Below are 72,089 nucleotides of genomic sequence, written 5' to 3'. Positions count from 1 at the left end.
CTTTTGTTTAGCTTATCGTATTTTAGCAACAACTTTCCATATCATAGCTTCATTTTTTTCTTATTAATTTAAATGATTTTGTACGATTTGGCTTTGTGTATTGATAATAATAATAATGAAATGACTTTTGTCGCGCCCCAGCGGAGCGAGGGTGCAAATGATGCTACTCGAGCAACAAATAAACTATATGCGCCCCAAAAGTCATGTGTGTATCCTATTTACATCATCCCAACTCCTACCCTTCCCTTTTTTTTTTTGCGCAATTTTTTTTTTTTTTTTCACTCGGAAAAGTGAAACTTTAGTGAGAAGACAATGCATGTACAGTATATGGATCGACGTTTTAAATACTAGTAGCTCAATTGCGAAATCTTCAAATTACAGGATGTAGGTTCTTTTGTTGATTGCCAGCTTTAAGATGATACAAAATGTGGTAACAAGTTACTGTAAATGCATTAAAAACAATATATATATATATATATATATATATATATATATATATATATATATATATAAAATAAAAAAAAAGGAACATATTGTTCATACAGTCTGCATGCTTCTTTTGATACGTGTAGATCCTTGTGATGTTAAAAGTATATGTTGATGATTGACTAGTAGTTTGCATAATAATTTCTGGATAGAAGAGTACATCCATGTTTGTTTCTGGATTCAATATTAATCTTCAAGTGGCCGTTAGCATACAGTTGTATAAAGAGTTGTGTAATAGCACTTCCAACGATTCACGTGAAAAGTATGCAGTACAGGTTTATCAGCTGAAACTTGATAAGAAGTCATTGCTACACGACAAACATCAAAATTATGTCTAAAGGAGTGTTCCACATTGCTCAGTGTGCTTCACTCTGGTTTACTAGGTTCTTATGCGCACATGACCTGGTACAGACGTCTCTCATTGTAGATGTTATAATTGTTTTGTCAAACCCAATACTACTTTGATCGGTTGGATCTGTTTTAAGATACAAAAAGATAACAACATATTTTTTGTCATGCTATTCACAGTGGGAAGTTAATTAATTTGTTATTTGAAGAACACGGCAAAGCAACTGTTATCGGCTTTTTAGGAGAATTTCTTGTACACACATTCATTGACTGTAATCACATTCCTGGTCGTATTGAACTTGTTGCATATCAGCTTGACAACCACATTTCATTTTGAAAGGACCAGTCCATGTTTGTGAGTTGACACCACATTTCATTTTGAAAGAACCAGTCCATGTTTGTGCGCAACACAATTGCAACTTTAATAGGTTTTTAAGCTCTTCAATGCTGACCAAAGTGTATCTCTCAAATGAAAAGGGTATCCCATACAAATCCTCGAAGTTAAGTATCATTGTCAGAGAAAACCGGGCAGTACCAAAAGATCTAGGTCGGCCATTTACATTCATCTGTTTACAGTATAAAAGCTATCCGAAAAGATTAACAACCATGACATTTGCCGAGGTAGGCGCTCGTTTTTCTTCGAGATATCACCACATAATGATTTTGGCCTCTAAAGCGGTCTAAAATGGCCGAAATTTCGGGTAACTATATGTGAGCCTAAAAGGTACTTCCTACAAATTCCAGAAACTCTTATTTTCGTGAGGTAATGTTTGTTCCCTTATTAGTTAATTGAGAAATATTAGAGGTCTTTCACATTAATTCTATGGTTTTCACGAGGTGCCAAATATCGCCGCCGAATCGTTAATGAGCGTGGCCCAAATTTTAGCCATTTTCAGTGAGTCGTTTTTCAAAAGTGCGGCAGTTTATTTCCACAGAAAGACATTCTTGTGATAGTCTCTTGCACTGTTATCAATATCTAGATTAGTTAAAATTGGTATCTATAGGGAAATCGGAGCAATTGGTCACGTGAAGTCCAAAAAAATCATTAATCAGAAATATTTCCCTCCAAATTTTTAACGAAGAATATCACCCTATACCGACGTTCTGCGATTGTTATCCATGTTTTACTAAAATATTTGCAAAAAATAGTTAGCTAGACTGCAGAATAGAATATTTAAGCTGTGACATCGTTATTAACATATGTAAACATTTCAAACTTGCCAAATCCTTACCATTATTTATGCTAAATTCTCCCGCGAAAATTCTATTTTTAAGATCACGCTGCATGGAAAAACAGAGTGGATCCTCAGTTCACTGGCCTCGTTTGCTGTTTAGTAGAACAAACTGCAAGTTAATAGTGAGCGAAGCTTTTCCCTGAATTTAATTTTGGGACTTCGACAAACCCCTTGTTTACATCGATTTTCTCGTTTTCGGAAGGCGTGACCCGTTACAGATTCAAAGGTCAGATGACAGGACTTCGAGATGTCGATCTCACCTAAAGGTTTTTCCTTGGTTTTGAAAATATTAGCTGTTCTTTCGGATCAAAAAAATCGCCTGGCATTGCTGGTGGCGGGGCAGTTTTTCCTCAATTATTAGCGTGCAAACGAGATAGTCGAGGAAAGACGTCAGAGGTGGTGTCTATTTGCCGTAACCTAATGTAAACAACGAGGAAATACAGCTCCCTGCTCTCCGGCCCACCAAAGGAACAAAAGGGACAGACGACTGGGATAAACATCTCAATACGTGTAATCGTTGCTAGGCCAGTATTGCCAGCGGAAATCTTTTTTGCGTTTAATGTTGCCGTTAGTATCATCCCAGGTTAGTACACCGTCTTGTTTTCCGCTCTGGAACTTTTACTTTCAACCAAAGTAATATAATGTTGCTTCTGTCAATATTGACCACAAAACCCGTTTAATGCAACGAAATTACATGTAAGTTTGTATTGACAATTTCTTGTTAATTTTACTGCTGTTGTTGTCAGTGTTCATAAAGAACGAGATCGCAATATGTTTGTGGCCATGAGAACGTAACGTCATAACGTCATATAAGCCTACTCAATTCCTCCCAGAAGACCTCGCGATACGCGACACATAGACAAATAAATTCCGCTGACGATAGCATGGTGGAGACTGAAGCCCCCCACAAAAAGAAAAAAGTCACAAATGCTCGATGTTGTTGTTTAAAGTGGTCAATGGATACGGGACATATAGGCCCTTACTTAAACCCCTCCCTCTCTAAACGGGGCAGATTTTTTTTTTTTTTGTATAAATTTTGTACGTGCGCGCAAATATCCTTATGCTGTGAACCTATACAAGTATCTTTCAAGAATCAAGGACATCAGCGTTTAGCCACGCTGCAGCTCACGTCAAGCATTGACATAGTCTTGATACACGCAGTGCACGGTATAAAAAGAGGCTTCCAGCTGCAGCAGGATATTTCATCGCATCCTTTCATACTGTGCAGGCCGGACGTTTACCTGCTAAGTAGCTCAAGTAAAATAAAAACAAACAAGCAAAAAAAAAAAAAGAAAAGAAAAGAAAAGAAAAACAGGCAGCAGTAGCAACAACAACAACAAACTAATACAAATCATAAATATTGTTCCCTAACCATTTCCAATAACCTTACTAACACTTTTGTTTTCTTTTTTAAATCAGTTCATCTTTTGTGGTTTCAGTTTCTACCTTTTTTCCCCTTTTTACATCATCACGCTTTCCTTTTTGATGTTACCAAAACTTTTGTTAAGTAGAGTCATCTACAATCTTAGACGGCTAAGGTTTGTTCTTCACGACATAACTTCAAAGTATATTTGAAAAGGACTTCCTATTTATCGATTTAAGGAGAGCAAAAGCAGTTTTGTTTTTGTTTTTGCTGAAACTTGAAACTTGAAACTTGAAATTCTTGCCTCCCATTAATTGTTCATCTGTCTACAAACCGTCCTTTTTGCCCTGAGTTCGTATAGAGCCCAATCAAAAGTATTAACTGTAGGGAATTTGAAAAAGTTTGAGCGCAAGAGCATGGCCCAGGAAAAGATGTAATGGTTTAGCGTCAGCTTCTTGACTTCCTCGCGCGATCGAAAAAAAATAACTAGTTACCAAAAGAGAAACGTCTCTGGACAGACTGATATCTATTTATTTCAAATCAACTGCAGGTTATAGCAACGCTTTGCATACCAATATCTTTTTTTTCCCAATATTTCTCTGATCTAAACAAAATGAACTAAAATCAGGATAAAAAGGCAAACACCCACCCCACCCCAACCTCCTCTTTCCCACAACTGATCAAGAGGATGGTGGTTGGAGGATGGTCGATGAAATCCTCTTTTGTTGTTTCTTCTACGAGGCCACATCAAAATTATTTGTCTTATAAAATATTGAATGCGGTTATTACCAAATGCGTTTTCTAGTAATCGCTCTGATGTATCAGAAGAGGGTTGAAGTAGCAGAAGTGTAGCAGCCCTCGTAAGCTTGTAATTCAGTCTTCAATACAGTAAATGGTTTGAACCCAGGAGTATCAGTAGTTCGTATAGTGTGATCGTCCGGGTGAGTGTAGTTCTGAAAAGAACTGTTGTTGGTGACTGACGTTTCGACAACCTGAGCGGGAGTCATCTTCAAAGTCAAGTGAATAGTGTTTGTCAGTCGATGATGTTATAAGTCTGGTCCGTTGAACGTGATTGGTCAGTATAGCCATGATGGCATTGGCTGAAAGACTCGTGTAAAGTTTGTCATCAGTCATTGGTGGGTTTCGATCCGTCTATTGTTAGTCAAGTAGGTCGGTTTTCGGTCCGTGTATTGTTAAGTCGGTCTGTTAGAAGTCCGTTTGTCGGTTTCGTTTCTGTCGTGGATGAGTCTTTTGTAAGGCGCCGGTAGTTGTTGACATCTGTTAAGAGGCGTTTGTTCTAGGTTAGTGTACCAGCTTTCCAGAGTCAGTCGTTGAAAATAGTTTGTACTGTAGGTTAAGCATTGAGCAGAGTCCCAGTCAATATGTTGTGGTTTGTCAGTTGGTGATGTACAGCAATGTGATTGTTGGCATCACCATTTCTCGTGGCTCGTTTGTGTTCAGTCAGTCTCGTGTTAATGTTTCTGCCAGTCTCACCAATGTAGGAAGCCTGGCAGTCGGAGCATTTGATCTTGTAAACTGCTCCCTGTCTGTCGTTAGGTTCGTCTCTGTCTTTCACGTTGGTCAGTAAGTGTCGTAACGTAGTTGTAGGTCTGTGGGCTACACGAATGTTGTAGGGCTGTAGGATCCGTGAAACTTTACGGACTACCGAAACTACACAAACCTGGTATACCGATGCGACCTATAGTGTCATTCTGTGGGTCTCCTACGTATCAACTATCTAAGTACCTGACGACCATACTGCAACCCCTTACCGACAAATCAAGACGCAAACTACAATCTACGGAGAACTTTATTGATGCTATTAAGACAGTACAGATACCTGACGACTACAAACTTGTGTCCTTTGATGTGAAATCACTGTTCACCAGTATTCCACTTCAATTGGCATTACAGTGCACCGAGACCGCTATACAACAATCTGCTGTTAAACTACCGTTACCTACAGAGAACATCATGGACTTACTGAACCTTTGCCTTACATCGACTTACTTTCAGTACAACAATAAACACTACAAACAGTTGCATGGAACAGCAGTGGGGTCGCCTGTTTCTGTTGTTACCGCAGAAATTGTGATGCAACACGTGGAGGAACGCGCCCTTGCAACTTGCCGACAAACGATACCGCTTTGGTTACGCTACGTTGACGACACCTTTACCGCCGTTCACAAAGACAAAATTGACGATTTTCACGACCACCTAAACGAACAGAACGCCGACATCCAGTTTACTAAAGAGATCGAAGAAAATGGAAAACTTCCTTTTCTAGACTGTTTGGTAAGCCGCGACAACAACGAACTACGAACGACAGTGTACGGAAAACCGACGCATACCGACAGATTACTTGACGAATCATCCTACAACCCGACTTCACACAAAGCCACGACTATAAAGACTTTGACGAGACGAGCGCAACTAGTTTGTGACACACCGGACAGCTTACGTGACGAAAACAGATACCTTGAACGTGTTTTTCACAAAAACAACTACAACGCTGACTTTATTAGACGAAACATTTACCGACCTACTGAAGCTGACGCTACGAACAGGAACCCTACACCAGTTACTACAGTGACTATACCTTACATTAAGGGCACTTCTGAGACCATCTCACGGATTCTACAGCCCTACAACATTCGTGTAGCCCACAGACCTACAACTACGTTACGACACTTACTGACCAACGTGAAAGACAGAGACGAACCTAACGACAGACAGGGAGCAGTTTACAAGATCAAATGCTCCGACTGCCAGGCTTCCTACATTGGCGAGACTGGCAGAAACCCTAACACGAGACTGACTGAACACAAACGAGCCACGAGAAATGGTGATGCCAACAATCACATTGCTGTACATCACCAACTGACAAACCACAACATTGACTGGGACTCTGCTCAGTGCTTAACCTACAGTACAAACTATTTTCAACGACTGACTCTGGAAAGCTGGTACACTAACCTAGAACAAACGCCTCTTAACAGATGTCAACAACTACCGGCGCCTTACAAACGACTTATCCACGACAGAAACGAAACCGACAAACGGACTTCTAACAGACCGACTTAACAATACACGGACCGAAAACCGACCTACTTGACTAACAATAGACGGATCGAAACCCACCAATGACTGATGACAAACTTTACACGAGTCTTTCAGCCAATGCCATCATGGCTATACTGACCAATCACGTTCAACGGACCAGACTTATAACATCATCGACTGACAAACACTATTCACTTGACTCTGAAGATGACTTCCGCTCAGGTTGTCGAAACGTCAGTCACCAACAACAGTTCTTTTCAGAACTACACTCACCCGGACGATCACACTATAATAAATCAGTCTTCAATGTTGGCAGCTGTTATTGTTTTAGGGTTAGGGGCATTGTTTCTGTTGTTTGTTCTATTGTTCTCTCAAAGGGCATCAAGCCATTTATGTGAGACCTTACCGTTCGGCATGTGCTGTGCGCTGTGTAGTCAAGTGACGGGTGGCCAGATTTCTTTTGGGCTGCCCAAGGCCACCAACCGTCAACCAGTTTTTGTCACTATTATTCCTAATAACTAATCGTGCCTTTGATGTGAAGTATACATGAAATAATTCACATCATTTCACTCCTCACGGGAAGATATGAACTCAACTAATTGACCTCGCTCCCAATGTGTGGCTTCGTAGCTCAGTTGGTAGAGCATCGCACCGGTATCGCGGAGGTCACGGGTTCGAATCCCGTTGAAGCCCTGATTTTTTCAGGCTTCTTCTTTCCAATTGCTTAAATTGGAAAATTAACTGCGATGATCATTCTTCACTTTAATCGTGCCTTTGTGGTACACTTTGGAGGTATGTCGGGTGATCGAGTTTGGACGACCCATGGTTCGAAGACCAACAAGTCTTATGTGCTGCCGAAGTATAACAAAAAAATGTATGATTCGGTATTTACCGTACTCATATTCGGCCAAGTGACCATGATAACCTAGCCATATCAGGTCAGTGACTTGATATCACACGGTTTGAGGACAGTAGACACGGCTTCTGATTGGCTGATTGCGAATTTGGGTGCGGTAGATCATCAAATTGAAGACAGACGAATAAAAAGCGACCTGAGTTTATTGAAGTTATAGAAGTACAGCGATCATTGCCCGCTTTCTTGCAGTGAGGTTTTTAAGAGAAATTATTACGCTGTTCTTTTTTTTTTTTTTATTTCATCGTTTCAATTAAGGTGATTCCTCAGAAATAAACGTTGCCGAACATTTTTTTTTTTGAAACTTTCTCCGATCAATTTTGCAACATATTTTTTCAAATTACTGGAACAATGAGCTTTATCACCTTTCCAATTAGTGATCTATGGAACAATGGGCAGTTTAAATAGTTGACGAAACTCACCGGAAGTCTAATCGTGAACAAACTTCTCTCACAGGAAAGGATATGCTATTGGAGTCGAGAGAGGGGAGAGGGTAAAATTGTCGTCGTAGAGCCGTCACAATTCGACACCTGTCGACTCAAAAGTAGAGTCTGCTAATGTTACGCTTTAAGTGCAACCTGTGTGCAGTGAAAATAAAATTACTCATTATGCAAACAAATCATTAAGAACCAATGCAATGCTTACTCGTTCTATTAAAGTGCGTGGAAAAATAATACGTTTCATGCACTCAACTCAAGCGATTCAAGAATATCGAAAGTAAAATTTTCGAATTTTTAAGAATGTTATGAGAATAAAGCCAAGTTTAAGATATTGAAAATATAATTTTGTGTTGAAAATTTGTAATTAAACATGCGCGAGTGCCGTACTGGGAGGATTTCGGCCGAGGTCTTGACGGTACGGACCGAGCACAGCAAGGTCCGTACACTGAAAAAAGACCGAGGGCCGATATCCTCCAAGTACGGTCTCGAGCAAGCATGGTTAATACGATATTTATTACCCGACGGAAAATGTTAAGAAAAACTGCTACGAACACGTACCGAAAAAGAAATCGAAAACAAGCGCGCAATTGTGATTGGGAGCCAAGAAGGCGAATCAGTCACATATGATGTTAAATAAATCAAAAAGCTATCTTATGTGAAAGCAAGTTCTTTCATAAACGTAAGCCATAAAACTACCAGAAGATCTCAGTCGCGCGGCATCATTCGGGAAAGTGCCCGGTCCAATACATAGAGGATATTGTACCGGCAATAGAGCAAGCTGAATGGTTTATTTTGGTTATTTGGTCTTTGAACTAACTTATTCGTGTAAGAAATAACGAAACTATTTCTTAATTAAACCAAATAAAATTCAGTTCTTTTTCTAAAAGGCAAACTGGCTAGCCAAAAACCGTCTAAAACAGCGCTAATTGTATGTTCGTTGCTGAAACATTTCTGCACATTTACTTCCATGTGTCATGCCATACTCTATTTGAATGACTGAATGACAACTTTATTTAAGTCTCAGTCTTACTAGCTGAGCACAAGTGCTCTTCTAATTGGGGAGACTAAAATATGAAGTAAAATGTATTCACCTAAGATTTAGCAAAATTAAGAAAATATTAGAATATTAAAATTGAATCAAAAAAAAAAAACAAAACAAAAACCACTAATTTGTTGATAAATACTATCATAATATTATTACCTAACTTGTTATTTCACAACTAACTACATACATGAACAGCAAGAACAACGCATACATCAGTCGTCCAGCAGAGAGCTAACGTCAAACTTTTTAATAGTGCTTTTAAAGTTGTTCAAAGTTTTTGCAGTTTTGCTCCAAAATTACTTAACGGCATGAGAATTATGATTGGACATACAATCTGACGTTGTGTCGGCAATTGTAGAGACAAACACATTTGCTCGTTAAGTGGTGAATACCTAACCCAAAACGTGGTCTACCAAGCTAGAGTTGAAAGCTCCAAGGGAAAGGAAACATATATCAGACTTATCGCGAACCAATTCAAAATAAGATTCAGCAATCACACGGCTTCATTTCGAAACGAAAATAAAAGGAACGCAACCGAGTTGAGCAAGCACATCTGGTCCCTGAAGGACAAATTTGCTGTGACCTGGAAAATAATGGCTCGTGCCATACCATATTCAAATGTGACAAAGAAATGCAGCCTGTGCATAACGGAAAAATTCTTCATCATATGCAAACTGGGCGCGAGCACCGTAAACAAAACGAGCGCACTGGCGAGTGCGTGCCGGCATACAAGCAAGTACTTAATAAAGCATGCTTGAACGATCAGCCTATGAAAGGAACCTTAGTTGGTCAGTGTTTCATGCTCCTGACGAGAGAGGACCACCAGGCCCTTTAGAAACAGGTGAATGAATGAATGAACGAACGAAAGAACGAACGAACGAACGAACGAACGAATGAATGAATGAATGAATGAATGAATGAATGAATGAAAGACTTTATTTAAGAATCAATGATATTTAGCTTAAAAAAAAAAAAAAAAAAAAGAAAAACTTACTGGGGACACTGTTGTAGATAATGCTCTCCTTTCCTATACCGTTAAGAATATAGGAAGTCTGTGTTTCGATTTTTCCGTACTACGGTGCTCGATACATTGAAGTAGAGCGCAATATATATATTGAAGATAGAAAGAAAAAAACAAAACAAAACAAAAACGACACTTTCATCCCGACAAGCCTGTTTCGTGATCGCTCACTCTTTAGGGGATTTTCATGACAAGAATGTTCAAAACCATCGGTTAAATACTATAAAAGTTACACAATTTTTGTTGCAGAAAATTTAAATGTTTAAATGTTTAGTTGTTACGTAGTTACGCTTTGTTTCTGTGGCGGCAAGAAGATACAAGTTCGTTACGTTTGTTAAGTGATGACAGATTAGGTCGACAGATGATTAAAAATTTCTCTTTGAGACAGAGATTACATCTTCTACTTGAACTGTTGTAGGACGAGCTAAATGAAATGATACACCATGAAATAGAGTGGTCAATGTTGCTGTCTTTAAGAATCCAGACGTGTGTGCTGAGTTTGGTAAAGTTCCTGTGGTTTGCGTGACGGAATGATGCAGTGTGGTTTCTGCATCTTGTCTTGAGGTCGTTTTCTGTTAGTCCGATGTATCTTTTTCAGGTGTTATTGTCGTTGCGTGTGACGGTGGCTTGGTAGATGACTGATGATTGGAGGCAGTTTCCGTTAAGTGGGCATGTGATCTTTTGTCGGCAGTTGCACGATTTCTTGTCAACAGGGTTATCGGCGGTTTCATCAGCGTGCTTAAATGAATTCAAAATTAAAGAGTAACTAAAGAGTAAAGACGGTCCCGCTAATCATTCTAGCAAGAAAGGAAAAATAGAATAATACCCAAATTAAGAATATATATATGTATATTTTTTTCTTTCTGAGAATGCCCAAAAGAATAATACCAAAATTAAGAATATATACTTGTACATTTTTTTTTCTTTCTGAGAATGTTTACAAGAATATTTTCAGCATAAAATCGGTAGGAAAGTAAAAATATTCAGCCTCGCCCTGAAAACAATAATTTTATATAAATGAAACTACGCACGCAAGCAAAATACAAAAAGTGCAAGTAAACATGTAAAGTGTCAGCCAAGCCGGGAGCGAACCCATGCTACATGAATGTTTAGTTGGCGCATACAATAGAAACCCGCGCTATGTACAAAACTACCAGCATGTGCAGAAATTAAAAGTGATACGTTTTAAGGGAAATGCAGTGACATAAAGGACACCACTTTCAACGGAAGTGACAGCGGTTTTTTTATTAGTATTTTGATGTTGTGACATCTGTCAAACCAGGGGTCGATCTGTCTTAGAGTGTTATTCGAAGTAAAATAATTTCGTCGTGCTTAATGCGAATTGCGGCAAAGATAGTGTATTCGCACGCGTCATCCTCGGTCTTACGTGGGTGCGATATTCTGTGTGTTGAGGCATATGTATCAAATATACTCGTTTATCTCTTTTCTCAAGCATCTCACCATTTCAGAATCCTGAATTATAGAAATTGATTGGCTAATACGCGGGGGAGTTTTTCACGATACAGATTCCAACAGGTCTTTGTTAACTTTAAACTATATCGGCTCTGTGATCGTTAAGGAAAAAAAGAACAAAGAGAGGAAAAAAACAAAACAAAACAAAACAAAAACAAAAAACAAAAACAAGAAGAACGCAGAATAATAATAATAATAATAATAATAATAATAATAAAAAGACATTGCTTCGATTAACAAAAAGATTCCCAATCGAAAGCAAGTGTTGTTAACCAGAAGTAATCATTTTACATAAGAACAATAAGGATTCTACAATACCTATATATTTGAACTGCTATTTTACTCTTTTTCATTTTATTTCTTGCGATTTCAAAATCCTTTGCTGTTAACTTTGCAAGTTCTCTTAAACGGAAACTTCAAGAGAAAAGATTTACCTTACTTTTGCGATTTTAAAATCTTTGGCTGTTAGTTTTGGTAGTTCTACTAAATGGAAATTTCAAGAAAAATGTTTTATTCGCTTTTGATTGCCTTCTTGAGTATGCGAGGGTAATCGAATAGCTTTAATATTTCACTTTAATATTTTTTTAGATATATATTAACTTTGGCAGTTTTATAAAATGAAATAAAATAAAAACGATTGTGGTCGGTATATTCCAAAAACAAAAACTTTACCCTCAGCCTTCGGCCTGTAGCCGTAGATAATACCTCCGGTAAGTTTTTTCTCAATAGGACATTGCGAAGAGGTCAACTCAAGGATAGCAAATTTATAACATTGAGATTACTCTTTTAGTTTTAGTATTTCATTCGTTTATGAAATAGGAAACAGTTAATTTTTCCTAACGTGTTATAGACACAGGAGTGGACCTGTAGGAGAATGAGAAATTTTTACACTTGCATCATGGAAACGGTTCAAAATGCGACCAGGCAGTGAATACGAAAGGGTACGACACTGAAGGAAATTACATAAATGATCAATTCATTTTCTACGGTCCCATGCTGGAATATTTGGTCCTTGATGACTTTTATAACGTTTATAATTTGTTTGTAAGCAAAGGAAACCAAACCTTGTTGCTTGATCTAAAATATATGTGAAAGCAATTTTGCGACATGCCATTGTTTACAGAAATTAATGTTAAACTTGATATTTGGATATGCATGTTTCCAAGGTAGCGTTTCAACAGGCTCTTTTACCAAAATTTTGAAGTTTTCAGTTTTTGCATTTTACTATTCCAATAGCTTTTTACACGGTTGAGACTATTTCGTTATATAAAAGAAGGGAACTAAAATTGAAGGTGCCGGATCCAAGTTGCCGATTCCACATTGTTTAAGTTTTGTTAAAATTGGACGTTGGCATTAATACTTGGAAACTACTAGCTAACAAGCGAACAAAGAACACCTGTTTTTCCTTTTTTATCGATCATACAATCTTCACCATAGCGCGCCTGTTTGAAGTGAAAAGGAACAGTGGAGTTGACAGACACTGTCATCCTTCCCTCTCTCTTTTCCAAACACAGGTCACAGCTATAAAATAGCACTGATAGGCTTGTAATTCACAAGGACAGATTACCAAACTAAGATCCAGGTAAATCCCATAAGCAGACCGTTGTCGAGTTCGTTTTTACAAAATCTCGACAAGAATTAATCGCTGAACAGTAACGTGAACAGAGTTTATTGAAGAGTGATAAGGTTCGTAGAGCAATTACAAAACTCAATTATTCTCAAAACAGACAATTCACGCACTGAATGTCGCGTAAATCGGTTCGAACTGAAATACGACAATGAAAAAACAGAAATCTAAGTTAAGTAACAGATATAAGCACTCAAATTTAATACAAGATACTAAACGATTACAAGCAATAATACGCGATATAAATATAATTCTACTCTTACTTGAAGCATAAAAATAACAAGGGCTATAACAACTTAAGGTGTCTGGACACGCTCAACTTTCGAATAGTCGAATAGTTCTTGGTAGCAGTTAAAAAGGGAAAAAAGACCTAACTTGACAAGGTGAAAGTTACATGTTGCGATCGACGTTCCGAGCATAAATCAACTCGGTAACGTTACCTACATTACAACAGGGACTTTAAGGAAAATTTTCAAGTCGATAGATTTTTTTTAATATTTACTGCAGTCAGATAATGAGTTACTTGTGTCAGAAATGCCCAAAAAAAAATGCTTGTCACGGACTTCGTTTCAGAGATAAAGCGTGTGGAAAACTATCCTGATTTTGACAAATTGGCGCACGTTACTCAGCATGATTTACAGGGGTTTATAATTAAAAATATCGAAGGCGAGTCAACGGAGGTAAACGATCTTAGTCATATTTTTTGGAAGAGGGTATGTTGCGTAAATAAGTCGAAATGTTGCCAACGTTTTCACAAAACTTAATCCTTCTAGACACATTTGAAACCGCCGCACAGATAAAACCAAGAGTAAAAACAACGGAATTCGACAGTGCATTTTGCAAAAATTTCAAACTGCTAATGGTTAAATGTTCTTCATTTTCTCGCTAAATGTAGAAAATCGGTAGAGAAAATGATCCATCAAAAGAAACATAGGGATCACCCAACGTCCAAGATCGTTAAATCTAGGCAAAGCTACAGCAATGGCCATCTGCCCTATCATTGTTCTTTTTATTACTGAACATGCGCTCGGTGCATGACGTGGCGTGTGAATTTGTGTGCGCAGTAACAATTAGCACGAACGTCTTTATACGATAAACTCCAAAAACTTAGGGCTGCCAGGGTCATTTCCAAGTCTAGGTATGACACAAGTGCCAGTTTTTAGTTCTGTTAAATAGACTCCACTTGAACAATCTTTCCACACGCAGGAAAGAAAAAAAAAATCTTAAGGCGATGTTGATGTTTAAACTGAAAAATTGGCGGGGGAGGGGGGGGATGGGGGATGGGAGGGCTTACTCTGGCGTACCTGCAAAACGTGTTTAGCATCCGCAGTACATCGTATAATCTAAGAAATTCTGAGCTCAAACTAGACCCGCCCAAGCCGCACACAGACTACTGCAAGCGTGGCTTTGGCTATAGCAGGGCGCTTTTATGGAATAACCTACCCGCTTATTTACGGAAATCAGACTCTCTTGAACGCTTCGAAAGGGAAATTGACCAACGTTATAACAACTGTCAGTTAGGCTCCCACACGGCAATCGTGTAAAACAATGTACTTGTAATTAAAATTTTCTTTTTTTATACTATTATAATAATTTACCGAATATTTTACCGCGTTGAAATAAATAAAGTATGTAAGTATGTAAGGTATTAAACGGCGAGAAAAAAGGGGGTGAAATTTGTCGTGTTGATCAATTTTAGTAAGTGAAATAGTGCCAATCGCCTTCCTTTTCCCTTTTCATACTTCCATCGACGATTAATCTACACAACTTTTTCGCTATTCACTTTAAAATGTCAGGGAAAGTCACTATGAATAAATTCTAACGAATGTTTTAAGCTTGTGAGTTTGGTTGTGCGCTGCAATTGGGCGTAATCTTGTGTTTATCACGGCGTACAGCTTTAACTAAAAAACTGAGTCAATTTCAGTCGAGTTTATCTCTTTGATCGGTTTTTGGTTAGAAGTGAGCAAAATGCAAGAAAAGTTAATTTCTAAGATATGAATCTGTTCTTTCATAGATTCCTTTGTGTCTAGTATGTAAGTTGGTGGTTAAGGAGGTTTTTTAGGAATGGTTTGCAGACGGCACGTAAGCCGATTCAGAGACACAGTGGCAAAAACAAACCCACTTACAGTGTAAGCCAATATACCGCAGGAGAGAGAAGAACAAATTGTTATTTGCCGGCTAAGGGTCGTCCGTATAGTGAAAAACTGTGTTCTCGAGCTTGAAATTGCTAACCTCGCCCTGCTGCCTACAGACAAAATTAAGCTTAAAAGTAAACATATTAGTTGGTTAGCTACTCATACCCATTGTCTAGTATTTTCTTTATAAAGCACTTAACGTTTGCTACCGTTTAGTCGTTGATAACATGTTTCCAGTTACTATAGCTTTCTTGAGGCAAGTATCACTTCACGCGATCATCAATTCCTCTCGCACTTTTACATGGAATTTTCCATCCTCCAAGTATACGCTCGATCGTTTTGACGTTCTACAGATCCTCTCTGCTGAGCTGTCCTAATTTATCATGAATTCGAGTAGAGACACATGAAAGCTGGCCTGAGTTTGTTGAATAGATGGACGGCTTTGAGTGCGCACTTTTTTACAGAGTGTATTACCATGGTGTTGTTCTTTGTTGTTGCGTATTTTGTTGTTGTTGTTGTTGTTGTTGTTGTCAAACGTAGGTATAACTCACTTTAATGTCTGGCCTGCCATTAATTATCACTCTGTCCAAAAGATATTTATTTTGTCGTGACTTTGACTATATCCCAAGAAAAAGTGGTAACCGCAAGGGATTTGAAAAAGCTCGAGCGCATGGAGATGATCTTGGGAAAGACAAAATTGTTTTGTGTACACTTCGCAGCCCCCTTGCGCGCAGAAGAAAAATAACTAGTAGACAACAACGAAACGCGTGTGGACGGACTAATAATTAATTATTTATTTATTTATTCATTCATTTATTTATTTATTTATTTATTTATACCTCTAAGTATATCGATTACTATTTCAAATATCAATTGCTAAATTCTAATTACGTCGCTTAACTTGTAATGTAACTCTTCATTTTCATAATCTTATTGTAGCCAGCAGTAACATTGACAGTCTCAGTGCACGAAAATGCAAGACCATAGCTTACGATTGTTTCTGAGTTTCTTTCATAGTCAGGCCCAATTCCTTTAGAGAGCTTAAAAATTAAATGTGAAATCTAAATTACACGTGTCCGTAGCTGCTTACAAGAGCAAGTAAGCACTGAGTTTGTATGGCAGTCCAAACGGGTTTTGTGAAGGTGGTCGTAAGTTGACCTGTTCGCTTACGAGAGTGTGTGTTAGAAGAGGTTCCATTGTATTTAATTCAGACGTATGGTGTATAGGATCAATTCTAATAAAAGTTAAGTTTATTATCATTACAATGTGTAGCCATAACCTCATCATGCTAGATATAGATATTTTTCACTCAGTTTATCTATTGCATAATACTTACTTAGAAATAATAATTGGAATTGACAGAAAATGTTTTCCTCGGTGATAGCAACGCTTTGTATATCAACGTAATTTTTTTTCAATGTTACTCTGATCTAAACAAAATGCACTAATATCAGGATAAACAAGCAAGCTCCCACCCTACCCCACCCGTCTCTTTCCCCACATTTGGTCAGGAATGTGGCGGTTGGAGGATGGTCAATGAAATCCTTTTTTGATATTTCTTCCACGAAGTCACATAAAGATTATTTGTCGAAGAAAATATGGAAAGTGGTGATTAGCAAATCCGTTTTCTAATAATGAAAAAAAACAAAAAAAATCGCTCTGATGCAGCAGAAGAAGGTTGAATTCGCAAAAACTGACGGCATTTGCTGCTAGTTAAGTGAATGGTTCCTGGTTTGTTTTAGGCTGTCTAAGGCCCTCAACCTTCTGCCAGGTTTAGTCACTATTATTCGTAAATACTAATCGTACTTTCTGATACGCTTTCGTTAGCATATCAGGAGAGTTTGGTCGACCCATGGTTCGTAGTCTCGCCAAAATACTCATGGCGATCGAAACCTAACGAACCTGCTATGCTGCCGAAGCATAACAAAGAAGGTATGATTTGGTATTTACTTTCCTAAATTTGGCCAAGTGACCATGATAACGTAGCCATATAAGGTTAGTGACTTGAAATCCCACCGTCTCAGGACAATAGACACGGGTTCCGATTTGCTGATTGCTAATTTGAGTGCGGTAGATCATCAAATCGATGACAGACGAATAAAAAAAGGCCTGAGTTTATTCAGTAGAAGTACGTCTTTTATTGCGAGTTTTGTTCCAAGATGTTTTTGATGAAAAATTATCACGCTGTTGTTGAGTGTTTTTTTTTGTTTTTTTTTTCGCTATTATTATTCAAGGACAGAAAAAATTTTGTTAATCACCATAATGGACTCACTCCAAAGTCTGTTTTCCCATAAATTGTAAATTAGCCTCAGGCTATAGTAAAGCTTTACATATCCGTGCATATCCCTAAGTCTTTTTTTTTTTTTTTTTTCACTTGACTGTGCATTTTAATTGAGTCTCAGCTTATGATATAGCCACACATTTTTTTGTGTATAATAAATTTACCTATAATATGTTAATTACAATAAACTACTTAAATACAATACTTACGACAAACTTACCTACAATACGTTTTTTTTCAACATTAACATAACGCTACATACAGCACTTACGGGTAACCACTGTACTAATAATAATACCATATAATTACAACTGATTTCTACAGGATATATTCTATTCAATTTAAGTAATTGCTAAGATGATGATTTTGCGAGGTTTTTTTTTTTTATTGCGAGAAGTAGAAGACAAATTGAACTAAGCGAAACCTTCTACTTTCAACATAAAATTTAGTTTCCGGACAAAAATATCCCAATTACATGCACGTTGGTCGATTTTCTGGAAATGAAAGTAGAATTTGGCATAGAGGAGACAGAAATTTATTATTATTATTATTATTATTATTAGTATTACTATTATTATTAAAGATTCGCTCAGCTATTGATGATATTGAAGCTGGTTTCGTCATTGGCTCCGGGCAACAGCAACTTGTCTAGGGAAGCCAAGAAACACCCCTTGTTTGCTTTTTCTCTTCTTTCTACATCTCCAGCACCTTTCTAAGAATTCTTGCCGACCCCAACAATGCACATCTCTGGATCAGTCCAACAGGAATGCCCACCTCAATGGCTCTCAGATTGTCATTCAATCTCAGTGGTATTGATCCCAATGCTGCCACTACCACTGGGATAACCTTATTATTAATATTATTTCATTATCGTTATCAGTAACTGCTCCGAAGAGTATTTCTTTTGAGTTTAAAGTGATCGAAGAGTTTTCCTTTTCATTAAACCAGCATAGCACTTTCCGGAGAAAGTCGACCGCAATGCGACAACCTAAGAAGAAGTGCATTAAAGAGTCGTCATCCGCACAGTAATGACAACTCTTTTTGTCTTCAATTCGGTATAAATGTAACTCTTTCTTTGTGGTGACACTGCGATGAACAAGTTTGTAAAAAAATCTTTTAATTTATTTTGCTTACTGATTGACTTTATCCGCTTAAAAATTGTGCTCCAAGAGAGAGTGAACTGTGGAAGGTCGCGTTGACACTTGCTAGGGCCAGTTGCGCAAGGTTCCTTCCTGTTCAAAAAAAGCCAGTAATAATCTTTACATGCTAATTTAGATAGGTCGATCGACAGCGACGGTGACAGATGACATGTGGAATTCTCTAGAGTAAAAATCGGATTGGTGCCAAAAGAGTCCCTCGCCTTTTCCAGCAGTCGTTTAAAGATAGCCGACAGAAAATAGGTGAGAAAATTGGACTCAACTGAAAATTTTCGACAGAAATCTGCAAAATGTAAGTACATTCTACTGGAGTCGAGAATGTCACAAATTGAGTAGACTCCTTGGTCAAACCAGTCCTGATAAAACACAGTTTTACCACGTATTTGTATTTCTTTGTTGTTAAAAAGGATTAATTCCTGGTCTTTGTTCGTGTCATAGATACTCTGCAGTTCCAAAAAGAAACTGAGAATTTGCTTGTAGAAGGATGGCATTTCAATGGACTTTAGGAAATTTTCCTCAATGTTACAGTGAAGCAAGAAGTATAAGCCCACATATTTCTTAAAGAAGGAACAAGGGATGACTTTGCAATTTTCTGTCCCCCGGCTGTCACTTTTTAGGGGCCTTTGAATCCATGCCAAACGTAGAGCCTTATCCAAAGTTTCAACGCGTGTTACACGTAGACCACCTCTTTCATAAACTTGATATAGAACTCTCCTTTTAATTTTGTTCAGCTTTTCCTTCCAAATAAATTTAAAAGTTGAAGATTGAATTCTTGCAATGTAATCCTTGTGAATGTCTAGCACGGCAATAGATTGAACGATCTGTGAAATCCCTAGAAACTTAACGATTAAACAGCCCCCGAAGATAGAAAGTTGGCGCAATCTCCAGGTGCCCAGCTTTGCATTAAGGTTTTCAATTTTTTGGTTGACATTTTTTTTCTCTCAATTCCCGCCTTATCGTAAGAGATATGAATCCCCAAGACTTTAAGCGGTTCTTTCGTCCATATGAAGTTGAGAGGTCTTTCGGTACGCTGTTTCCAAGGACCTAGCCAAAGAACGTTGGTTTTGGATTCGTTGAGGTTTAGGCCAGATAAAATCCCGAGCTCGTTTAGTATGAACAAAGCGTTTTGGACCGATATTAGGTTACTGCAAATGAGAGAGGTGTCGTCCGCAAATTGGCTAATTTTGAGTTCCTTACGAAAGATAAAAATGCTACAAATCGAATTATCTTGCCGTATTTTAGTCGCAAGTATCTTCGCAGATAGAATAAAGAGATAGGGTGATAGTGGAAAACCTTGCCTTACTCCTCGAGACAACATGAGCTGCATAGTAGTGAAAGCATTATTAATAACAGAACTCTCTGCATTACAGTAGAAAGTTTCTATCCAACGCTTAATAGAAACACCAAAGTTGAAAATTGACAGGACTTGCTGAATCATTGGCCACTCGATTGTGTCAGAGGCTTTGCGAAAGCCGAGCTGGAGGAGAATGCCTGGTATATTTTCCAGTTCCGTCTGTTCTAAGAGGTCACATAGTCAGACTTTAGTGAGCTTGCAAAGCCTGTAAAGTATATTGAACAACGTTTTAAATACTGGTAGGCCAATTACGATATCTTTATATTCTAGCCGAGTTTGGCTCCGAAAACTTAGGGGAATAAAACAAAACACATTATTCATTCATTCGTCAACCTCGCCGATCTGATTTCTTATTTCTTACTCCTCTCACCCCTGTTAAAGGTAAGAGCTAAGGTACAAAACTCCCCTCTCCACCCCGTCCCTTATTTTCGGCCAACTTCAAACATGGCTACTGCCCGCATTGACTTCATATTAAAAAAAAAAAAAAAAGTGTTCCAAAAATGTGAGATGTTGTTGTGTATAGTGGTCAATGGATATGGGATGTATAGGGCAGAAATTAAAAGGATATGGGTCACTCAAACCCCTCCCCCTCTGAACCGGGCAGAATATTTTTGCACAATTTTTGTTGAAAAAATTTTGTGCCCGCAAATATCCCTACGTTGTAAACCTCAAGGGGTGTCTAATCGACGATCCATTACATCAATGAATAATCAACGAGTAAACGTTGGGTAAGCAACTGATTATTCATTGATTATTGGCGATGATCAATGACTAATCTCCTACACCACCCCACCACCACCCCCTCCCCCCCGTCCCCTCTAATCTCATAACTGGTCAAGAGGATGATGGTTTGAGGATGGTTGATAAAATTATCTGTTGTTGTTTCCTCTACGAGGACACATCAAGATTATTTGTCATAAACAAAAAAATATTTATATTGTATGTGGTTACTATCAAATGAGTTTTCTAGTAATCGCTCTGATGAAGCAGAAGAGGGTTGAATTAGCAAAAGTTCTCGGCACGTGCCGGTGTGCTGTGTAGTAAAGTGATTGATAATCAGATTTCATCTGAGCTGTCTAAGGCCGCCATCTATTTTGGTCACTATTATTACGCTTTGGTGGCATATCAGGCGAGTTTCGTCGCCCCATGTCTCGAAATTTTTCCAAACTACCCATGGTGACCGAAGCCAAACCAGCCTGATGTGTTGTCGAAGCATACCTAAAAAGGTGGGATTATGTATTTACCGTGCTCAAGTTCGGCCAAGTTGCCATAAAGACGTAGCCATATCATGTCAGTGGCTTCACATCGCACGGTGTCAAGACATTAGATGCGGCTTCTGATTGGCAGATTGCTATTCTGGGTGCTGTAGAGCATCAAATCGAAGACAGAAGAGTAAAAAACAGCCTGAATTTATTGAATTTAATAGAAGTCCAGCGCTTATTGCGCGCTTTCTTTTAGGGGCAGAAATTATTACGCATTTGTTCTTTGTTTATTTTACCGTTTTAAGGTAATTCCTCTGAAATAAAAGTTACAATAGATTTTTGTTCAAACTTTGTCCACTGAATATTTGTCATATGATAACTTCAATTTTGAAATAAAAAAGGGGGGGTGCCCATACTCATTAAGGAGCAGTGAGGCATTGAAAATACCCCATTTTGGCATTATTTAATGCTTATTATAAGAACGCATTCCCAGTAATTGTAAAATCTTTGTGAACCCAGACTCATAAGAACACGCATTAAACTAGAGTCAATACATTGTGTCGGACACAAATAAACATTTTAAGTTTGATTCAGGCAGAAAGTTAAATCCTTGATTAAAAATTTGAACCAAATTTCTTGACGTGGTTACCGCCTGCAAAATAGAAAAGACCACAGTGTATCTGCTATTTTTCTTATTTATTCAATTTTCAGCAAAAGCACAAAGCTTATGATTAGTTGATTACAATGACTGGAAAAACAATTTGGGTACCCGTGCTCGTTGGTGAGCTAGAGTCATTTTTCAACTGACAGAGCTCAATATCAAGGCAAATCCGTCATATTTTCAATGTGCGTGTGCACGAGCGCGCGCTAATGACGCCATAAATTATGCGCAGTAAGGACGCGCAATGCAAATGTGAGGAATGACCTTAAGGTGATTCCTGAGAAATAAAAGTTGTCAAACGATTTTTTTTTTGAAACTTTCTCTGAATATCCCCTACCGAGAGCTCTTTCAGGAAATACAATTAAAAAGAAGGTCACCAATCTCTAAAAAGATATATGATGGGCCTATCTTACCCCTTTTATGCCTAATCACGTGTGTTATTTTATCGGTTCACGTTACATTTTGCGGTCGATAAAAGAGATCTTTCTTAAAAAGAAAGACTTCATAAAAACTTGATAGGTAGAAATTCTAAGGCATATAGAACGATGTAATATATAATTTATGGCATATTCAAACAATTTAAAACGACATCGACTTAAAACGTTTCTCCACTTGTTGTTTTCAAGGTCATAATTTGTATCCTAGAGTAACGGTTTTGAGCACACTTTAAGCTACATTTTTTTTTTCCTTCCGAACATTATTGCTTAACTGTTTAGTTATATAGAATTAATTGTATACCAAACGTCAGTAATAAAAGAAAGTATAGCTCACCATGCTCGTTTAAGAGAAAACTAACTTGAAGGACATCTCTTCATGTTGTGTATATACACGCCTTCGTGAAGCGCGCGCAAAAGACACGAAAATCATGCGCAGTAGACCTACCCTCTCCATCGTTTTTTTTTTTTTTTCACAAATTTTCCACTCGCAAAAGTGAATCTCTAGTGAACCTGCTATGCTTGTAAAGTGTATCGATCAACGTTTAAAAAAATAAAGGCGCCAATTGTGATATCTTAAAATTCTAACTTAGCTCTTAGGCTTAGGGGAATAAAAAAAAAATTATCTACTCATCCTTCAATTTCGACTTGATTTCTATTTTTTCTCCTAAGCCGAGTTTGAATTTTAATATATTTATAAACCAATTGTGTTTTTAACCAATTGTACATACATTTTCATCTTGTTATTTTGTTTTCTTGGCGCACCTAAAAACTAGCTGATGCGTAATGTAGACTCGGCTGCTTATCAAGTCTATGGGACGCACCGTTACCATAGCTAAGTGTGTTCTCCGAGTAAAATAAACTGTCTGTCTATGTCTAATATACAGAGTACACTGGACAAAACGTTTTACAAGAAAAAAATAAAACAAGCAAAGCGACGTAAATTATTTTTTTGATTTTCTTAAACATTATTAAATTCTACACTTCTTCAGTTGTAACACGACGATGCAAAACAGTTCGTTCAGCGTACTATCGAAATTGCAACATTGCTTAATTGTACTTAAATCGATCCAACCCCAAACCCTGATATATTTTTAACTCGAAAAGTTTCACAAAGCATTTGCCATAACAGCCCAAACTGGGGGTGAAAAATTTGTAATAGTAACATTACATTTTTTTTATTGAAAGTGAGAGGTAAAATATAAAGAAAAGCGTTTAATCAAGCTTAAGTCTAACTCACCACAAACTCTGGCCTCCCATATATAGTAAATTATGTTGTAGTAAGAGTTCGCGCATCAATGTCAATTTCTTAATCAAATTTATCTTATCCTTAACAAAATGCACTAAAATTCGGAGATGAATTTCAGCAGAGCTGTTACAAGCAAACACCCTGTTCCCCGTTCTCTTTCCCCAAAACTGACCAGGATAGTGGAGGGTGGAGGGTACTTTTTGATTTTTCCTTTCTTGAACTCTTTTGTATCTTGTTTGTTTCTTATTTGTTTATTTTTTTTCCTTCTCATTTCTTTCTTTCGTTGTTTGTTTCTTTTGTTTTGCTTGTTTTTGTTTTTCTTTTCGAAAAATGAAAAAGAAAAAGAAAAGAAAAAGGTTTGTGTGCAATGGCTATCAGGAGGGAGGAGGCTTTTGAAAGAGTAAAACACGGCTCAAAGTTATTTTAGATTATGAGCTCGAGATTTCTATCGCTTAAAGGCACAGTCTGAGTCTACTATATCACGCATGGAAATCGAGAGAGAATCATCTAATTGTTTTAGCATACTATTTGTTCGAGACGAAAAGAAGCGGATGCCATTTTGTTAACAGCCGCACACTGCTAGGCTACTCACTATATACAACAGAATAGATAATGAGTAGTGCAACCAGCTAGTTCTATACGAAAACTAGATAAAAATACTCATAAAATCTTTTGATATTTCTTTTACCAAACTCTGCGGGAAAATAAAAGGAAATTCACTGTTTACTTGGATTATCAAAATGTAAATTGTCTTTTATTATGCCATCATTGTCTCAACAGCTCGCGGTAGTTTTGTGTTTCTGTCGTGCATTTTATGATTACTTTCGACTTCTTAACCACGGGCTTATTTTTGGCCAGTTTTTACTGTCAATAAAGATATCAGGTACATAGATTACGCTATTGTGTACACATTTTAACAGTGTGTTTAGTGATGCTGTAATCTCCCGATATTAAAGCTCAAATTACATCTAACGGGAGGTCTTTGAAATGAATATTATATCAACATTGTTAGCGATAAAGTTAGTGTCAGATTGATTTCAGAATTATTTTGCCTTAAAGAAACCCAGGTTCTTTCGCACTCTTACCTGGGATTTACTGACATCAAATCTACTGCTTCATCAATTCGGCTTTCGCTTACGCGAAAAACAAAATCCGTAACGCGCCGTGCCTTCTTATTTGTGCTAAATGTCGTCCTAAAATTGTCAAACTAGTTTTTTTTTTCTTCTCACTCGGCTACGCGTTTTTATCCCACAGCTAGTTTGACAATGTTATGACACATTTTATCATCAAATCGAGGGCAGGTGCATAAAGAAGCTGTCCTCAGTTACTTAAAAACAGGTTGGCTTTTAGCGCGCTTTCTTATAGGGTGTTTTCTAAAAGGAATCACCACGGTCCTGTCCTTCGTTGGCCTACGTTGGCTTTCGTTATTTAATTGATTTATGGATTGCAAAAGTCTTGCAGCCCATTTGGAAGCTGATCAAGCCGACACCGAACAGTTGAAAACAAAGCGCTTTTACGAACCGTGAACACCTAAAATGTTGATTGTAAATAATAAAATAATACTCAAAATATAAGTACAATTTTAAACTCAAACTGTAGAGTAAATCGTAACCATTATTGTTAGTGCGAATTATGTTGAGTAAAGCTTACTCCGATTTTAAGTAGTTGTTATTTAGATGTTATTTACTTCAGCCTTTGACTTGCATGTGCCGTTCTACCCACACAGTAACTATTCATTATCTTGTGGTCGCGTCTACCTGAAGTGAACTTCGCTCGGCCTAATTCTGGTCATACTTCTGTCTTAGTCACACTGCTTCGTTTTAGCGCGAATTCCCAACAAAATTGTTTTGCTTAAGGCCGTGTTACATGGCAAAACAGCTCCACCAGTAGTTGTGTTCTTCTAAAACCGCTTTGCCTGGGGCGGGTTGCTTGTAAAGGCCTGACGGTCTTGGTTATGTTTACGATGGGATTATTTTGCTTTGGTTAGGTTTTTTTTCCAACATCACTGCGTCTTTCTCGTGTTTTAGGTTATTTTTCCTCTTTTGTCAGTGAATGCAGTTTTCGTATTTTTCGAGTCTTGATGGGTGGATCACAAATTTCAAGCAAATTCTAGAGTAATTTGGGCAACTTCTCCACTTTGGAGCAACGTCTTACTTTCATGTGCTTTTCCGAGTAATTCTCGGTCGAAAAATACTCCGTGTTTAAAGTTAACAAGTTTATACATGTATGAAATTATTTGGGTCGTTTTCCATATTTGTTGTTACGTATTTTATCCCCTGGCCTTGACATCATGGGTCTCTGCTAAAACACCACGCCATAATCGAAGTTGTCCTCTGACTCGCAGAGGACACATCTTAAAATAGCGGAAGACAATAAAGGTTTTAGACCTTAATCTTCAATTTGGTGTCCGTTTAGACAAAACCTCATCACTTGAATTAGAACATTTGTTTATGCCTTTAAGTTAATTTTTTCAAACAAATTAGCAATTGTTTTGCCAACTTCTGCAAAGACTGGCACCTTCTGGGAAAATTGTGCAAAAGAAATAATCATAAATGTAGCCAGCATTAACATTAACAGCTTCAGTGCAACAAAATGCAGGACCATAGCTTAGAAATGTTTATGCAGAGAGTAGCTTTCATAGTCAGGCCCAATTTCTTTCGGGTTTCCGCTTACGAGAGCTTAAAAACAAAGGAACACTAAATGGCAATTCTTCAAAGTGTCTGTGACTGCTTTCGAGAACGAGTAAGCACAGAGTTTTTACGGGAGTTCAAATTAACTGGTTTTGTGAAGGAGGTCGTAAGTTGACCTGTCAGCTTACAAGAGTGTCCGTTAAGGGAACTTCCATTGTATTTGGTTTGGACGTATGGTGCACAGGATCAATTCTAATAAAAGTAAACTTTATTATCATATTACAAAGTGTATCCATAATCTCACTACTATTACTAGATATATATATTTTTTTACTTGTTTCTTTATCTATAGCAGATACTTATCGAGAAATAATATTTGGAATTTGACAGAAAATGTTTTCTTCGGTTAGAGCAAGGCTTTACATTTCAATACCATTTTCCTCAATGTTAACCTGATCTAAGTAAAATTCAGTAGAATCGGGATAAACAAGGAAACGCCTACCCCACCCCACCCATCCCCTCTTTTTTCCACATTTGGTCAGGAAGGTGGCGGTTGGAGGATGGTCGATGACATCCTCTTTTGATTTTTCTTCAACGATTATTTGTCATAGAAAATATGAAATGTGGTTATTGCCAAATCAGTTTTCTAATAACGAACAGAAGAGGGCTGAAGTAGCAAAAATTGTCGGCATGAGCTGCTTGTTTTAGGCTGTCTAGAGTCTACAACCGTCTGCCAGTTTTAGTCACTATTATTTGTAAATACTCATGGTACTTTCTGGAACGCTTTGGTAGCATATCAGGTGAGTTTGGTCGATTGGCGATTGAAACCTAACAAGCCTGCTATGCTGACGAAGCTTTACAAACAAGGCATGATTCGGTATTTACTCTTCCTAAATTCGACCAAGTGACCATGATAACGCAGCCATATCAGGTCAGTGACTTGATATCTCACCGTGTCAGGAGAGTAGGCACGGTTTCTGATTTGCTGATTGCTAATTTGGGTGCGGTAGATCATCAAATCGAAGACAAACAAAAAAAAGAGCAGTTTGAGTTTATTCGTTAGAAGTACAGCGTTTGTTGCGGGTTTTATTCCAAGATGTTTTTCTTTAGAAGAATTTGCACGCTGTTGTTGTGTGTTATTTATTTATCTTTTTTTTTTTTAATTTTTTGATTCAATGACAGGAAAAGCTTTCTTTCAATCATTATGATGGAGTCACTTCAAAGTCTGGCTTCCCATAAATTGTAAATTGGCCTCAGGTTTTAGTGAAACTTCGCATATCCATGTCATGTTTTCAGCGTTATTCTAATCTAACCAGAACCTTCCAACACAGCGATAAAAAAGCAAATGCCCCTCCACCCCACCTAAAGACATGAAAACTATTTTCCATCCAGAAATTAGTCCTGAACCAAGAGAAGGTACAAGGTACAAGGTACTTACGTTGCTCTTGCTCCAGAGGGCAAGACGGTTGGAACGCTTTTAGTAACGATGTGTACCTTAAGAAATAATTAAATAAAAGTTAGCTTAATTATTTAGCCGTTACAATATTATTTTACACTGTGTACTCTTAAACTCGATATTGATGCCAAGAAATTTTTTTTTTACAAACCTTTTTTTTTTGTCTATCGCAGAAACCTACAAGGAAATAATATTCAGAATTTACCAGAAAATGTTTTCTCTGGTTTAAGGCGCTTGTGGAAGCTGTAAGTATATCAATCAGCTGTGTTTTAAATTCTAATTGCTAAATTCCATTTACATCATGAAAACACCAACCCTCCACTTCCTTTTTTTTCTTTTACACATTTTCCTCTCGGAAAAGTGAGGCTTTAGTGAGCTTGCAATGCCTGTAAAGTATATTGAACACCGTTTCAAATACTGGTTGGCCAACGATATCCTTAAATTCTAGTTTGGCTCCGAAAACTTAGGGGAATAAAACAAAACACATTATTCATTCATTTGTCAACCTCGATCTGATTTATTATCTCTTACCCCTCTCACCCTTGTTAAAGGTAATAACTAAGGTACAAAACTACTCCCTCTACCCCGTCTTTTGTTTCCGGCCAACTTGAAACATGGCTATTCCTCGCATTGACTTCATGTTAAAAAAATGTTTAAAAAATGTTCGATGTTGTTGTGCATAGTGGTCAATGGATACAGGATATGTAGCCCAGAAGTTAAAAGGATATGGGTTACTATTATTGATTACCCATTGATGACCCATTGATTACTCATCGATTACCCATCATTAATCATCAACTATCATTCTGCACTAATATTACAAATTTCTTGCTTTTTGGTACCGATGTTTTGTAAGTTCTTTTAGTGTTTGTCTTTTATAACAGACTTTCTTGTTTACGTAATTACGTCTACACTTAAGGTCAAACAATGTACCAGCATGTCGAGGCATATTTAAGAAATGGTAAGCATGCAGCGTGCAACTATGGAGTTGCGGATGCAAGCGGGAGGTTGCCAAGCACGAAAGAAGCGTAAGAGTCACACGGGGCGATAGCCGAATGCGACTCTAGCTTCTTGAGTGGTTAACCAACTACCCAAGCGCATCCACAACTGGATAGTTCCATGCTGCACGGTCACCAGTTCTCTGATAACATTGAGACTTTTGAGATAAACCGCGATAAACCGCGCGAAAATGTGTATTCAACAATCTGACAAGGCGACATATCAAAATTTTTCTTGAATAGCGGCGAGGTTATAGTTCCTCGGGCAAACAAACAATTTTAAAGTGCTCAGTTCACCTAAACATCAAGCTGACAACAAACGGAAATGGCAGTCGGTAAAGGCGTTACTCAAGAATTCGTTAAGCTAAATTTGAATCAGTTTACCAAAGAATTGAAAACAAGCTGCACATGGTTGAAGCTTTTGGTGGTTGAGCTTTCTGTCCTTCACGGCCTTTTCGACGAGAGAAAAGAACAAAATGGAACCAGACGTTTCTTGAAAGCGAGAGTGGAGAAGAAAGCGAACAAAACACTTCTGGCTTTGAGCTGTTTGAGATGTCAGTTATTCAATAGCCGGTTTGTGGGGTATGTTTTCTTTTCCACCTCCTTTTAAACGTTTGATGAGTTGCACGTCTAAGGCTGTACTTGAACACATAAATGGCCTTTAAAAATGATCTCTGTCAGTTTCGTTGTTTGTTAAAATAAGCTTAATTGTACGGTGGTCCATTAGGGACAACTTTACAAACCAGAAAAACACAAAATAACAAAAAATATCACTGCAAACTAAATCAAAGATACTACGAATGAAGTCAAACCAGCACTGCCAATGAAAGATCGAATGCACTCCAATAATTAACGCATGCACACCGCCAAAAAAATTACACGCATACTGCAAATGAAAGCAAAACGTACACTGCTAACAAAAGTGGATTGCAGACTGAAAATGAAAGCAAAAATCAATCCCCAAATAAAGTAAAAAAAAAATCTCACAGCAAAAAAACTGAACGTACACTGAAAAGAAAGCAAAATCAACACTGCAAACAAAAGTTAACCGCACGGCACAAATGAAAGGGAAATAAACTATGCGCACGCATTTCAACGACAAGGCCTGAGACCTAGTAGTAAGCTCCAAGATTCGCGCCCTTTTTCAAAGACAGAGTTTAATAAATATGGCGTCCAGTGGAAACTCGAGCAGCTCCAGCGAAGACGAATCGGCTGAAACAACTCAACACGGCCAGTTACCTCGTGGGTCAGTACCATTTTTACAGAGGTCTTACGTATAGGCATATTACTCTGATGTTGGAGAAGCAACATAATATTACAATGAATCAGCGAACTCTTAAGCGAAGGCTGAAAGACTACGGACTTAAGAGCTTCTGTCTGAGAGACCGGGGAAGACTTGGAAATGAAGGTCGGCTGATTTCGCTTAAAATTGGTACACAGAGTGGTTATGTAGACTTATGTCATATGCCAAAGTTTCAGGTTCAACGGCCTTCTTTTAGCCAAGTTCTGGATATATATAAGCCCCTCAGGGGTCCCCAGAGGCAGATTTTTAGTGTAATTTTGGCCACTTTTCAATCTCTCGTTTAGCAACGTACAATTAATTTCAGACAAAGCCAAAACCATAATTGTAATGCCCTATCCTTAGGCTTTTATGGGTAAAAGCATTAGCTCACGGGAATTTTTTGTTAGCCTGTGGCTGTGATCACGACTTGGTCCTATTTCAAGCATATGGGAAGCAACCGGAAATGGCCTGTTTTTCAAACCGCATATTTTCCATGCCCATGTTTTATATCATGAAGTCTTAGTATCCCTGCAAAGTTCAGCCCTTAGTTTAGTAACACCAAGAAAAAAATACTGAGGTTGAGGCTTTTTCACTAAGAAAAAACTTACGAGAAAATGACTAACCAGGCCACTTCCGGTTGAAGTTTCAACAAAGCGTGTCTGTAAAAATGAGCCATTTGATTTCGATTAATACCTTTCTTTTCTTCTAATTCGTGAATTAGAGACTCTGATCATGAAGTTAATTTTAATCGAAAAGACTTACCGTTAATCAGATATTTTCGTGTGATTTTTTTTAGGGCCGATCAGATTTTGTTCTGGCAGCGGTCATAAATTTTGTGGAAGAAGTCTTGAAAATTACGGATAATGGAGTCGCTGGACTTCTTTTGTGAAGAAAAACAACTTATCAGTCATTCTAAATGCAATCACAACGTCTCTCATGACACTACTTAAAAATCGCTTTGAACCTTAAGGAAATTTCGAATATATTGAAAGCTGATTGTAAAATTAAATGCAGTCTCACTATTCCAGTCTATATGCAAGGTGTCTGGATAAATTCACGTACTATGAATGCTTCCCTGGCTACAGATTTAGAGACATGCCCCTTTCTTATAATCCCTTAAAAGTGAAGCAACATTAAAAACGTTAGCCCGGCGATAAATTGATCGTGAGTGCGTCGTTGCGCAGTGATGAAAATTCAGGTTGATTCATACCGTAGGTAACGAGTTCATGACACGCCAACTTATCTGAAGTTTGCTGGCTATGATTGTCTTGAAGTTCGGTTTTTTCTCGTCTAGATTTGTCTCCTTGATACTACAGAGAATGATTAAGTATAGAACTTGCATGAGAACCTGAAGAACGAATGGATATGTTACAGAATATTTATTCATACCCAGTCCGCCGGTGCAAACGGCTTAGGTATTATAAATTGAGGAAGTCCAAGATGGTCCGTTTTCCCCACCAAGCCGCTGAATGGCTGACTAAATTACCAGAAAGTTACTCATTGGCACACTTTCCCTTTCTCCATCGGGATTTTCCTTTTGTTGCTTTCTCAGTGCGCACAGATCCAGACTAAGTCGGTGTACTGCAAATATCCAAAGATAGGGCAGGGGAGAAGTGGATTTTCCTTCAAAGACTACTGCTTATAGCACCCTAGTGGTAGGATTGCTGGCGCTTAACTCCGATTTCCATAATAAGAAGCGATAATCCCAAGGACGACCAGTATGCTTGGTGTAGGTAGTATGGTAAGTCGTCACAAAGTCCAGTGCGTCATGCCCGCTGGAGCTTAAATTGGTTATTGCTCTTCTTCCCTGGACAGGATGATAATCACCGGCTTTCATTTATACATCTGCGTGGAGAGAGACGCTGTGAAAGAAAATTGCCTTTTCCAAGACGACATGACAACGCCCTAGTAACCAGGAGCGCTCGATCCGGAGTCCAGCCCGCTAACCATTAGGCCGCTACCGTGCTATGTGCTAGGCAATTACCAGTTTTGTATAGAATCTGAACGCGTTACTACGTTACATGTTTACTTCAGTCTGTCGTAAATTGATAAAATGCAACTGTGGAATGAATATATGGCCAGCACGTGGACATCTTGCCGGCTGGATTGTCTATTTGAAAGGAAAGAAACTATCATTTGAGTGTGCTTGAAAGGCAGAGGAGCGAAAAAGTCTGGCTATTACAATTTAGTCTCCTTGAAAACTGAAAACATGATTATACAGTGTCCTGTTTGGAAAGAAGATGACATATGCGGGGCATGAGATAACAAGACATCAAAGCCTGCTGTGACTCTCCCATTAGCGACGTTAGATCGAGATGTTACCCACCTGCTGGTCAAATTAAAGTGAGCACTCGTACTAATAAACTGGCCACGTCCTATAGAGTTCACAATCTCCCTGAATGGAAGTTAAAGTGTGAATTAAAGAAGATTGCCCACTTCACCGCCGAAAATTCACCTGTTTGCGTGACCAAAGTGGGCCATGTCAGCACCCTTTCCATCAAGGAGAATAAAGAAATTAAAGAAATCAAAGAAGGTTACTGCTGACGTTTCAGATAGCATATTTCAGGCGCTCGGCATTGCAATACCTATTGCATCCATAAGTATCCAAGGGTAGAGTGACTGCATGCATGTTCATTAGACATAAATTTATTTCGCACGTTCAAAGATTTTTTTACACGCCTTAATGTCTTTAATTCGTTCCATTGCAATTGGTTCAAGGATCGTTGTTCCATCATCATCTGCATACACACTTAAACAAAATATCTCTAACTTAAATTGTCTACCCACCCACAAATCAATTTCTAACATTTTCGACGCCATATTGGATGTTGTTTCACTTGAAAAGTCGAAAGGGCTTGGAGATGAATTAAGTAGTTTCACATGCCCAATATTAAATCACAGCGGAGACGCCTCGTGTATCATGCTCAAACAATGTAATCCCCTGGCAAAAATAGGAAGTAATTTGGCCCTCTATTGTATCACGAGGCTTGCTTACTTTCAATCTCTATTGTAACGCTGGTATTCTTATTTAGAATCGATACCAAAGAGGAGCTAGGACGGAAGCTTGAAGGGAAGCATCTCTGGGTGCGTCACAATTAAGTCGGAAATTTGGGCACCACTAGTCACACAGGGTATTTGTGATCTTCTGACAGGGGAAAGGAGAAAAAAACTCACGGCTTAAAATTCTAACCATTGTGAATAGTCAGCTATGAAGGCACGTGACGTCAGAATGTCATAACTTTCAAAACATCCGTAATATTGAATCCACCGGTCTGCATTTCATGGCTATTCCATGAAATCAAAATATCGTTTTTGCCAGGTATAACAAAATTAAAAGAGAAGAGAAAGGGCACTAAAGGAATTAAAAGGTGCAAAAAAACTATGTTTTTCCCAAAAAACCTTGAAAACGTCAATAAAAAACAGAGAATTAGATGAGAAAAGTCAAACTTAGGGTAATTAAGCCTGACAAAGCAAGGTTGCCACGGAAACAAGGCAGAGCCCCATCAATAAGGCTTTTTTTCTGAGCTTTTGCCACCTAACTTATACACTCAGTAAACAACTTGTTTCATTGTATTTTGAGTACTTTTCTTGTTATCGACGTATAAAGATTCCCCTCACCTTCCAGTCCCCTGGGTACAGGGTACAAATGGTACATAAAATTTAGTTTCAAATCCGTCAGTAGGAAAATTAATTTCTAGTTTATGGTTTGAAAATATATATTTCCTTTAAATAATTTACTTTGGGATCATTGATTTTGTTTGTTAATTGTGCCGCTTGTGTCTAAAAATCTCTCCTAAGAAGTAATTAAGAGTTTGACAGGAGGTGCGTAGTAGGTAATTTCTTTAAAAGTGTCTCGTAGTAAAAAAGCCTCAACCTTAGTATTTTTTTCTTGGTATTACTAAACTAAGGGCTGAACTTTGCAGGGATACTAAGACTTCACAATATAAAACATGGGCATGGAAAATATGCGGTCTGAAAAACAGGCCATTTCCGGTTGCTTCCCATATGCTTCAAATAGGACCAAGTCGTGATCACAGCCACAGGCTATCAAAAAATTCCCTTGAGCGAATGTTTTTACCCATAGAAGCCTAAGGATAGGGCATTACAATTATGGTTTTGGTTTTGTCTGAAATTAATTGTACGTTGCTAAACGAGAGATTGAAAAGTGGCCAAAATTACAGTAAAAATCTGCCTCTGGGGACCCCTGAGAGGCTGATATCCAGAACTTGGCTAAAAGAAGGTCGTTGAACCTGAAACTTTGGCATATTGCATAAGTCCACATAACGACTTTGTGTACCAATTTTAAGCGAAATCGGCGGACCTTCATTTCCAAGTCTGCCCCGGTCTCTCAGGCAGAAGCTCTTAAGAGACGTGAAAAAGTAGACGAGGAGCTCAAGGAACGCGTCAGGGATCTCATTTTACAAGAAATATGTACTGGTCCTGATAGCCTTAATGGCTACAGGACTATGTGGCATGTCTTGCGTCTCAGACACCGGATTAATGTTCCTCGGCGATTAGTAGAGTCATTATTAAGGGAGTTCGATCCTAGGGGAGTGGAACACAGAAGGAGCCGTTGCCTTCAGCGCAGGATGTATGTGTCACCTGGATCCAACTTCTGCTGGCACATGGACGGGTACGATAAACTAAAGCCGTTTGGCTTTTCCATTCACGGCTGTACATGTGTCGACGGCTTTAGCCGAAGAATTATTTGACTCGAGGTCCAACTATCGAACAAAAATCCAAAGTGTCCAAAGCAAATCCAAATCCAAAGCAAGCTACTTCATCAAGCATGTCAAGGCAGTACACGGATGCCCAATGCGCGTCTATACTGACCCCGGCACTGAAAACGGTCTGGTTGCTGGAATACAGTGCTATTTGAGGGCTGAAGGATTGGATGAATATGCACGATCGAAGTCTCACAAGTATGTATCGAGAACTAGGAATCAACGTATTGAATGTCAATGGTCACATTACAGGAAACAACGTTCAAGTTGGCGGATCGACTTCTTTCAAGACCTTCATGAATCGGATATTCTCGATCTGACCAGACTTGCATAAAGAGGCTATTTGGTTTTATAACATAACTAAAGCAAAGCGCGCGCTCTGATTGGTTAATTTAGCGTCTACTATTTGCCCATGGGTGTACGCTGCTGACGTGTGTGCTAATGTTCACAAAGCAAATCTTTTGACAGGCATTGTTTCCAAAGTAATGGTCGACGTCCTTCTCCCAGAAATGCGAAACTGTCTTCACAGTTGTGTGAATATGAAACTTTATCGAGTTACTGGTGTGCAGTCGGTTGTCATGAATGAATTTTCGCGCGCTTGTTTTCTCTTGTCATGTAAGACTACACGAACATGTTTTTGTGATGTAGCTCAATAAAAGGACTTCTGTTGTTCCAATGTCTCAATGTTATGTTATAAAACAAATGGTAAACGTCATAGCGTACACTATTGAGTTATGGATGCACTTGGGAGGTTTGCTAAGCACTCAAGAAGCTAGAGTCGCACTCGGCTATCGCCTCGTGCGACTCTTACGCTTCTTTCGTGTTTAGCAACCTCACGCGTGCATCCATAACTCAATAGTACACGCTATGGCGTTTAAAATTTTTTAATTGTTTTGCTGATCTGCTCCAGACTGATCTGGATAAGGTAAAGGAATATTGGAACAGTCACCGGATCAGGAAGTCAAAGCATGCCACTGTTTCCGGTGTTCCCTACATGATGAACTTCCTGCCTTAGGATTTTGGACACAGCGACTGCTTGGTTCCAGTATCCCCACACGAGATCACAGAAATGGAAAATAGGTTTGAAGGATTCGATAATGAATATGATGAAACCAACCTAGTTTTCTGCGAGTATTTTCAATACGTCATGGAAAAACATAGCTTATCCCACGCCACAAGCATTCTGGAAGCAGGAATTCTTTTTGAGAAGCTAATCAAGTTCGCAAAAAGTGAACCCTAAATTTCTCATGTTCTGTGACCAGGGAAAACACTTTGCTAAGGACTCCTGTGGAGAGAGGAAGGAGGCAAGAACAAAACAGTTCATGCACTGCTATCAGCCAAATAACATATTGTGGGGCACCAGAAAATATCCCTACTCACCCCAAGGCCTTGGAAAGTCCATGGGGGAGGGGACTTTCCAAATCCAAAATCTTCAAAGAAAAAAGTTTGAACCAAAACTGGAATATCCGGAAGGCTGGGGTCAAACCAACAACAAACCTCTGCGGGAGGAGTATGGATATTATCTGGAACAACACAATCACTTCTCACCATAAAATGGTGAGGGGTATCCTCTTCAATGGGATATGGGTATCATTTCACCTTCCTGGTGTAATTTGCATGTTCATTTATTATATTTCATTTCTGCATCTATGTCTGAGATACACTGAGAATTTTGAACAACCCATCTTCAATGACAAATGCATGTAATCCCAACAACAGGCTGCTTGCAAGTTACAGAATTTTAACAAATTTATTGAAACCATATTACTAATTAACACTCTACATTCTGTCGGAAATGGCTTTGGCCAACACTTGGAGACAATAAAAGGTCATCTAAACTCTGCCAAAGGTCTTTTCGTGTTATTGCAGTGTCCATGTTAAACTTAAAATCACTGTATGTGGTCATGTGAGCCACCGGTAACTGTACCCAATGGACACAAGTAGAAACCGTTGGGAAACAAATTGGTGGTCAGTGCTGCAATGAATGAATTTTAGTGTTATGCCAAAACTATTCCTCTCTGAGGGTAAAATTGGCCTCGTGGTTTTCCCAGTAAGAAACTGGAAAATATCTTTAACACTCACAGGGCTGTCGGTAGACTCATTGTCTCCTGTACAATAAGACAAAATATAAAAAGCTATCAGTACTAGTTTATACTGACAATTAGCAACAAATCTATCAATACTGGTTTATGATAGGTCTCTTTTCACTCTCTAGATTATGAGTGAAACACAAAATGAGATATACTAACTCCAGGAAAGAGAAGTTACCCCCCTATAAATATTGCAGGTGTGGTTGTTGAAAATTTTAAAAACACCCCTAAAACAACAAGAACAACAACAGCAACTTCATTTCACCTCAAAGGTACCAGACTCTCATTTAATGGGTGTTGCCTCCTCAGAGGCACAAATTAAAAAAAAAAAAAAACACTGGCATTACTGTTTAAAAGGGAATAATTCAGAAACAAAAGCTATTTGCAAAACAAAAAACCTTTACGGTTACTTTCATTTTTTACATCCATAAACTTAAAGGCCCCCAAAAAGGTACCAGGGCAGCTCTAGCAGCAGTCATTTAGGGTTGAAGAACCCTCAGTGGTAACAATCAGCATAAAATTGGTACCCATGAGATCCCTGGCCTTTTTGGGGGGAGTATTAGCTGTTAGCTCTTGGAGAATGATGGCCATGTCCTGGCAGCATGTCCCCATATATGGTATTTTCTTAAAAAAAAAAATCGATAACATTTATCACTTTCTCCAAAAGTGAACTTTTATAGGAAACCCTGACTCACTTTGGCATCCTAAAGATTTGGAGATTAAAATCGCTATTACATGTAAGGAATATACACTCATTTTGACAATTGCAATTTTTGCATTAACTGGCAGATTTGAGATAATAAGGTACTCACTACTGTCTTCTGTTTCTTCAACGTATCGATTGAAATGAGCCGTTACAGCTGTTTCTTGTACTTTGTTTGTGGACCCTGATTGCGAGTATTCAGCATTTAACGCGTTCCTCAAGTATGTAGATGTGACCTGCATTCAAACCAAAAATTTAATCAGACCAGTAACTTTGGGAATTCATTTGGGAAATCAATTAACTGTTCAGTTATACAGTAAAGACTACTGTATAGTAAAGACTTAAATACAAAAATTATATGCCAAAGGATTGAGGTGAACAGCAATAACAAGACAGGGGATATATGACTGATTGTGTGGAACATAGCTGTCTAGGTACATCAATAAACTCAAATGCTCATCCCTTTGAATGGCAAAATCTTCCAAACTTAGTGAGGGACATAAACAGCACAAGTGATTAAAAGGGAGAAAGGAAAACTTAACAAAGATAACAAAAAACAAGGCAGGTGTCATCCAGGAAACTCTTACATTGTAATCCTCTCCTGGTACAAAGAGTTTTTGCATCAGTGATGAATATTCTTCCATATATCTCAGAAAACCTTGAAGCTTCAACCACTCTCTCATCTGATCAAGCTCAGCTTTCACTCGCATAATGGTGTTCTGAAGTGTTATAACCCTAAAAACAAATTCTCTCTGTTACATATGCAAAGTCAACCATGACATGCAATATCACTGTTAAATTCGAAGTGAACAAATGCGGAAAAGTTTCTGATCCCTAGATAGTTTCTTTAAAAACTGTTAGATAATCAGTACTTACATCTATTTCACATTTCAGATTTCAGGGTGTTTTCCTGAAGTTATAGAAACAAAGGTACAAGTTAGGGAGAACAGTGCAAAACTGAACCACTCTCAGCTGTTTCCATTCCTGTTTGACATTCTCCCAACTAACTACATGTCTTTCCTTGATCTTTTAAATACACAGAGAAAATGTTCTAGTTATTTGTAATTGTTTAATCCATGAAAATGCTGCAGCATTTCAATGGAGTTACAGAGAATCGCTGCCTTTAGCCAAAGTAGTCCACAATTGACAAAGGACATGGATGTAGCATTTCAAATGAAGTAATTACATGCAAAAACGCAACAGTTAAATACATCTTAGGATACTGTAAATGCTTGTACCTTACAATACTGTCCTTTTTCTCCCAAGAAATTTTGGATGTAAAGCCAGTATTCATTAAAACATCCATATCTGCATCATCTTGGTAAATGACTTGTAGTTCTTCATGGCAGTTCACTTCTTTAACCTGGTGACATATTGTCAGAGGTGGTTTAATACCTAAGACTTATTACATGTATAAATAACTTACTTCTATGATCTCTCTCTGCAGTTTGTTAGCATTTTAAAATAAAGAATAAAATGGCCTTTTTTCTGATGTAAACGAACATTCTGTAGAGAGAGTTTTGGGAGAATTTTAAAGTACTGTCATCAATTTTTGCTTTGTTTTTGCCAACTACCTTTGCATGAACTTTGGAAAGTCATGCTAAATATATGCAGGTTTTGTATTACTCTAATCTGTTAAATTTAAATCACAGAAATAAAATGAGGATGATATACAAGACATTTTCGATGAATATACAGCACAAAAGTAATCCATGTAAGAAAGTGAGAATGTTGTGCAAATCAGTAGCAAAACGAGCTGAGATATACAAATGTAAAGCTTTATGTCAAGCCATTGTACAAGCGAATATTATTATCCATTTCACTTAAGTCCTGACATCTGGATTAACAATATCATCATCTGCTAGTGATATGTCTGTGATTTCTGGAGTACACAGATAGTTGTAAACCCAGTTAGCTAAGAAGGCAGGTGGTGGACCCTCCTAGAGAACTGACATTGCCATGACTTGTCCAATGGCTTTGAAAGAGCCATTACCCACAGCCTCAACATGGGGTCCAGGTAACAGACCGCTGTGTTCTGTGCCCTCAAATAAGTTGGTCTGGACAGCTGCAACAAATGCTGTAGAAAATAATATTTAAAGAAAAAGTCTTCAAATGTATGCTAATCAAACAGACTTAGTTACAAGACACATCTTACTTCTATGTATGTTCTTGATATTTATGGAGGAAAATAAATTATTTTGTCCAGCTCAATTAAAGCTCAACAAAGGGACATATATTTATCTCCATTAAATAACTGAGTTACAGCCACCCACACAGTGAAAAAAATTCCTGAGGTTTCCCTGCATTCTAATAATTATTTTGGCAAAAACAGATTACTGAAATTAATATCACTGTCTAAATTACCAGATAAAAACTCCTTCTGCAGTCCCCCAGTGTCCATCCCAGACTCTCCAAAGAACTGTACTTTCAACACACCCTCCGAACTTGATGATGATGCCATCCCACAAAAGATCTTGTCTGTTAACTCTTACATCGATTCGTTCCTGTTGTTTAACTTTTCTGTAGAGGATGCTTAAGATATCATCAAGGCTGTGGAAAAATAATATTATTTTTTGAGACCAAATTAGGTTAATGTACTCAGTAATCACTAAAAAGCTAATCGGGTTGAGTAAAGGATATTAATTTTGACATATAGGAGGCTAAGGACAAAAAAGCACTTAATTAGTCAATAAAAAAAGAACAAGAAAAATAAGCAAACAAGCAAGTAAAGAAAAAAAAAAACTGGCAATGTGCTTAGCCGAAAAGAAAAAAAATGAAACAGACTTTGAGTGAGATGTGATAAGTATTTTACAGGTTATTTGTGATGGACTTGTTTTCCATCCCAGTAATGGTTCCCAGAGCAAAAAGAAAAGTAAACCAGCACTTGACAAGAAAGCATTATTGAATGCTTCAAAATTTATAACAACATTGTTGAGAACCAAGTTTAAAGTCAGATGGATTTAATGGATTCTCACTATTGAAATTAAAGGAAAACCTGCTGTAGCTTCTATGAAGAAGCATGGATGCAAAACATCCACTTTTCAATTCATGCCTAAACCACACAGTGAATATGGGCAAGTGATATGGGTAGAGTTTTGTAACACTGCTAATCAAAATGTTGTTCAAGTCCTGAAGTTCAAGAGGAAAGTACATTCTGGCATGAAACAAACACATTTAAAAGAAAGACATCAATCCATATCTCTAAAAATGCAATAATGAATTTATGCTTGAGCTGAAAATAACTGCTCTCACCTTTCTCACAAGTGAGATGGTGTATCAACTCCCCTCCCTCTCTCCCCTTTGGACTACATACCTAATATACAGATTTAGCCAAGCCTAAAAGAGGCCCTTGTCAGTTATTTTTTTGGAATGTTGTTACTGATGAAAATAATCCAACCTGTACATGTATGTGAAGTAAACTGCAAGCGATTTTATAGTTTCAGCCCAAACTAGGATTACATCAGCAGATTAAGGTGTAAGATGGTGTGATGATGAAAATAGAGCCATGATTTCAAGCATTTCAGGGGAGCCACCAAAAATGTTGATCACATAACAGAACTGTCTTCTGTGCTTCTTGGTGGCATTTCCTGTTCTTTCTTATTGAGAAAGACAAGACATTGTTATTAATCATTACATTCTTTCTTAGTTAACAATTAGGACTCCTGCACAAAAGAAGTTTACACATTTTTTTGTTGTGGGGTTAATGACTGAAATGCAGTGGTTACAATATACAGTGTACAGTCCCCAAATTTCTACCAAATGAAATCTCACAAAAATACAAAAGTAGTATACACATGTAAAAAGATAAAAAGTTTTGTTTTCTAACTTGATCTCCAAAGATAGTTAGCTATCTTCATTTTTCTATGGAGTCTCCTCCTGCTGAAAGGGTTTGCACCATCTCTCAAAGTATAAGTATAAGCAAAATCATTCTGGCATGAACGATAAATATGATATTTTGTTTCTGATCATGAATACTTGCATAGGCTTCTGATAATAATTTTATTATTCAATTCCAATGTGATTTGTTCTTTTTCTCGACTGAGATTGTGGACTACAGGAGCTGTTATTGGGTTCCATTAATTAATTTTGCTCTGATTAAATTATACCATTAGAATTGTAAGTAAGCTATAAGTAAGTTATATTATGTACGTGTATTTTGTCTGCACTACACAACCAAACGCACTCAAAGATTATGAGGCATAGGTACATTTGTCAGAAAAAGCCAGCATATCAAAGATATGTTTTGATTGACACATCTATTAAGGCTAATTTACAGCAAAATGGATAAACAATACATCAATATCCTGCATGCACCAAGGCTGGATATGGAGTTATAAGGCAATCATTTAAACAACAGATTAAAATGATTTATACATTAGAGAACACTGTTTCTACAACACTAGGGAACAAATCAACCTTACTGGACGTTGCGAATGGCAAGGCTGTCAGTAGAACGTCACAAATTTCTCAAATCTTTCTTTCTACAAAAATACCAGTCCTGCAACTTTGCTTAAGACCCAGTTCTCCATTTCATGTTGGCAAAATATTAATTTATGCCATGCCCAATGCAGGTTATCACAAAATTGATTTAAGAGCAACAGAAACCAAGCACAATAAATCATTTTTAAGTCAAAAAGTAATTATTTAAATAAACCATGACATGATGAGTAAATTATCTCTAAGAAAAACTGATTAATTTAACAGACACTTTAAATCATTAGTTAATACATGTATCATAGGTGTTTCTCAATAATGTAATACAGTTTATCTGTCACAATGTTGCAGCTACAGCTGTATGATATTACTACACACAGTGTGTGTTGCAGAACTCAACTTCCAAGTCAGTTTGTTCAATGAACTTTGAGTGTAGAAATTATTATGGCATCAAGTTGTCTGTGAATATAGAGAAACCAAACAAAGCATTACAATCTTAAGTAATAAATTATCGAACTCTTTTATATGTTTGTACAATGTATGTTCCATTAACATTGGAGATCTCTCAGAAGCTGCATCTATGATGATTTAATTTGCTCCCAGTGCATTTTTTTATGGAACTTTTCACACATTAATATCTCTGTCATGACAGTGGTCTCTGTGTTCTACAACAATTAGTACACAAGAAAAATACACTCAGTAACTAGATATTGTTTGCAATAAAATTCAATCCCTATAAGCAATCATAAGGACCTTGAATTTATATTTCTTTAGAAATATCTCACCTGGCTATGGTTGCTTTGAAAATCTTTGATGTTTTAATCCAGGCTGCCCATGTGTACACTGTTCGTATATTGACTGACAGGAACAGGGATGTAATCATACCGTATATAGCTACTACTTGAACACCACTGAACATACAAAGACATATCAACTATAATTTATAACCAACAGATGACATTCCTTTCATTGATATACAGTGTACTTCATTGCTAGTTGTTTACTGAGTGTCTACAGTAGTGAATCAAATGCTTAAGGCGGATGGTACCAAAACTTTCTCAGTGGCAGGCTCTGCCCTGAGATGCAAAGCAAACATACATGTATATAACTGTTATGAACTTGCTTTTGAGCGCACATGCAATTTGCTTTAAACAAGAAACTGGAACATTGCAGTACAACAATGTGTACAGTCCCAATCAAAGGGCTATCCAGGCTGTTTGATTGTACATATAACTGAAAATCAGACTTTGTCAGGATAAATCCTAATGTTCTTGCTGACTTAACCTGAGTGTGCACTTCCAGAAGATATTCACACCCAACACCCACTCATGGCCAGTTATTAGAAATTCCAAAATAACAGGAGAAGGGAGCTCTTAAAGAAAAAAACCTCCATGTGGGGTATGAATCTTTTCTTGAAGAAAACAATGTCTGAGAAATCATTAATTACAAAATATGCTTCAAGAAATATCTTACCTGGTAAGGCCAACTTTCAGAAAGTTTTGTAATCTAGACTGGCTGGCCAGTTCATACATTTGACAAGTTGACACCGGGCATGTTTGTAAATTTGTGCGCTTCAACATCACATTACAATGTACATGTAGCAGCGTTGGTCAACTGAAAACAGCATAATTTGGTTAATTGATTTACACTGTACATTATTTGGTTGAATATTGGTGTATATCGTCGCACACCAACAGATGACAATTAAAATTAATTTACAGTACAGCTGTACATATTAGCAGCTAAATCATAACAAGCGAAAAATCGAGCATGAGCCATTTACATGTACATGTAACAGCCCTCACCTCAGAACTGTCATAGATATAATACATTTTCAAACTCGCTGAAATTTCAGATTATTCAATATTAACATGCATGTACATCTTTAACTGTGTGTTTGCTTTACATTCAATTTACACACAACCGGTATCCACCATAGGCAGACTTTTAAGTTTGCCTTTGAAAATAAATTGCATCAACTAATGCATCTTTCATTACCTATTCTTGTGACGAAATGACACAAAATCCAAGTACAAGAAGTCACAAGCATAAAACCAACTTAATTACCTAGTAATGCTTACAGCACCTCTTACTGTCTGCATATGCCGTCCATAAACTGATACTGCCTGGACAATACTCATTATTTTTCTGATCACATCTATTAAATTAAAATGTCACTGTTATATAATTTGTCCTGAAAAGGCAAATGCATGAAATGTTATGCCTTTGTCACTCACCACATACCTTTACATGATGTACAATGTACATTATTTACACATAATGCACATTCATTATAACACTGCTACATGTAGTGCTGTTTAACTGGAAATCAATTTAACTGAAACTGTTGAAACAGCTCTGTCAAAATTGTTTCTAGCAGTTATTAGGCAGGATAACAGAATATGCAATCATGTAGTACAAAGTAAAGGCCAGAGATACACTCATGTTAGTTATTTGTTAGGATTTCGTGAGCTTCTGTGTCAGGTATGGTGGAAAATAATGGACTCTAGGTTGCATGACATTTTGACAGGGCTGAGAGGAATTAATAATTATATTTACAAAAGAAGGAGAAGTTCTTGCCCTGTCCAGTTCTCAGTCATAAAAATATTTTTTACACACATTTGTTATATATGGCTTGCATTTTGAGCCAATGTAATGCACACTCTGATTGTCTAGTGCATTATTTCCATTTACATGGTACATGTATATGTCGGTAAAATCGTAAAACATCACGTGTGACAAAAATAAAAATAAAATGCCCAATTTATAATAATTTAAAAATACTTAACACTAAAATCATAACTATGCTAAAACGAATCTAATTCTTTACTTGAAAATTATTCTCCCACAATGCCCATGGGCCAAATAATTATTACCGCCCTGCTAAAAGGTCCTAAAACAAAGCAAAAGGAAATTAAGGAAACCAATGCTTTTTTCCTGAAAATTGTAGCGACTGAAAACGATGATTGAACACTCTGAGAGTGAATTCTATTACCCTGACGAGATAAAATTTTATGAGAATAGAGAATTCACAAAGTTATACGAAACAAATTGGTACTGGACAGGACAAAGGAAACAGGCAGGAAGAAATTGAAACTTTCTTCCATGAGCAAAAAAGTAAAGCACAACAAAGAAAACAGTCAGTGACATTTGGTTAATAAGTTACTCAATCAAAAAATTAGCGTGAAGAAGAGAGCAGAGAGAGAGTGGAGCGAGGAATGCACTCTCACCAACTAAATTTTGAATGTTTATATGTAAAAGCAGGGCTTGAGAAAACCCCCGTCCGTTCATCCGGGACAAGTAGATTTTCCCTTTGGGCAAGTAACTTTCTCTCCTTACTTGCCCCACAGGCAAGGACCCAGGAAAGCCATTCGCCGAGTAAATCTTTGATAACGATTTTGGGAAGAAAAGGTAAATTTTAGGCTCAAGGGTAATCAAGTGTTTAGATGAAGCTTGACGAAAATTACAATTTGTAGCATTGTTTTGTTGATTGCGTGACACGCGCTCATGGCTCACAAGTGGTTGCCTAGCACGTGATCAAAATCTGCCGCGATCAAATTTCCTTCCAGGATTAAAATAGCTGCGTTGGGCACGAAAACGCTGTGTTTATTTCTTTAAATTTTAGCAATTTTCTGCGAGCATTTTCCAGTTTCTCTGTACAAAGCTTAACTCAACAACGATATATTAAAGCTGTAGAAATTGTATGCGAAGAGAAGTCGCATATTTCTACTGCAAAAGCGTAGCCAGCGTTTTTGATGCTAAAATCCAGATAAATCTCTGTTTTCGGCGAAACATGCAAGTTTTCCAGTGATAACTTACTTAGGCGCCACTGCGCAAAATGAAAAGTATTATGTTATTAAAAAGAAATGGATAACTAAGTCATCAAAATACTTTCAGAGTTCCTAGAAGATGACTTAAAATACCTGGTAGTGTTTCTTTCAAACGAAGATGTTTTCCCTCGACTGAAACTATTTTTCATTCACCCAAATGAAAAAATATGCTCTCGCCACCTTTTCAAATTCGACACTGTGCCTGTGTCAACACTGAAGTGGGAAGGCGACTTGTTGTTAATTCTGCGTGTTATAAATTTCTCGCGCTTCTCTTCACAATGATTTCGTGGAGCTAGACAAGATGCAGGTGAACATTCAAAGAGTCGAACACGATCTTTGGCGAATTGAACAAATTGATTCAAGGCTGTATAATAACGAAGATATCCAGTGTGTAATACAGGAACTAGGGAGTAAGTTCACGAACGAACAACAACAACTTGGGAGTTCATCCACATTAATCATTACAAACCGTACAACTTCCTAAAAGCGGGATGAAGAAGTTAAAAGTTGTGGAAACATTGCAATATACTGGCGTAAACATGAAAGTGATCAGCACTAAGAGGACTACAGTCAAGATGGGTTTAATCTATTGTAACGCAGTAGTGTCCCCAATTAGCTTCTGTAAGCTAAATACTTACATACCCTGGCACTTAAATAAAGTTATTATTATTAGTAGTAGTGCATTAAAACAAGCCTGTAGTTTGACTTCCATTTGGGGTTCATGAATTATTAATGAGTTTGAAAACTTGGGCAAGCGGGGAAGTGCCCTGGGCAAGCAAAATTTGAGAGTTAATTGCCCAACGGGCAAGGTGGAATTCAAATATTTTTCGAGCCCTGAAAAGTTATTTTTATTACCGAGAAATGGTCAGGGCAAGGACTTCTATGACCTAAATTTTTTTCTAAGTATGTAAATGCCATTTTCACTGTTCATTACCGAGTAAAGCTCTAAGCATTTTTTTTTAAATTAGTCCTATCTCATATTTATGGAATATTTCCGTAAGTGTAAATACCACACTGGGGAATAACATTTCATTAGGAAAATAGGGGCCATGTACCCCCAACCAAAAGCAGTGGCATTAATAAAATGAAATAGCAAATCAAAATCGAAGTAGAGCTTTATTTGCCGACAGGGTTTACATGCATAATCGTCTACTCGACATTTCGACTGCAAGCATTTCACCAAACCGAACTAACTGGACAACAACAAAATAAAACGAGGAAATCTACATTATAAACACAATATGCATATCATTACATCTGAGTATCAAACAGCAAACTCCCTTCTCAATGAAGATTGACCGAATGAAAGAAAAGATGAAAAAAATTCGTTTAAGCTTGCAGTGTTAAAGTTTAACAATTATTCACGCTGAAGCATAGATTTGAATATCACAGTGTGTATTTTTGCCGACGGCTTAATTTACCTTTACAGTCATTTTATCGGCGGTAACTTTACCAGTCTTCAACCAAATTAACCTGGAAATTCCCCCCAAGCATTTGCCAAACTGAATAAATTGAACTAACAAAACGAGGAAATACTTTGTAATCACAAGATGTAAATATTCACATAGGAACGTCAAAAGTAAATTTAGCAAATCCTGTTCGCTTCGGCTTAAAATGGTTTGTTGACCTATCTTGGTTTAAGAAATTTTTGTAGTCTAGGAAGCGGTTGTGCCAACTAACACAGAGAAAACTTCAAAACTCGCCCGGCAGTGTTTACAAATACAGTTTTTTTTTTTTTAACGTGACGACGAAACTCGAGACAAAACTTGATTTGTTTACAATATGCAACTTACAACAACCTCCACAAAGCCACTCACGTGTTATTGTTATGAGCGAAATTAAACCTATGTAATTTGTAAAATGCCCCACAGCATGGCTTAATTCAAATAAGGAAGACTTTAAAAAGGATTCCTATTGAAAATAACCTTACCTCGCCGAGGCAACTTCATAATTTCCATAGCAAACGCCACAACAAACGTCACTTACCTCAAGTTGGCAATTCACTTCGGCCAGTGTAAATCTTCCGGGCAGGAATTTGCAGCAAAAGTTGTGAAGACTGAACCGAACTGATCTAATCTTTTCGATAGATCAACGAATCAACCACTTTTTTCCACTGTGTTTTCTGTTTTGCAATTACTCTAAACACAGATTTCTCTAGTTCGTCACCTGATTTTAATCATGTGACTTTTCTTGCTCGGCTGCACGGCATCTCGACGCGACGCGCGAATTAACTTGAGCAGTTCTGTAGTCGTCGGGTATTTCGTCTCTTTCTATAGTCCTCGTTAGCTTTGCTTCACGGCATTGTTCCGTATTATTTCATCCCCTTTCTCTAGTCCTTGACTCGCCATAAGTCACAGCAGTGTTCATTACTGTTTCGCCTCCTTCCCCAGCGCTGGCCTGCTCTTTTTCACGAGGCCCTGTTAGGGGGGGTACCCATGTCCCCTGTTTGAATTTCGCCACCGGCCATGTCGGCATTTCGCAAGATTACTATGTCGCCTGTCGGAATTTCGTCTCAGAGGAGTTGGGTCGGGAAATTTAACCTTGTTCAATTAAAACGAAGCTACACGTATAACACATCGTAATACCTTTGTTTATTACAAAAAGAAACCGACACAGTGCTCTCAAGTCTCACGCATTGAGCATGAGGCTCAAACAAACGAATTCAATCTTGCGCTCTCGCGCTGAAACTATTATTTCTCACGCATTGAAGGTTCCTTACTGTTTTAGTCCAGTACATATATAATTAAGTATCTCTTTGGATACAATTTACTCCTTGTATGCTTTGCACTTACTTCGAACACTTTTCAGCACTAGGAATTCTTATGCAGAGCCAGCATTTCTCCGGTCAGTGGGTTTAATGCTTACTTTAAGGTAAGTCACATTTCGACTCAGAATGAAGGAGAAGACTACTTAGCTACTTCAATTTTTCAAAATTTTTTAAGGGGCTGGGGGCATGCTGGGGGGCATATTGGGGACATGCTTTCTATGGGCTTGGGCATGCTTTCGAGCGCTGAAGTTGCTAACCTCCTAGGAGATGTGGGAGCATGCTTCCCCGCGAAATTTTGAAATTTAGAAGCTTGGAATTGCTATTTTCAGCGATTTTCCAGTCAGTATTTGGACCTAAAGTACAATCGAACCTATGACTATTTTTATCATGTTTATGTTAAACAACCGTTCTTTAACTCAAAATCTCAACGGCTTCAGTCAGATAACCTCTCCTATCTATAATATTTCTTTGAACTTGGCGTAACCCTTACTTTCTGCTGAAGACGAGAAGACCTTGGCAGCTTTCCCCTGTCTCTCTTTTCCTTCCATAATGCCATTTGTTGAAGCAGACTTTCGAAGATCTCTTTCCTTTTTCCTTAAGCGTGTTTTTAGGCGTTTTAGGCCACTGCTCTCTTAGCTGAGAGTGAGAAAAAATACTCAGCAATAACGGACTCGATTTATTCGACGTGGACGTTTTAGCATATATACAAGAAAGTTTGTGTTTCACGACCCGTCGACATGAGAGAGGAAAACACATTTAAAACTCTGGAAATGCGTCTTCACTTCGACTCAGACGTTTAAAACAATCACTGCATTCTCAGTTCCGAAATTCGTTGTCGCTCTATCTTGCCATTGGTGTCGCTTTTTCTATTTTGCTAGAGTAGCCTGTCGTTCGTCGCCAATTCATAGCTCTCATGTCGCCGTTTCAAGGCCATGTCGCTTGTCGGAATTTACCCCTAACAGGGCCTCTTTCACGATCTTCTTCGCTACTTCTTTGCCTGTTAATTCTTGTTTTCTGTTTCAGTTTTATGCTTCAGTGCAACCCCATCTTAAAAACGTTAGATCAACCTCCGCTATCATTTGTTGACATGACAAATAGAAATGAGTTTTCTTTTCTTTAAAAATCCCGCCAAAAAAAGATAGCATTCCTCGGTTCCCCAGTTTGCGTTACCGCGAGGCTCCTCTCCCCCTCCCCCACAGTCTGTAGGGACGGCGTTCGCTCGCTCGCTCGCTCGTACGGGGACGTCATGACCAAATTTTCTCGGCTTGATGGGTTTACCAAAATTTCTAAGGAATGGGGCTCTGCTCGCGCGCCTTCGACGCGCGGTAGCTCCGCTACAAATGGGATCAATTGGTTCACTGCTCAGTTCAGTCGCTAGGAGTTTCTCAGCAGCTCCATCTCTTGAACCAGCATTTTCAAGGGCCTGAATGATTTCTTCTTCTGTGTTTGTTGGAAAAGTTTCTTTCAAAACTTGTACATCACTTCCTTCTGTAATGAAATGTAATCAGAATTATCATTTTGTTGTCATTTTGTGTCACATCAAGGCTACATTCTTTGGAGACACTAAATGAGAAAAATGCAGAAATTGGATACCTCAGTCAGTTACGTGACTCTTTTTTGTGACAATAACTTGTAAACATTAAGCCTTGTCCACACTTGTGGATAACAACAAGGCCTAAGCCTGTGGAACAAACATAAGTGAACAAGACAAGTGCAGTGGCATCAGAGGAGATCTGGTGACAACAGATCATATGCTTGTGCTTATTTTGTTTCATGCTGTATCACTTATTTGAAATTAAAGCTCAAGTACAAGAAAAGAACAAAATTTCTATGTATTATGCTTGTGCTTATCCCACACCGGTCACACACATTATGATTAAGACTGTGACTATTGCACAATTGCGTATCAGCCTTTGACCTTCATATCAAGTTTCACATGAGTTTTGACTACCACCTTGACTTCTTTGGATTAAATGTTACCGAGTTTCTTCAACTACTCTTCAAGGACGAGAAAAAAATAGAGAAACCTACCAGTTCGTTGACCCGTAATTAAAGGCTCAGCGGCAGATCCAGTGGAAGCCCAAGGGCACCGATCCATTTCGTTGTCGTCATTCATATCATCGACAACCAGAACTGTGCTCTCAGTTGCCTTTCCTTTCCGACACGCCCCACAGAAACCATATGTACACAAATGCGATTCTTTGGCAGCACCTTCGAAAGTTTCGCTGTCACTTTTATCTGACTTGTTAGTATAAAACTCTTCAAGAGGTATAACGTAAAATGTTAATCGCGTGAATTCCTTGCCGATTGCTTGCTTGTGAGCCGCAAGTGGGAACTTGTCATTTGTTCCAGGAACATGAATCACTTCCCGAAAGTCCGGATATAGCAAAGCATAAGCAACGGTCTCGTCAAACGTCTGATCAAAGCTGGCATGTTTTGCCACTGCCCCCTGCATGATCTCTTCTTTGCTGGCCAGCGAATTTACTGTAATGATCTGAGTCTTCCCACGACGAAGCTTTATCACTCCATCTGTTTGGGCTGCCAAACCAACCTTTATTTCTACATTTGCCGATTTCTGTGAAGTAGTGCCCATGGAATGGCAGGACTGTTTGGTTTTTTTTTTCTTATTTTCTTCTTGGGGGGTTTAAAACCGAGTTGACGTTCCTCTTCACGCTTTCGATAGAACTCTTCGAACGATTGAGTACGTTCTGACGACGACGAGTGATCAGGGGAATCCGAGTTCACTAGACTTGTCGAACGACTGGTACCTTCACTTATCTCGCTTCCCGTTCCTGATGTAGAAGGAGAACCAAGCATTCGGAAAACCTGCTCACGGACTGCTGCACGAATTTCGTCTTGTACATAATGAGACACCATCTTGGTTGTCACCTCAAGGAAAAAGCGCGCGAATTAGAGCTTACTACCTAGGCCTCAGGCCTTCTCGTTGCAATGAGCGCGCATAGTTTATTTCCCTTTCATTTGCGGCGTGCGTTAACTTTTGTTTGCAGTGATGATTTTGCTTTCATTTGCAGTGTGCCTTCAGTTTTTTTGCTGTGCGATTTTTTGTTTACTTAATTTGGGGTTTCATTTTGCTTTCATTTGTAGTGTGCAAATCACTTTTCTTTGCGGTGTGCGTTTTGCTTTTATTTGCAATGTGCGTTTAATTTTTTGGCGGTGTGCATGCGTTAATTATAGGAGTGCATTCCATCTTTCATTGGCAGTGCTGGTTTGACTTCATTCGTAATATCTTTGATTTAGTGTGCAGCGATATTTTTTGTTATTTTGTGTTTTTTCTGTTTTGTAAAGTTGTCCCTAATGGGCCACCGTATAAATAAACAGAAGACTGTGACCTTAAGGAAAATGTCAGAAATGTAAGCTTATATTTGTGCATGATCCAGTCTTTCCTTCGAGCGGCTGTTTCTTCAAGAGTTCAATTCACGATCAAGCGACGAGTTTTCGAGCTAACCTAAAACCCGGGAACTGAAATAATTCATCAGAGGCTACCAATATTTGAGAAAACTTCCTTTATTAAAGCTCAGAAAAACTATTACCTTTATAACGTTTTCGGAACAGAAGGATTTCATATATAAGACTTCACAAATAGAGATTTGTTAAAGCATTTAAATGGCTTTCGATGCTAGAAAAGTTTTACAATGAAAGCTCGTGCTAAACTCTACTGTCGTCAAATCGCTTGAAAATTCTCTCTAAAATTTCCGCGATGCATTACTCACCTCGAAAGGCTGCTACAGACCAGTTTTCAAAACCCATTTTTTTTTGTTTTTTCGGCCCGACCCGTCTCCGAGTACCGAATGCCTTTGTTCAACCAGCTGATTCAACTCCTGTTCGCCTTCGCAAATTCCTTAGGTGGAGGCCCGGCAAAAAACTTTAGCTCGAAATTTGGTAGCTCACAGGAATAATATTGCTCATCTCCGGAAGAATTATTAGATTTTCCCATATTTTACAAGAAAAAAATAGGAATTATGTTTTACAGTGTCAATCAACATCGACTAAAAAAAAATTGATAAGAAAAAGTACAAATAAACAAACTGCCGTCAGCGTGCAACCCACGGGCAAATGGATCGAGCGTATTAGTCAATCAGAACGCGCGCTTCGCTAAGGCTATGTTATAAAGATCAGTAACAGCAAATACAGATTTGCAAAATTTGCAATCAATGACTATTCGATGCACTCAATCAATGACTAATCGATGACTGAAAATTTAGTGGCCTATCGATTACTCATCGATTACTCATTGCCCATAGGCAATAATCGATAACTAATCAACTGATTACCCATCGATTATAATTGCCTATCGATTACCCATTGATGTCACTGATGTCACTGATGTCATCGACTAGATAACCCTGGATACCAATACAATTATCTTTCGAGAATCAAGAACATCAGCGTTTTACGACGCATTATCACAAGTCAAGCTTTGCCATAGTCAAGATACACCCAGTACACTGTATAAAAAGATGCAGCCAGCGCGACATCTCATCACATCCTTTCATATGCTGCAGACCAGACGTTTGCCTGCTAAGTGGTTTGAGCAAAAATAAAAACAATCAAGTTGAAAACCGGCAGCAGTAGCACTAGGGCAATGACAGTAAACTAATTCATCTAATAACTACTGTTCCCTGACCATTTCCAAACACCCTCCAATAAGTCGTCAGTTCGCACTTCTTTTTATGCTTCTTTGTGGAGTCATCTACAACCTTAGCCCACTAAGTTTTGTTCTTCACGACATAACTCCCGATAACTCGAGTTGACCACAAGGCTAGACTAATCGACACCCATTGGGTATGATGGCAACACTCGCCATTTTGACTAGAGGAAAGTCAGTCCCTCTTGCACTTTTTCCTAGTATTTTCCATCTTGATAGTTTTGGTGTTCATAGGTCCACTTGGCTGAGCCCTGCTAATTTGTCATGAAATCATGTAAGGACGCATAAAATTCTGGCCTGAGTTTGTTGAATAGAAGTATAAGTACAGCTTTTAGTGCGCGCTTCCCTACAGAGTATATTTGAAAAGGAATTACCATAGTGTTCTTTTTTGTTGTTGCTTATTTATTTTATGGTTTTAAGCTCAGCAAAAGCGAATTTTCTTTAAAGTTTGGCCTCCCATTAATTGTTAGTCTGTCCACAAACTTTCTATTTTGTCTTGAGTTCGTCTAGATCCCAAGCAAAAGTATTAACCGCTCTGGATTTGAAAAGGCTCGAACACTAGGCTCGGTCCTGAGAAATGACGAAATGACGAAATGACTTTGCGCCCGCTTCTTGGCCGCTATCGCGCGCCGTAAGAAAAGTAACTGGTAGCCAAAAAATAAACGTCCGTTGACAGAAAAATTAATTATAAATCAGCTGCAGGCTATAAGCCTTTGCATATCAATGTTCTTTTTCCCGATGTTACTCTGATCTAAACAAAATGAACTAAAATCGGGCCAGCGTAATGTAATTAACAAGCAAACTCCCACCCCACCCCAGCCTCCCTTCCCCCAAAACTGGTCAAGAGGATGGCGGTTGGAGGATGGTTAGGACATTAGATATGACTTCTGATTGGCAGATTGCTATTCTGGGTGCAGTAGATCATCAAATCGAAGACAGAAGAGTAAAAAACGGCCTGACTTTATTAAATATAATAAAAGTACGGCGATTATTTGCGCACTTTCTTTCAGGGACAGAAATTATTACGCTTTTGCTCTTTGTTTATTTTACCGTTTTAAGATGATTCCTCAGAAATAAAAGTTGTCAAACGATTTTTTTTAAAACTTTCTCTGAATATTCCTTACCCAGAACTCTTTCAAGAAATACAATTATAAAGAAGGTCACTAATCTCTCAAAACATATATATGATGGGCCAATCTTACCCCTTTTATGCTGAATCACGTGTGTTATTTCATCGGTTCACGTTACATTTTGCGGTTGATAGAAGCGAAGTTTTTAATAATAATAATTTGCATCCTAGAGTAACGGTTTTGTGCACTCTTTTAACAATATCTTTCTTCCTTCCGAACATATATTTTTTTAACCTTTAGGTTATAGAGAATAAATTGTATACCAATTAAACGTCGGTAATAAAAAAATATAGCTCACGTGCTCGTTTAAGGGAAAACTAACTTGAAGGACATCTCTTCATGCTGTGTATGTAGACGCGCTCGTGAAGTGCGCGCAAATGACAGGAAAATCGTGCGCAGTAGACCCTTGCCTGCGTCTTTTTTTTTTCACAGATGTTCCACTCGCAAAAGTGAATCTCTAGTGAGCCTGTTATGCTTGTAAAGTGAATCGATCAACGTTTAAAATATAAAAGGGCCAATTGTGACATCTTAAAATTCTAACTTAGCTCTTAGGTTTAGGGGAATAAAACAAAACAAATTGTCTACTCATCCTTCAACTTCGACTTGATTTCTATTTTTTTCTCCTAAGCCGAGTTTGAATTTTAATATATTTATAAAACAATTGTGTTTTTTAACCAATTGAACATACATTTTAACTTTGTTATTTTGCTTTCTTGGCGCACCTATAAACTAGCTGATGCGTAATGTAGACTCGGCTGCTAATCAAGTCAATGCGACGCACCATCACCATAGCTAAGTGTGTTGTCCGAGTAAAATAAACTGTCTATGTCTATGTCTAATATACAGAGTACACTTGACAAAACGTTTTACAAGAAAAGAATAAAACAAGCAAAGTGACGCAAATATTTTTTTGATTTCAAGTTAAACTTTATTTTAATATTATAATATTTTAATAATTTAATAATTTAATAATGTAAAAATTCCACACTTTTTCAGTTGTCAGACGTCGATCCACAACAATTTTGTTCAGCGTACTATCGAAATTGCAACATTGCCTAATTCTACTTAAATCGCTTTAACACCAAACCCTGATTTTTTTTTTAATTCGAAAAGGAACACGAAGCATTTGCCATAACAGGCCAAACCGAGGGTGGGAAATGAAATTTGTTTTTACTATTATTATTATATATTTATTTGTTCGTTTTGTTTTCTTTTGCTTGTTTGTTTGTTTGTTTTTTCGAAAAATAAGCCAGTTTGTGTGCTATGACTATCATGAGGAAGAAGACTTTTGAAAGAGTACAACACGGCTCATAGTTACTTTAAAGTATGAGTTTGAGATTTCTATCGCTTAAGGGCGCAGTCTGAGTCAACTATATCATGCATAGAGATCTAGAGAGAATAATCTAATTGTTTTAGCATATTACTTGTTCAAGATGTAATCTGAATCCTCTTTACACACACGTGGAGACGCAAAGAAGCGGCTGCCATTTTGTTAACAGACGCACACTTTTTAGCCTGCAGTACAGGCGGATTAGCGGGCTCTAGCGCGATACACGAGCGCGCGCGAAGCGCGAGAACGAGCACGAGGCGCGAGTTGAGAAAAATCCGCCTGTAGTCACACCATTGTTCATGCTCTACCGCCACCTTGAAATGATTGGCATGAAAGAATGACAGAGAACAAAGCAATTCAATTTACTGGCACGAAAAAATGTCTCAAATAACCAATTTACAAATGTATACATGACGCAAAACAGTCAACAGACGTGAACATCTAAATTTAGCTAAATTTAAATCATGTTGTGCCAAAACGAAAAAAGGAGGTATAAACCTAAACATCGAGCTCAAGAGACGAAAAGCTCGAACAAATTCAGGATGGAAGGAACATAACTTTGACGACACAGAACGGCACTCTCTGGCGACGCCGGACAAAGCTAAATATGATCCGTGGTGAAAAACCATATAGCTTAACACAGTTTTAATCTAACAACCGGGCACGGCATCACAATATAGAATGCAAGTAATGAACAGTGATGCTGACCGACTTTGTCCCTCCAGAGCGAATAATTAAAGAGATACATTTCTGCAATAGAAATAAGGCAAGACAAACCACACTACGTGGCACATGGCAAATTACAGAGCTGCCAAACTCTACAAAGCCATAGGTAGCAGCTGAAACTATATGCAGAGCTCTGACCTCTAACAATCTATCGGCTCCACTCTACTTTAAAAAAAAACATCCTGATAACACAAGATACGACAAATGTAGAAATGTCACGAGCCGTAGGAGTCCGTGAACGCCTGTCACCCGAGTTAAACACATTTTGTTTTTTCTCGCGTCTGACGTCACGTGGCTTAAAGCAACCAATCAACAAAAACCGTTCGCCAGGCGAACGGTTGGACGAAAATACACAATGGTGTGACTACAGGCGGATTTTTCTCGCCTCGCGCTTCGCGCGCGCTCGTGTCTCGTGCTAGAGCCCGCTAACCCGCCTGTACTGCAGACTACACACTTTTAGGCTCGCAATCCTCACTATCTACAACAGAATAGATAACGACTAGCGTAACCAGCTAGAGAACGGCATTTATGATAGACGTTAGTAGAACTATGCGAAAACTAGATAGAAACACTGAGAAAATGCTTTGATCATTTTTTTACTAAACTCTGCGGAAAAAAAAACAACAAAAAAAAAACAGGTTCACTTGCACTCCTACCTAGGATTTTCGTGTCTTTATACACAGCTACTTTGACAATGTTATGACGCAGTTTATCATCAAATCGAGGACAGACGCATACAAAGTTGGCCTTAGTTATTTAAGTAGAAGTCGGCTTTTAGCGTGCTTTCTTACAGGCTAGGGTGTTTTTCTAAAAGGAATTACTAAGGTCTTGTTCTTCGTTGGCCTGTGTTTATTTAATTGATTTAAGGATTGCGAATGTCTGGCAGCCCATTTGGGAGCTGATCAAGACGACACCGAAAAGTCAAAACGTTGTTACAAACCGCGTGGTGTACAGCAAAAAGTGTTAATAGTAAATAATTAAAAACTAAAGGGAAACGCATTGTTGCGCTGAGTTGACAAGACTCAAGGCTGACTAAACTCAAGGCTTTTGACTCAATATTTTGAGTAACCGTACTCAAAATATAAATACCATTTTCAACTCAAAATAAAGAGTATAAGGTACACATAATTTTGAGTGCGACTCATGTTGAGTAAAGTTTACTCCGATGTTAAGTAGTTGTTACTCAGATATGTGTCATTATTTTACTCGGTAAGTTGAGAATATTTATTGGTAAAACATTAGTAATATGATGAGGAGTTTTGCTGGATCCAGGAGAAAAACAGAATAGTTTTCAAAATGAAGACCATTCATTATGCCGAGCCAATTGCCTAAGAGTATATTTCATGTCTATTTCTGAATTGATATTCATTGTTCACTGCCTTTCGAATTCTTTTACAAATATTTGTTATTTCTTGATTACTCCTCTTCAACGTAAGATTTTCAACAGTGAGGTTTTGCTAAGCATGGTTAAGACGATTTGGGCTTCAAGGACTTATGACATCCGGCCATAGCATTCATGATCAGCCTGAGCTAGCAGGGAAATCTAGAGGCAGCACTTTGAGACTCATCAAGTCTCTGGTTTCCTTGGGAAAATTTGTTTGAATAATGCCTGCGTGGCTTGCCTGTGTGCTGGAACAGTACTGATACTACCATATGCATTACCAGGCTTGATGGCGCGGTAACTTTCAACTGAGAATGCCTTCGTGACCTGACTGCCTGGCAAATATGTTGGACTGATAATGACTGGTAGTCTTGTCTTCGTGACGAAATTTTGTAGTGATACATACTGCCATCGAGGCACGCCAGTGTGAAGAATTTTTAAGTACCACGGTACGCTCTTCTCATACTTTTAATGCGGCTTGCTTGTGCGGTAAATTTGTCCTGATGTCTGTGGCGGGCGATCTTCAGTTAGGTGCTTTTCTTGCAACAAGTTTTGGCATTACCAAAGCTATTGCCTTTATCGGCAATCCAGGAGCCCGGGAAAAAGAAAGAGGCAGGTTTAGTAGCCTTAACTGCAGGGTTGCAGCAGCAACCTAAAGATGTGACGTGGGAAAATGGGACGTACCAGGACGGTCGAACGATCAATGGGTCTTCTTTGTGCATCAATAAGTAGTCATTGTGGGCTTAATTTTCGTCTTTAGTCCCTATTTCAGTTTCATATTTCCCGGGATTTACTAAGGAATTAGAATTTCAGTAGTTCTTGATTGGGTTGAGTGACTCCTTCTGGTATAAATCATATCCCGATAGCCACCACAAGTCCTGTGCTCACTTGTATTTGAGTTGACCTTTTCTGGTCGAAAAGCTTGGTACTAACAGACTTCCTTCTTGTTGTTGTTGTCATTTAGTTAGACTGTAGGTAAAGCCACTATATTCGAATCTCTTTACTATTCATACCGAAAGGTAAGATAGTGATTACCTGATTAACACCGAAGAAATATGGCACGCTAGGAAATGAGACCGTTGAGTGCACGAAAGTATATTGGATGTGGAATTCTTTTTTCTGGGTTATTTGCGCCCAAAATACGATCCAAAGAAAGAAGTGTCTTTTATTTTTTGTCTTGTTTTCGTTTCGTCGCGTGGGTTACTTTAGAATTTTCTCCTGCGTCGTTGTTAGTCGTTGTCCAGAAAGGTAACCTCGTCGTATCGCGTATCCCGTGGTCCCCTTTCTCGTCAGCTGGCCCCTATATACCCCTTTAATTTCTTTTTTTACTTCTACATGTATTCCTACAAGTCAACTTTGTTTTTGTCGCCAGTCAGGTTTCCAGCTGCTGCCGTCGTATCGAGCCGTTCAACCCACATATTCATCACCTTGTGGTCGTTTCTAAGTGAACTGACCTGCCATGCTTGGTTTAATTCGTTTTTTTCTTTGTTTTTTTTTAGAATTCGAAACACTGTCTCGCCTTTGCTCAAACTTTCAACAAAATTGTTCGCTGACGGTCTTGCTTTGTTTCCGGCGGGATTATTTTTCATGCATTTTTAGCCCTCATTCTTCATTTTAGCGTCTTAATGTGCTGTGAACCACCTCGAAATTTAATCAGAGTATTTGTTTTTGCCTTGTTATTTCAAACATATAAGCAACGCTTTTGGAACTTTTGCAAACATTTGCACCATTTGGGCAACTTTAATGAATAAATAAAATATAAATATAAATAAAACTACACCTTATGCAAACAAATAAGGTGCCCATGCAATGTATACCTCCTTCTATGAAGCGTATTGAAAAGTGATACAAGTGCAGTGATTCAAGAATATCGTAGCTGAAATTTACGAAATTTTAGGAATGTTATGAGAATAAACCCGAGGCTAAGATATTGAAAATATAATTTTGTGTTGAAAATTTGTAACGTATATGTCTTATTAACCAAGCGCGAGTTCTGCACTGGGAGAATATCGCCCCGAGGTCTTGAAGATACAGACCGAGCGCAGCAAGGTCAGACCGAAGGCCAATATCCTCCAAGTACGGTCTGAGGAACTATGGCTAATACGATATTTATTACAGGAGCGAAAAAAAAAAGAATTGTTTCGAACACGTACCGATCAAGGGCGCAATTGTGATTGGGAGCTGAGCAGAAGAAAACTTGTGTGTTATGCTAAACAAAGCAAAAGGGAAAGCTGGAGAGTTAAATGAAAAAGATAAGGAATCTGCTATCTGAAAGCAAGTCCTTTCTGAAACGTAAGCCATAAAACTACCAGAAAATGTCAGTCGTGCGGGACCATTCGGGACATTTCCCGGTCCAGTATTGGGAGGATATTGGACCGGCAATAAAGCAACACCTGATTGGTTGATTTTTGTTATTTAACTTTGAACTAATTTAGTCGTGTAATAAAATACAAAATTATGTTTCAATCAAACCGAATGAAAAGCCTTCCGCTAAACGTCAAAACTAGCCAAAAACGCTACCAAAACAGCACCAGCCGTATGTTCGTGGTTAATAACATTTCTACACATTTATGTGTGTCATATCAGTCTCTATTACCTGCGGTTTTGCTCCAAAACTCAACGATATGAAAGTCATGATAGGACAGATAATCTGACGTTGTTTCACCATATTCCATTTTATATCTAAGAGCATATATAAAACAATAGAAGTAAAGAGCAAGATTAGTTGGTCTAAGATATTTACTTGCTACTCAGAGTTTCATCCTTTTTCCGAAACAATCATCAGGCAACTCTGTGTAGCAAGTAAATGCCTTGGACCAACTCATCCAGCTCTTTACTTCTACTGTTATATATTGCTAAGTCTAACTACTGAGCACTCTAATAGCCGATGAGGACCCTTTTCTTTCTAAGAATATTCACAATAATATTTTCAGCATAAAATCGGCAGAAAAGTAAAAGTATTCAGCCTCGTCCTGAAAACAACATTTTTACATCAATAAAACTACGCACGCACGCCAAACACAAACATGCGAGTAAACCTGTGAAGTGTAAGCCAAGCCGCAAGAGAACCCGTGCGACATGAATGTTTAGCTGGCGCATACAAACGAAACCCACGCTATATACAGCTCCTTCTACCAGCGTGTGCAGAAATTTAAAGAGATATATACGTTTCTTAGGGAAATGCATATGCTAGCTATTTGAAGCAGAAGACAAGAAAACTCGACGCGTATGCTTGTGTATAGCTTGTTCTAGAAATGATCATCAGCATGGAATATGTATATAGCGACGTTCCCCCAGGGTTCGATCTGCTTTAGAATGTTATTCGAAGTAAACATAATTTCGTCGTACTTAAAGCGAGTTGCGACAAAGAAAGTGCACTCGTGTTTTCCTCGCTCTAGCTTACGCGAGTGCAATGTGTGTTGAGGCATATATATCAAATATACTCGTTCATCTGTTTTCTTAAGCAGTTAAAGAAAAAAGAAAACAAACAAACAAACAAAAAAAACTTAAACAAAAAGAACGCAGAATTTAAAAAAAAAGCATTGATTCGGATAATAAAAGATTCGAAAGTGAAAGCAAATGTTGTTATCCAGAACCAATTATTTTACATGAAAACAACAAGGATTTCTTGCTAGGATTTCTTGCGATTTTAAAATCCTTGGCTGTTATCCTTGGATGTTCTATGAAATGGAAACTTACGAGAGAAATGTTTTGTTCGCTTTCAAATGCCTTCTTGAGTATACGGGGGCAATTGAATGGCTTTTTCTTTTCTTTGTGTATTTCCGGCATTTTAATACTTTTTGGATATTTTCTTTGGCAGTTTTTCAAAAATGAAAAAATGAAAATGTTCTTTGCCGATTTTGATCACTAAATTCCAAAACAAAGCCCCCCCCCCCCCCCCAAAAAAAAAAATTGCCCTCAACCTTGCAGGCTGTGGCCGTAGTCAATGCCTCCGGCAAGTTTTACCTGATATGGACATTAAAGTGAGGTCAAACCAAGGTAGAAAATTACTCTTTTAGTCAGTTTATTATTTTATTCGTTTATGAAATAGGAAACAGTTCCTATTTCCTATCGTGTTGTAGACACACAAGTAGAACTGTGGGAGAACGAGAAATTGTTACACTTGCATCATGTAAGCGGTTCAAAATGCGACCAGGTAGTGAATAAAAAAACAAAACCTCGGTTTGATGCAGCAGAAGAAGGTAGAACTCGCAAAAACTGTCGGCATGTGCTATTAGTTAAGTGACTGGTTCCTGGTTTGTTTTAGGCTGTCTAAGGCCGCCAACCGTCTGCCAGTTTTAGTCACTATTATTCGTAAATACTAATCGTACTTTCTGATACGCTTTGGTTAGCATATCAGGAGAGTTTGGTCGACCCATGGTTCGTAGCCTCCCCAAAATACCATGGCGATCGAAACCTAACAAACCTGCTATGATGCCGAAGCATAACAAATAAGGTATGATTTGGTATTTACTTTCCTAAATTTGGCCAAGTGACCATGATAACGTAGCCATATCAGATCAGTGACTTGATGTCGCACCGTCTCAGGACAATAGACACGGTTTCCGATTTGCTTATTGCTAATTTGGGTGGGGTTGATCATCAAATCGAAAAGACCTGAGTTTATTCCATAGAAGTACGGCGTTTATTGCGCGTTTTATTCAGACGTTTTTTTAACAAAAATTATAACGCTGTTTTTGAGTGTTTTATTATTATTATTATTATTTTAAGTCCTTAAAGTCTTGCCTTTTTTAACTTATGGTGCCGAGCTCAATCCATGAGCCTAGGGCAGTGATAAGTCTGCTGGATTACTTGATGGATAGAGTCCTCCTAGGTATGTGAGCAGTTCCAAGGAGGACGGCCTTCTGTAGCTCTGTTATTCTAATATTACCTGGGATCTTGCCGATGTAGTTTTCTGTTCCCTTCTTGACAAGTCCAAAAGCTCCAATGATCACTGGGACAGTTGTTGTTTTCATTCCCCACGTTTTCTCGATTTCAATCTCAAGATCTTTGTACTTTGTGAGTTTTTCCATTGTTTTCAAGGAAGTGTTCCTTTCTGTGGGGATGGACATATCGATAAGCAGACAGGTTCTTTCCTTCTTGTCTTTCACCACTATGTCTGGTCTGTTTGCTTTTATCTCTTTGTCGGTTTGGATTGGCATGTCCCAAAGTATAGTCGCTGTTTGCTTTTCTGTCACAGTTATTATTGTTATTGTTATTGTGATTGTGATTGTGATTGTGATTGCGATTGTTATTATTATTATTCAAGGACAGAAAAAAGCTTTTTTCAATCATTATGATGGACTCACTCCAAAGTCTGGCTTCCCATAAATTGTAAATTGGCTTCAGGTTATGGTAACGCTTTGCATATCCGTGTCATGTTTTCAGTGTTATTCTAAGCTAAACAAAATGCATTGAGATGCGTAGGACGTTCCATTTCAACACAGCGATAATCAAGCAAACTAAACTCCACCCCACCTAAAGACATCAAAACTATTTTCCATCCAGAAATTAGCCCTGAACCAAAAGAAGAAGATATAAGGTATTTACTTTGCCCTTGCTCCAGAGGACATGACGGTTGGGATTCTTTTACTTTTTTTTTGTCCATCGCAGATTCCTTAAAGAAAATGATATTCAGCATTTACCAGAAAATGTTTTCGCAATGTCCACTCTTAAACTCGATACTGAAGTTAGTTATTAATTTATCTGTTTTTCATTTATTGTTTTTAAACTGTTGTTTTTGTCTATCGCAGACACCTGGAAGGAAATAATATTCAGAATTTACCAGAAAATGTTTTCTCCGGTTTGGGGAGGTTGTGGAGGCTGTAAGTATATCAATCAGTGTTTTAAATTCTAATTGTAAATTCCATTTACATCATGCCAACTCCAACTCTTGACTTCTGTTTTTTTTTTTTTTACACATTTTCGTCTCGGAAAAGTGAGACTTTAGTGAGCTTGCAATGCCTGTAAAAATACTGGCAGGCCAAATGCAATATCTTTAAATTGTTGTTTGGTTCCGAAAACTTAGGGGAATAAAACAAAACACAATATTTACTCATTCGTCAACCTCGCCGATCTGATTTCTTATTTCTTACTGCTCTCACCCCTGTTAAAGGTAAGAATAAGCTACAACCCCCCCCCCCCTCCACCCCGTCCCTTATTTCCGGCCAACTTCAAACATGGCTACTGCCTGCATTGACTTCATGTTAAAAAAAGTGTTCAAAAAATGTTCGATGTTGTTGTGTATAGTGGTCAATGGATATGAGATGTTAAGGCCAAAAATTAAAAGGATATGGGTTACTCAAGCCCCCCCCCCCCCCCCCTCTCAACGAGGCAGAATATTTTTGCACAATTTTTATAAAAAAAAAACTGTGCGCGCAAATATCCCTATGCTGCAAACCTGGGGTGTCTAATCGATGATCAATTACATCAATGAATAATCAATGAGTAAACAATAGGTAATCAACTGATTATTCATTGATTATTGGCGATGATCAATGACTAATCGGTGAATAATCGAAGCCCAATAATTTGCGGTCTATCGATTACTTAACGATGTCATTGATTAATCATTGATGACACTGATTTGCCATTGATATTATTGATTACTCATTGATGACTTATTGATTACTCATCGATTACACATCGATTACTCATCGACTATCATTCTGTGTTAATATTACAAATTACTAGCTTTTTTGTACCGATATTTTGTTCATTCTTTTAGGGGTTTGTCTTTTTTAACAGACTTTCTTATTTACGTAATTACGCCCACGCTTAAGGCCTAACAACGTACCAGCATATCGAGACATGTAGATCAGTAACAGCAAATACAGACTTGCAAAATTTGCAATCAATGACTAATCGATGCAATTAATGACTAATCGATGACTGAAATATGTGGCCTATCGATTACGCATCGAGTGGTCATTGCTCATCGGCGATAATCAATGACTAATCAACTGATTACCCATCGAATACCTATCGACTACTTATTGATGTCATTGATGTCATCGACTGCATACCCCTGGAAACCTATACAATTATCTTTCGAGAACCAAGAAAATCAGCGTTTTACCACGCTGTATCGCACGTCAAGCTTTGACATGGTCGTGATACACCCAGTACGCGGTATAAAAAGATGCTTCCAGCAGGATATTTCATCACATCCTTTCATACTGTGGAGACCGGACGTTTGCCTGCTAAGTAGCTCAAGCAAAACAAACACAAGCAAGTTAAAACCCGGCAGCAACAGCAAAAACATCAATAAACTAATCCCTCTCACAAATACTGTTCCCTGAGCATTTCGAATCACCTTGTAAAAAGTCGTCAGTTCGCACTTCTTTTTATGCTTCTTTGTAGAATTATCTACAACCTTATCCCACTAAGTTTTGCTCTTCACAACATAACTTTCGATAACTCGAGTTGACCAGAAGGCTAAACGTTTCGACTCCCATTGGGTATAATGGACAACACTCGCCATTTTGACTAGAGGAAAGTCAGTCCCTCTTGCACTTTTACCTAGCATTTTCCATCTTTTAAGTATACGCTTGATAGTTTTGGTGTTCATAGATTAACTTGGCTGAGCCCTGCTAATTTGTCATGAAATCGAGCACAAACGCATAAAAAGCTGGCCTTAGTTTGTTGAATAGAAGTACAAGTACAGCTTTAAGTGCGCGCTTTTTTTCAGAGTGTATTTGAAAAGGAATTACCATGGTGTTCTTTTTTGTTGTTGCTTATTGATTTTGTCGTTTTAAGCTCAGCAAAAGCGTTTTCTGTTTTTTTTTTTTTTTTTTTAATTTTTTTTTTTTTAAAAACTTAAGTCTGGTCTCCCATTAATAGTTAGTCTGTTCACAAACTCTCTATTTTGCCTTAAGTACGTCTAGATCCCAGGCAAAAGTATTATTAACCGCTGGGGATTTGAGAAAGCTCGGCCCTGAGGAAAAAGAAATCGTTTTGCGCCCGCTTCGCAGCCGGTATTGCGCGCTGTAAGAAAAATAACCAAAAAATAAACGTCTGGGGACAGACAAATTAATTGTAAATTGGCTGCAGGCTATAAGGCTTTGCATATTAATGTTATTTTTGCCATTGTTAATCTGATCTAAACAAAATGAAATAAAACCAGGACAAACAAGGAAGCTCCCCCAACCCTACCCCCCCCCCCCCCCAATCACTTCTAATCCTATAACTGGTCAAGAGGACGCTGATTGGAGGATGGTTGATAAAATCATCTTTTGTTGTTTCCTCTACGAGGACACATCAAGATCATCTGTCATAAACAAAAAATATATCGTATGCGGTTACTATCAAATGAGTTTTCTAGTAATAGCTCTGAGAAAGCAGAAGGGGTTTGAATTAGCAAAAGTTGTCGGCATGTGCCGGTGTGCTGTGTAGTAGTGATTGATAATCAGATTTCTTCTGAGCTGTCTAAAGCCGCCATCTGTTAACCAGTTTTGGTCACTATTTTTACGCTTCGGTGGCATATCAGGCGAGTTTCGTCGACCCATTTTTCGAAGTGTCTCCAAAATACCTGTGGTGACCGAGGCCAAACAAGCCTGATGTGTTGTCGAAGAATACAAAAAGGTGGGATTATGAATTTACCGTACTCAAATTCGGCCAGAATGGTAAAAAATGGCCTGCGTTTATTGAATATAATAGAGGTACGGCAATTATTGCATGCGCACTTTCTTTTAAGGGCAGAAATTATTACGCTTTTATTCTTTGTTTATTTTACCGTTTTAGGAGCATTTTCTTTTCGTGACCGAGTGAGAGGTGGCACATGGTCCAAAAAATGACTACCCTCATATTTCGCTCAAAGATACCCCATGATGAGTTAATAAACGTGGTATAATTTTTTTGCTTAGATCTACTTTAGTTTTCCAGAAAATTCGCAAAAAATTGTACAAGATGGACATTAGCGCGCCGAGTATCAACACAAGAACTTTGCTCCTGAAAAGTACAAAAGCAAGTCGCTCTTTTCTTTTTGTATGTTTGTGTGGGAGGTATTGGCAAATTATTTAAGCGGAAAACCAGGATTTTTCGTCTAATTTTGAATTCACGGCTCGTGTTTAAAAATCACCAATATTTGATGGTTTTAATTTCTTTTGGAGCATTTTTTCAAGACACGTTTTTCCTATGCGGTATAACTCCGAATCATTTGAGATTAAAGTCGTGATTAGTGGAAATGTTCCTCTTTTTAAGGATATAAATATTAGTTTGGGGCTTTTAATTACTGCACGGAAAATACATGCCATATTTCGAAAAAATCTCTACCTCGAGGTGTCAACAACTACAAATAATCGAATTAGAGTTTCTGTTGTCGAACCTCAAATTAAAAGCAAATAATAGTTCTTAGCATCCTATTAAATAAAGATCAATACTGATAAGCTCACCTTGTAAATCCAGTAGCTGTAAATGGGGTTTTATCCCTATTTTCTGTTCAAAATAATCGTCTTCTAAATCTTCCGTTCAACAGTGTTTACCGCACGAGTAACCGATCTGAACAGTACCTGGATGGCTCTTGTAGAAACATCACAATTCTTGGCAGTATCAAACATTTCTTAGCTTCTATCCTTCTATAACGTACAAGGGAGCTGGTAAACAAGTGAATTCTAACCATATTAGTGGCCGAAGCGAGCCAAATTACCAAATCCCGTGCTAGCATGTTAAGTACATGTATTGTTTGTACGTCACGCAATGGCATGTCACACGCCTTTTAAGGTGGCCGAACACAGTTTTCAAGTGCCTATACCCAATTCACCATTACGTTTAGGACCTTTTAGACTATTTATGCTTTGGCGCCTGTTTTTTGCAAGAGTCAAGGTTAACCACAGAAAGGTTTATTGTCGCATTTTGGCTGAGGTGTGTGCTGTTGCCATGGTAATGGGGCTGGTTAAAAGCAAGGTTTAAAAAAATGGTTTTTGTTTATTTAAAAAAAATCTAGTCGTTAGATTTTTTTTTCATCATTTGCCCACTACGAATTGACATTAAATCCCTTCTGTCAACACTTTTCTAATAAAATTTTGACATAGACGATTTTCGTAATTCGCCGTAAATCGTTTTCACTGCATGTTCTGTATTTTTAAAAATTTCCTATGTCAAATTTCAGATTTTTTGTGATAGATCATTCACATGGTTTCTGAACTATTTTTTTGACAAATTTCTCGAAATTCTAACGACTGGAGCGTTAGAAATCCGCACGTTTCTGCAAAAGCACTCGGTCTCAATTTTTCGAGCATCTGCGCATGCGCTGCATTTAACTGGGTTCTTTCGGTAACAGAGAACAAATAAATAAATAAATAATAATAACGAATCTTTAGACAGGATTAACCCATCAGTGCTATAAAGTACTGGGTTTTTTTTTGCATCGTTAGCTTTTCTAACATATCTTTGTAATAAAAGACTAAAGCCATCAATACACTGCGTTCAGTAATAGAAAAAAATAGCACAGATAGTGCGGATGTTGAGTAAATAAAATGATCGCATTGACGGCATGTTTGTTTTTGTAATCCTTGTGCGCGCGCTGAATTGCATCAGCAAAAGCGCGCGCAAAAACTGTGTTCGGCCACTCTAAGGAAGGCCCGCGAAAATGGGACTTTGAGGGGTGCTATATTTTGCGGAAAAGCCAATAGTTTGGTTTTGTTTCTTTCTTTCCTTCTTTCTTAGCAACCGTTTATTTTATATAGCGTAGCTTAAATAGCGCCTGCACTTTTTTTCCTGGGAAAGAAGTAACAGCCACTAACTGTCGCAGCATTTAAATGCGGTTTTCCTGATTTGGTTTCGTCGATTGAATCCGGGCTAGGCCGGGATCTTATCAAATTGGACCGAGTGTAGCTATTCGGCCGATGGTGCCATTCAGTATTGTGTGCACGCTGTTTGCGCAGGGAAATCTGTTGGGTAATATATTTTCTTCCTCTAAGTTCCCTGGACCCCTGGGAGGAGCCCCGATATTATAGCTTCGGCCAGTAGAGATGAGAACTGTATACTAATCATCCGACATCTTACGGCACTAGCCAGTAGTGCCTCAGTGATACAAATCAGTGGCGGATCCAGACTTAGAGCTAAGGAGGGGGCCCGGGTTTTTTTGCTTGCCCTGCCTGCTTTTCTTCCTTCTGCGATTTTTTTTACTCAAAATAAAGGTGGAGGGTCCCTCGAACCCCTCCCCTAGATCCGCCACTGCAAATTGATAAATGCTTAACTAATAAAGAAGCCTAAGCCGTGTATTACACTGTGGTAAAACACGACGGTCATATCAGAACACGAGGGAAATGTAGAAAACACGAGCCGCAGACAAGTGTTTTCTACGTTTCTCTAGTGTTCTCAAATGTCCGGAATGTTTCACCACAGTGTAATATACGGCTTAGACTTAATTCTTCATTTGCTTTATGATATAGAGGTAACGTGGCGAAAAACAATAAAAAGCTTTTTCTATGTTTTATACTCTGATAAAACATGGGTTTTTGACCAATCAGCGCGCGCGCAGGGTCCTATCTATATTATATAAAGAAATAAAAGGGTTTGACGTGTATTCAGTCAAAACATTTAATGATTTATATCATGTTTTCAAACATGTGACAACATAAAATTGAGCGTAATTGCTTAATCTTATCATAAAAACAGTTGACCAGATATCTAGTATCTGTCTCAGCTCGGGGGTTTAATCTCAAACCGATACATATAGACGCAGTCATACTACCACAGAATAAATCTTGGTTTTATTGGGTGTCCTGTGCACTTAGTTTCATTGCGTGACAAACATTAGCGACCTATTATCTTGGACACGACTCTGCTAAATGGGCGTCTTCCGGCTTCCAAATTTGTTTACCTGCAACTATAAATAATTGAATCGTCGTTCACTATCATGCAGTCAAGTTATCTCAATTACTATAGCCGTATGAATTTCATATATGGTTAAATGTGACAAAAACTGCTATGTTTCGTGCAAGAGCCTTACGGTATGCTTGTTTATTTAATGTGTCATTTGGTAAAACATGGCCGATGCGATGACAATAGTTTGAGTGCGAAAATAGCTATAAAACCCCATCTACAACCACTGAATTTACAAGGTAAATTTATAATATTGATTGTTTTTGTTTAATAGGATGCTAGCACTAAGATTTGCTTCGAATTTTGGGTTCCACAGCAGAGACTCTTATTCGGTTATTTGTAGTTGTTGACACCTCGAGGTAGCGATTTTCCCGAAATAGAGCGTGCATTTTCCGTGCAGTAATTAAAAGCCCCAAACTAATCTTTATAGCCTTGAAAAGAAGAACATTTCCGCTAATCACAACTTTAATCTCAAGTGATTCGGAATTATACCGCATAGGAAAAACGTGTCTTGAAAAAAATGCTAAAAAAATATATTTTGATAGCATAAAATATTGGTGATTTTTAAACATGCGCTGTGAATTCAAATTTGACGAAAAATCCTGGTTTTCGGTTTAAATATTTGCCAATACCTTCCAAACAAATACATAAAAAGAAGAGAAGCGAACTTGCTCTTGCACTTTTCAGGGTTGAAGGTCTTGTGTTGATACTCAGGGCACTAACGTCCAACATTTTGTAGTGGTTGGCATCATGTACAACTTTTCCGGTTTTTTTGGAAAAAAAAGTAGATCCGAACAAAACAAATATACCACGTTTATAACTCATCATGGGGTGTCTCTGAGCGAAAGATGAGGGAAATCAATTTTTCAAGCATGTGCCACGTTTTTGTGATTTCACGCGGTCTTCGAGAACATTCTCTCTTAAGGTGATTCCTCAGAAATAAAAGTTGTCAAACGATTTTTTTTTAAATTTCTCTGAACATTCACTACCCAGAACTCTTTCAAGAATTAGAATTGAAAAGAAGGTCACCAATCTCTCAAAAGATATATGATGGGCCAGTTTTATCTCTTTTGTGCCTAATCACGTGTGTTATTTCATCGGTTTACGTTACATTTTGCGGTTGATAGAAGCGAAATTCTTTTAAAGAAAGGCTTCATAAAAACTTGATAGGTACAGAGTCTAAGGCATATGAAACAATGAAATATATAATTTATGGAACATTCAAAGAATTTAAAACTGCATTGACTTAAAACGTTTCTCCAGTCGTTGTTTCCAAGGTCATAATTTGCATCCTAGAGTAATGGTTTTGTGGACTCTTTTAGCTATATCCTTTTTTCCTTCCGAACATTTTTTTCAACTGTTTAGTTAGAGAGAAAAAATTAATAATAAAGTGTATTATCGTTTGTCTCACGATGTAGTCACTTGAGATGTAGATCGCGACGTTTCGACTGCTTACTGCTAGTCTTCTTCAGGCGATAAGGTCGACTGATTGCACGGTATCATTTATATCACAAAGGTCGGCTGTGATTGGTGCATTTCGATCCTCCTATTGTTCCATTGTTCCGGAGAGTAGCTGTTCCCTCAGTGGTCCGCTGTTGTACCGTTCTCCTGTTGTTGTGCTTCTTGATCGTGGGTATCCATGCTTCAGGAATTTCAATTCCACTATCCCTGTTGATGTTGTTAGGGTGAAGTCTTATGTGAATAGCTTCCTTGACCCTACGTGTGTACCAGTGAGGATCTCGATCAATAAACTTGACCTCATTCCAGATAGGATAGTGGCCGGTCTCGTGGGTGTGTTCAGAAACGGCGGAGGTCTGGGTTCGGGCGAGTCGTATATCCCTGTCGTGTTCTTTGATCCTCTCCTGCATAGATCTCCCTGTTTCCCCGATGTAGACTTTGCCGCACTCACAGGGAATCCTGTAGACAACACCATCTTGTTTAGCCGGGTTGACGGTGTCCTTTGGTCGCACTAAGTGTGACCGAAGTGTCGTGTCGGACTTAAAGACGGTGCGAATGCCTTGTTGTTCTAGGCAGCGGCGGAGAGACTCCGAAACTCCTTGGACATAAGGTAAAACGGCGGTGGATTTAAATTCCGAGACAGGCTCTCTTCTTGGGGTTGTTCGTGCCTTTGTGATCTTCTGTACAAAAGAGGAGGGATATCCGTTAGAAACAAGTACAGATGACAGATGTTTCTTCTCTCCAGCGATTACTGATGGTTTGGTGACGAGACGTTTAGCCCGGTCGTACAGACACTTCACAATACCGCGCTTTACTGACTGAGGGTGGTGTGAATCATACGCTAGGTACTGATCAGTATGTGTTGGTTTCCTGTAGACACTGGTGGTAAGGCGGCCATCAGGTTCTCTGTAAACTGACGTGTCGAGAAAGGCGATCTTGTTGTTGTTCTCGATCTCCATGGTGAAACGGATTGATGGTTGTTGACTGTTCAGGTGTTGCAGGAAGACGTCAACTCTATCCTGATCCAGGATGGTGAAAGTATCATCTACGTAGCGTTTCCAGATCTTAGGCTTGCAAGGTGCGGACTCTATTGCTTGTTCTTCAAATATCTCCATGTAGAGATTAGCAATAACCGCGGATACAGGGCTCCCCATGGCTGTGCCGTCTCGTT

At 38.2% G+C, this 72,089-nt stretch overlaps 2 protein-coding genes and 1 long non-coding RNA gene across 9 annotated transcripts; all 3 read right to left on the bottom strand.

The window, feature by feature from the left end:
* Window positions 1-17,600: 17,600 nt before the first annotated feature.
* Window positions 17,601-18,949, bottom strand: LOC149098872 (uncharacterized). The gene is made up of 2 exons (XR_016203992.1): window positions 18,139-18,949; window positions 17,601-17,854 (listed from the first exon to the last, which is right to left on the bottom strand). It is a non-coding gene; the product is annotated as an uncharacterized LOC149098872 (long non-coding RNA).
* A 17,359-nt stretch (window positions 18,950-36,308) lies between these two features.
* On the bottom strand, window positions 36,309-48,267 carry LOC149098871 (uncharacterized). 7 transcript variants are annotated; one of them, XR_016203989.1, is made up of 7 exons: window positions 47,621-48,265; window positions 43,872-43,998; window positions 43,278-43,418; window positions 42,590-42,715; window positions 39,735-39,920; window positions 38,609-39,447; window positions 38,246-38,280 (listed from the first exon to the last, which is right to left on the bottom strand). XR_016203989.1 is itself a non-coding variant. In XM_089278742.1 (5 exons), coding segments are annotated over exons 2-5 (483 nt in total). In that variant the 5' UTR covers window positions 38,249-38,280; window positions 38,609-39,408; the 3' UTR covers window positions 36,309-36,479. The 7 variants fall into 7 exon arrangements, 4 of the variants coding, with proteins under 4 accessions (XP_089134868.1, XP_089134869.1, XP_089134867.1 ...); XR_016203988.1 differs by having other exon boundaries at window positions 43,872-43,962; XR_016203990.1 differs by lacking the exon at window positions 43,872-43,998 and having other exon boundaries at window positions 47,621-48,267.
* A 14,148-nt stretch (window positions 48,268-62,415) lies between these two features.
* LOC149098870 (uncharacterized) lies at window positions 62,416-62,814 on the bottom strand. Its single transcript, XM_089278748.1, has one exon. It carries the CDS (start codon window positions 62,794-62,796, stop codon window positions 62,443-62,445), a length of 354 nt encoding a protein of 117 aa, XP_089134874.1. The 5' UTR covers window positions 62,797-62,814; the 3' UTR covers window positions 62,416-62,442.
* Between the last annotated feature and the right edge of the window lie 9,275 nt (window positions 62,815-72,089).

This window comes from Orbicella faveolata, unplaced genomic scaffold, assembly GCF_042242905.1.
Source record: "Orbicella faveolata isolate gen_17 unplaced genomic scaffold, um_ofav_v1 contig_46, whole genome shotgun sequence".
NCBI lineage: Eukaryota > Metazoa > Cnidaria > Anthozoa > Scleractinia > Merulinidae > Orbicella > Orbicella faveolata.
This window is presented reverse-complemented; position numbering and strand designations above follow the sequence as displayed.

Bases quoted from the DNA above. Each gene is read 5' to 3' on its own strand.
- LOC149098871 (XM_089278741.1), bottom strand. From the start codon at position 38,676: ATGGATGTTTTAATGAATACTGGCTTTACATCCAAAATTTCTTGGGAG. The intron at 37,607-37,957 runs GTAAGAGTTTCC...GTTTGAATGCAG, and splicing joins TACCAGGAGAGGATTACAAT to GTCACATCTACATACTTGAG. The intron at 36,686-37,479 runs GTGAGTACCTTA...CTTATTGTACAG, and splicing joins TGAAGAAACAGAAGACAGTA to GAGACAATGAGTCTACCGAC.
- LOC149098870 (XM_089278748.1), bottom strand. From the start codon at position 62,796: ATGCCAATCCAAACCGACAAAGAGATAAAAGCAAACAGACCAGACATA.